General features: G+C 41.9%; 1 protein-coding gene across 1 annotated transcript; it reads left to right on the top strand.

Moving 5' to 3' along the window:
- The first annotated feature begins 6838 nt into the window (after positions 1-6838).
- On the top strand, positions 6839-9895 carry OTUD1 (OTU deubiquitinase 1). Its single transcript, XM_050803167.1, has one exon. It carries the CDS (start codon positions 7224-7226, stop codon positions 8664-8666), a length of 1443 nt encoding a protein of 480 aa, XP_050659124.1. The 5' UTR covers positions 6839-7223; the 3' UTR covers positions 8667-9895.
- The last annotated feature ends 59960 nt before the right edge of the window (positions 9896-69855 follow it).

A 69855-nucleotide genomic window follows, 5' to 3' on the forward strand; every position in this document is an offset into this window, starting at 1 on the left:
CCTCTCTTCCTCCCAAAATGCTGGAATTACAGGCAAGAGCCACTGTGTCTGGTCCTCTTTTTTCATTCCCTTAAGTCTTTGCAAAATAGTTTTATAGTATCTGGGCATTTTTACAACTGAGCTCTTAGTCAAGAAGGGTGTGTTTCTCAGTCTGGCCTTCTACCCATATAGAAGGAGGGTGGGGTGTGGCTGTTCTCTGCTCCCCACAGAAACACCCTTATGGTCTCTAGGAGGGATAAGTCATACTGTTATCACATTCACTTACTTACAGACATTTAGCTACTAGGTAAACATTACAAAGATTGTGAATTTTTAAAATGTTGCCACACAGTCAACTGAGTTATGTTAGAAACATCCTTGGTAACAGATTTCTGCATTTACTGCTGTTATTCAACGTTTGTGTGCGTGCGGGTGTCTTGTTTTTCCTACTTTATATTAAGCTCTTTACAAACAAGGGACATATGATTATACTTCTATTTATCCCTGTGCAGGCCTAGTTACTGTTAGCAGACCTGACCATCGTATCGGTTAAGGCAACTAGAAGCAGGCAACAGAGCACAGAACAAAATGGTTCTAGTCTAACTACTGTTCTTTTCTAATAGAAATTAACTGAATTCAGGGAACACGTGTGGTTTTGGGGCTCCTCCCTTCCACCATATGCTGGAATGATTCAAGGCTGTGTATGGGAAATGATCATTCTATTTAAATTATGTCATTTAAACCTCCCTGTTGAGTAACAGACTTGACTTCTCTCAATAGTCAATTGGATCCACAAGATGAAGAATGCCATTGTGTGAGTAGAGATTTGAACCCTATTGCTAATTACTAGATGACCCCTTGGACTATTATCAAAAGGATCTGTACCTTTTCTAATCCTAAACTCAAGAGTCAATGATTATTCATTCGTCACAGTCTTTTCCCCAAACTTTCTCCTACTTTTTTTCTCCTACAAAAGCCAAACACCTTAGCCCAGCATAGTCGTGCATGCCTGTAGTCCCAGCTACTTGGGAGGCTGAGTTGGGAGGATCACTGGAGCCCAGAAGGTGGAGGTTATAGCGAGCTGAGATCATGCCACTGTACTCCAGCCTGGGCATCAGAGCAAGACCCAATCTCTATTTGAAAATAAGAAGAAGAAAGAAAGAAAGAAAATAAATAAGAAATTATAGGCTGGGTACGGTGGCTCACACCTGTAATCCCAACATTTTGGGAGGCCGAGGCAAGCTGATCACTTGAGGTCAGGAGTTTGAGAGCCAACATGGTCAACATGGTGAAACCCTGTCTCTACTAAAAATACAAAAATTAGTTGGACGTGGTGGTGGGTGCCTGTAATCCCAGCTACTTGGGAGGCTCAGGCAGGAGAATCGCTTGAACTCAGGAGGCAGAGGTTGAAGTGAACTGAGATCGTGCCACTGCACTCCAGCCTGGGCGACAAGAGTGAAACACTGTCTCGGGAAAAAAAAAAAAAAGCTCTCTCTCTCTATATATACACACATATATGTAAAAACAAACAAACAAACAAACCAAACACCTACTGATTATTTGATCTTGTTATCATATATTGATTTAAAGTTTCTGGAGTTAAGAGGTCTTTACGTAATAGAATTTTCAGTGATTCTTTTCTTTAGTATAATGTTCAAGTTATGCAAGTAATACATAAACACAATTTCAGAAGAGCCATAGGTTTAAATAATTAAGGGTAGTTTTCACTTCTGCCTGGTAATTTCACTTCCAGTTGGTGATGTGTCAGCCTTGGTAGATGAGCTGGAGAAAGAATACTGAGTTATGTGTGCACGACATGATGCTCTTTATTTATTTATTTTTTCACTTTAAATTGTCAGTTCAATAGAACACAAAGAATGAATATATATCAACTCCACACATCACTTTCCAAGACGCCTGCCTTTATTGCTGAGGTATCATTTTTATTTGACAACATTCAGAAAATATTGAGAGGCTGCTACGTTCTGGGCGCTTTTCAGAATCTCCTAGAGCCATACACAGAACCAACGAAACTAAAAATATGACATATCTGTGTACAATTCCCATATGCTTTGTGAAATGCTCAACACATGTTTACTTTACAAAATGTAAAAGTATTTTTTATATCATGAAGATTACACAAAAAGTTTATTAAACAATTATAAATTCAAATAGCATTTCTACTAGTCTAGAGCGCTAAATATTCGTTTCATCTGGGCATGAATGATTTGGCTTTAGTAGGCCTCAGCTCATTTATACCATTTAAACAATTACATTTAAGCTATCATACAGAGTACTGTGAATTCATCAGAAAAAATAATTAAGATATATAAAATGTTGTCCATGATATATGCAATAATATCACAAAGTAAGTATTGTTGCTGCTGAGACATTTATGGTTAAAACATAATTATCTTTTTATCTCAAGCAATGAGCATAGTACCTGGCTCATGGTACGGTTTTTGAAAACAGCTTTTATTTAGATATGATTTACATACCATAGGAATCATTCATCCTTCAAATGCATAATTCAGTAGTTTTTAGTATATCCACAGAGTTGTGCAATGATCACCATAATTTTCTTTCTTTTTTATTTTTCAGAGACAAGGTCTTGCTCTGTCACCTGGGCTGGAAGGCAGTGGCAGGATCACTGCAATCTCAAAGTCTCAAAGTCCTGGGCTCAAGTGGTCCTCCAGCCTCAGCCTCTTGAATAGTTGGGACTACAAGTGCACACTACCACGCTCAACTGATTTATTATTATTATTATTGGTAGAGATGAAGTCTTGAATGTTGCCCAGGCTGGTCTCAAACTCCTGGACTCAAGTGATTCTCCTGCCTCAGCCTCCCAAAGTGCTGGCATTACAAGCACGAACCACCTTGCCCTGCCATAACCCATTTTTCTTTCTCTTTCTGTTTTTTTTTGTTGTTGTTGAGATAGGGTCTCCTCTGTCACCCAGGCTGGAGTGCAGCGGCACAATCACAGCTCAATGCGGCCTCGAACTCCCAGGATCAATGGATCCTCCCACCTCAGCCTCCCAAGCATCTGGGATTACAGGCGTGTGCCACCATGACTGGCTAATTTTTGTATTTTGTGTAGGGACAGGGTTTTGCCATGTTCCTCAGGCTCGTCTCAAACTCCTGCACTCAAGTGATCTATCCACCTTGGCCTTCCAAAGTGCTGGGATTATAAGCATGAGCCCCTCGACTAGCCATAAGCTATCTTCAAACCATTTTCATCACTCCAAAAAAAACCCCATGCCCATTAGTAGTCACTCCACATTCCCTCCTCATCTCAGCCTACTGTCTATTCTAGACATTTCATATAACTGGAATATTACAGTGTGTGGCCTTTTGTATCTGGCTTTCTTCATTTAGCATGTTTTGAAGATTCATCCATGTTGTAGCATGTGTCTTCATTTTGTTCATGGCTGAATAATATTCCATTGTCTGAATATATCACACTTGGTTTACCCATTCATCATTTGATGGACATGTGGATAGTTTTTACCCTTTGGATATTATGAATACTACTACTATGAACATTGATATACAAGTTTTTGTATGGAGATATGTTCTTATTTTTCTTGGTTATATACACCTAAGAGTGGAATTACCTGGATCATATGGTAACTCTATGTGTTACATTTTGAGGAACAGCTAAGCTGTTTAAAAAGTATTTGCATCATTTCACAATCCCACAGGGAACATATGAGGATTTTAACTTCTTCACATTTTGTCCAACACTTGCTACTTTCTGTCTTTTTTTCCCCCTCGCCTTGATACAGGGCCTCGTTCTGTCACCCAGGCTGAAGTGCAATGGTGTGGTCATGGCTCTCTGCAACCTCAAACTTTTGAGCTCAAGCAATTCTTCCCCCTCCGCCTCCCAAGCAGCTGGGACTACAGGTATGTGGCACCATGCCAGGCTAATTTTTTTCTTAATTTTGTGTAGACACAGGGTCTTGCTATGTTGCCTCAGCTGCTCTTAAACTCCTGGGGTCAAGTGATCCTCCTGCCTCAGCCTCCCGAAGTGCTGGGATTATATGCATGAGCCATGGCTCCTAGTCTAGGAAATTTTTTTCTAGCTTAATTGGATGTATTTAATGTTTATCTAAAGACACAGGATTCAGCTTCTTTGCACAGTTTTTTAAAAAATCACATCTATAGTCTTCCCACGTTTTAATGTACTGTATATAGCAAAAACTTTACCAGTTATTCTGTGTTAAGTTTTGGGACCCTTTTGAGGAGTTTATAGTTGAGGAAGGGAAAACAGTCATGTAAACCATCAGAATAAAAACAACTCACCTCCTGAAAGCTTATACTCTTCAATCGTTCTGATCACGTAGCAATTTTCCTGCATATTAATTTTAATTAATTACATTATAGATAATTATGTGAACTCACGAGAAATCAGATTTGCCTCCCTAATCTCTTTGCTGTCACCTGCAAGGCCTTGTCTTCTCTTAGCTTCCAAGGGCCAAAAACAACATCCAGTTCCAAAGCTGCCATCATCTCTGCTGTGAAGGTTTCCTGAAGTATCACCCCCTCTAGGAAGTCTTTCCATATTGAGATACAGGGTGGACAAGGATTCCTACTGTCAATACGCAGTCTTGCATAGTCCACTGCCCCCAGACCAACTAAAAAGATTTTTAAAAATGCATTCATATGTTAATGTTTCAAATCTTCACCTCTTTGTTTTAGTCTGTTGCTAACTTGGTACATCAGAGGTAGTGTGTCTTCTGTGGACCTAGTGTTTTGTTGTTGTTGTTGTTAGTGTTGTTTTCTGCATTTACCCCAACCTGTTAAAATCTATTCTTGCTTTAGGATTTAAATGATAATATCTTCCTTATCTCCCTTCAGGCTCCAGTTATGCTAGCCCTGCTAGGCACACAGTGGGTATGGTAAATGTTATTTGATGATGGCCTTGCCAATAGTCTTGTCTTCCGTTTCAGAACACCAGCTAATGAAAGAGTTAAGCGTGAAGTGCTTCATGCACAGAGCAATAGATGCTCAACAAATCAGTGATGAAATCCAAGCATGGTAATTTCCTTTTCCTAATTAGCCATGAGCGCTTCAAGCTCCCAAAGGAGTAGTTACCAGAATTTGAAAAGTTAGACAGCCATTTTCCTTCTTCTGAGTTAATTTACCTAACCGGCTGCAGTGACCTGAGCTGGGACCCTGCCAGTCATACCGCCCAAAAATAATTAAAAGCCCTGGCTAAGGTCAAGGGACCTGGATAGTAATCTTGGCTTCACCACTATCTGACGAACCTTGGGAACTCGCTTTCCATCTACTCATTCACTTAGTAAATATTAATTAGGTCCAATTACGTGCCAGGTACTGTGTTAGGGAATGGAAATTTAAGAGCAAGACCCAAGTCTCTCAATTCATGGAATTCACATTCTACTGGAAAGGTTGGGGACCGGATTACAGCCTACATCACCTACAGGTTCAGTCTCCCTATCTCTAAAATGTTAGGACAACCTCTAGGTTCAATTTGAATGTTTGGAGCCTGTTAATTTAGCATTTGATCAAAGCTCAGAATACAGCAAAAGTCTTCCACTACCTCTGGCTTTCCCTTACAAAGGTGGGTATTACAAAAAGGCTCGGTAGAAGTATTTTCTATAGCCTATCTTGCCCCAGAAGGCAGGTCACGACTTTCTCTACCGCTTTTGACCTCTGGCTAGCAATCGCATCTATTTTCAAAAGGCCCTAGGTGATACTGCATTTGGTATTCTGAGAAAGGCTGTTTATAAAGGGCTAAAAGGCTTCCTTGCTTTCGCCCAAGCAGGTATTTGCCAAGTGACATAGGTCAGAGGTGCAGAAAAGTTGGTTTTGTCTTCGCAGGGCAGGAGAATCCACTAGAGGACTCACCCTTAACAGGTGAGTCCAAGGAAGTGCATAGAAAAGACGCAGTGGTAAAACTAGCTGGGCACCTGTAATCCCTGCCCAAGGCAAGGCTGAGGAAGGGGGATCGCTTGGACCTCGGAGGTGGAGGTCGCAGTGGGGCATGATGGCGCCACTGCAGTCAGCCTGGAAGGCAGAGCAAGACCTTGCCTTAAAAAGGAAAAGAAAAAAAAAAAAAGAGGAAAAGACTCGTGGTGCCAGGATTGGTGGCTAGGGCCTGTAATCCCAACACTTTGGGAGGTCAAGGCGGGAAACAACTTGAGGCCAGTAGTTCGATACCAGACTGGGCAACTGTAATAGTGAGACCCTCGCCTTAAAAAAAAAAAAAAATTAGCCGGGGGCGGTGGTGCACACCTGGGTTGAGGTGGGCGGATCGCTTGAGTCCGGGAGGTCAAAGCTTCAGTGAGCTATGGACTGCGCCACTACACTCCAGCTTTGGAGATAGGTGAGACCCTCATCTCTAAAAAGATAAAAGAGGCAGTAGTGGATGCAAGGAGGGATGGTAGCCCATGACCATGCAGAGGCCAAACAGCATTCTGTTCTCCACACCCATGCCAGAAGCTTTCCTGCCAAGCAAGCTTTCCGAGCATGCTAACTCGCTCCAAGAAGCGCCCATCCCGCAGCACCCACTGCAGCCGCTGCGGAGAGTGGCGCAGCGCAGAAACCCGTGCCCAGGTCGGGGAAGCGGTCTGCGGGAGTCACGTGGGCGGGAGGCCCAGCCAGGAATCCCCGGACTGCTCAGGCCTACGAGCCCCCGGCCTCGCCCCGCCCGCGCGCGACGAGGGCCACGCCCGTGACGTCGGCGGAGCGGAGCAGGGGGCGGGGCGCGGGCCGGAGTGGGCGGGGCGAGCCGACGCGGCTGAATCGGGCGCGGAGACAAGCCGCGCATTCCAGCGAGTCCACGTGACGCGGCCGCGAGGCCTGAGGTAAACAACCGCGGCCCCGCCTCCCGGGCCTCCGCGCGCACCGCGCTCCTCCTCGCCGGCAGGACGCGCTCCAACGAGGCGGGCGGCTTCCTCCGTGAGTCCCCAGCGGCCGCCGCAGGCCGGAGCAGCTGCAGCGGGCGCGACGCCCCGGGTCTGCGGGCTGAGCGCACCGGCAGGAGTCGAGCTCGCGTCCCGTCCCCGCCCCCCCCCACGCTGTGGCGCAGCAGGAATTTGGCCGGGACCCGGGCGCTATTCGCGGCAGCTGACGCGCGGCGGCCAGCGGCCTTGCGCTCATCTCTATTCTGGGGCCGTTGGGTCACCGCGCTCCGCCGGCCCCCTCCCCCGGGCCCGGAGGGTGTGTCCCCCGCTCCGGGGCTCGCCGCGCCTATAAGGGGCCGAGCGGCGGGCAGGGACATGCAGCTCTACAGCAGCGTCTGCACCCACTACCCCTCCGGGTCACCGGGTCCCACGGCCGCCGCCCCCGCGCCACCCGCCGCCGCCGCCCCCCCCTTCAAGGTCTCGCTGCAGCCCCCGGGAGCCGCCGGCGCCGCGCCCGAGCCCGAGACCGGTGAGTGCCAGCCCGCCGCGGCCGCCGAGCACCGTGAAGCCGCCGCTGTCCCCGCCGCCAAGATGCCCGCCTTCTCCTCCTGCTTCGAGGTGGTGTCCGGGGCCGCCGCGCCCGCCTCTGCCGCCGCCGGCCCGCCTGGCGCGTCCTGCAAGCCGCCGCTGCCGCCGCACTACACGTCCACCGCGCAGATCACCGTGCGGGCCCTGGGCGCCGACAGGCTCCTGCTGCACGGGCCCGAGCCCGCTCCCGGCACCGCGGGCTCCGCCGCTGCCCCGCGCGGCCGCTGCCTCCTGCTGGCCCCAGCGCCCGCAGCCCCGGTCCCGCCGCGGCGGGGCTCCTCGGCCTGGCTCCTGGAGGAGCTGCTGCGGCCCGACTGCCCCGAGTCCGCGGGCTTGGACGCGACACGGGAGGGGCCCGATCGGAACTTCCGACTGAGCGAGCACCGCCAGGCCTTGGCCGCCGCCAAGCACCGAGGCCCCGCGCCGACCCCGGGGAGCCCCGACCCCGGTCCGTGGGGCGAAGAGCATTTGGTGGAAAGGGGCCCTAGGGCCTGGGAGAGGGGCGGCGACCGCTGCGACGCTCCCGGTGGGGACGCGGCGCGGAGGCCCGACCCAGAGGCCGAGGCACCCCCAGCCCGGAGCATCGAGACCGCCCCGAGCAGCGCGGCGGAGCCGGTGATCGTCTCCAGGTCAGATCCCAGAGACGAGAAGCTGGCCCTGTACCTGGCCGAGGTGGAGAAGCAGGACAAGTACTTGCGGCAGAGGAATAAGTACCGATTCCACATCATTCCCGACGGCAACTGCCTCTACCGAGCTGTCAGCAAGACGGTGTATGGGGACCAGAGCCTGCACCGGGAGCTGAGGGAGCAGACGGTGCACTATATCGCCGACCATCTCGACCACTTCAGCCCCCTGATTGAGGGCGACGTGGGGGAGTTTATCATCGCTGCTGCCCAAGACGGGGCATGGGCTGGGTACCCGGAATTGCTGGCCATGGGGCAGATGCTGAATGTGAATATCCACTTAACTACTGGAGGGAGGCTGGAGAGCCCCACGGTGTCTACTATGATTCATTATTTGGGCCCAGAGGATTCCCTGAGGCCTAGTATTTGGCTCAGTTGGCTCAGTAACGGACACTATGATGCTGTATTTGATCACTCCTATCCTAACCCAGAGTACGACAACTGGTGCAAACAAACTCAAGTGCAAAGGAAACGCGACGAAGAACTTGCCAAATCTATGGCCATATCCCTATCCAAAATGTATATTGAACAAAATGCATGCTCTTGAAATGTCTCAAAACCTTACACCCTGGGAATAATTGCATACATAACTTGTTTGGAGAATCACATGAACTCTAATCAGGGTAATAGCACTTTCAAACTTGCTAGTAGATTTTATTGTAGGTGTAATGCCTTAATCATCTTTTTGAATGTTTTCTCAGAGCTGAAGGTTGCTGGGCCACCTAAATGATGTTTCATGATAGCTTTGGGTGATTTTATTGCTATTTATAATTTGCTGTATAAAGTGAGCACTACTTAATTTGCAAGCTGATTTCTCACAGTGTAAATTTGTTCATTCCTGGTAGTCTATTTTCTATAAAAATGTATTTTTGCACAACATTTTTAAAAACTGGTGTACCTTCATCTATGATGTGTTCAGGCATAAATCCAGAGAAGTGCTTTATATGAAATGTATTATTTTGAACAGAGTTTGTGATTTGGTAGTTATTTTATGTTGTTGAAATTTGAATTTCACAATTCTTAGATAATTATTTCAAATGGATATTGAAACATTCTTGTTACCAGATGTTTGGCCCATTCCATTTTGATGAAACAGAGCTGTTGTTTTGGAAATCATTATTTTTCTAGAAATGGTGAATCTTTTAAAGAAAATTACCTAATGGAAGGTTGTGGGAAGGTGTTTTTTTTCTTTTTTTTCCTGTTTTAAGGGATAGTACCAGGTCTTACTTGAATGAAAGTCTGATATTTGCTGATGGCAGAATGGTTATTCTGTACCCTGGTTGATATGTAGAGTAGATCGTCTGGTGCTCTCAATTGTTTTTATTGACATTTGTTATTTTGTTATAAAGAGAATGTTAACATGGTATAAAACTCTGTGACAAGATAAGCCTCCTGCTTTAACTTCTTGGATCCAACTAAGAGATTTATAAACTAATGGCATAAATGTCTGGAGCCACCCTTGGCAGTTACAGCAGGAGAACACTGTCTTAATATTTCTTTTACATTCTTTCAGAAGGTGAAATAGGATTGCCCTGTATTAATGTAGAAATGTCTGTAAACAGAGCTTGTATGGTTTGCTGGGTCAAACAATGTTTCCAACTTAAAATCTATCTCATTGCCACTTTAACTACTTTTAGTCATATTTATTAAGTAATGCAGTTTGTACTTTTTTTATTTTGTAACATTTTGTGATTTTTTTGTACAAAACTGTATTTGTACAATAGAGCAATTCCCAGCTGATGGAATGAATGAATAAAATGCAAAATTATACTTTTACAATGTCTTTTGGATAGAGTGGTTTTTAAATTGTAGTGTTTGTAGGAAACTTTCTTACACGTATGCATGTAAAGATGCATTTTTTTTTTTCCGTAAAGATGCCACAGCAATAGGTTTCCTAAATTCTCACATAAAGAAGATAGGCTAATCATGAGTAATTTCAAAGGGTAAGTCTGAATAAAATACAATTTAAAGGTGGAGAATCCAAGAAATTGCTCTCATTATTTCTAATTATAAATTCTGTCTACAATTATAGCTGTACCTATTGGCTAATGAAAAAGGAAGTGCAAGTTTTGTGTCAGCAGAATGTCTAATTTAATGTCATACTTGTGTATTCCACTCACTCTCAATATAGAGTTTAACGTTTTAAAGATTAACCAAAGATATACCCTAATTTTTGTCTAGTCTGGCCTCTTGAGATCACGGGAATCTGTTTTAAGATGTTGAAAAGTACATGCTATAGTTTGAATATATGTGTCCTACCACCCCAAATTCATGTGTTAATCCCCATTATGGTGGTTTTAAGAGGTTGGGCTTTTGGGGAAGTGATTCAAGACATGAGCACCCTGTCTTCATGAACGAATTAGTGCCTTTTCTATAAAGGGCTGGAAGGAACTAGCTTAGGCCCATTTTGCTCTTCTCTTGTTCTGCCACAGGAGGACACCTAGATGGTGTCATCTGTGAAGAAGGGGCCTTCACCTGATGTGGAACCTGCAAGCGCCTTGGTCTTGGACTTGCCAGCCTCCAGACTGTGAGAAATATAAATTTCTGTTCTTTATAAATTACAGGTATTTTGTTGCAGCAGCACAAATAGACTAATTTGGCGCACCTGTGTGCATAGTGTTGGGGTATGTTTACTGCATAAGAAAAGCAGCTATTTTGGATATTTTACTTTTCAGTTAGTCATTTAGACAGCACAGTCATAGACACAACTGAACTTGATTGAGTTCATTGGTTAACCACATTCTTGGAAGGATGCTGTTGAGTATCAAGGAAAGAATTTGTCAACGGTTTAAATGTTTACTAATCACAGATCTCTAGATTTTTGTGTAGGTAAGTTTTGCTTCATGGCTTCAGTAAGTAATTTGGGAAGAAAAAATTTCTGTTATTTGAATTACCTGGCTACCCCTTTTCTCCACTTTATTTAGAGCTGTATAACATTTGGAGATGCTTACAATTTTATACAAGTGTGAGTAGAATACACAAGAATTCCTAAAAAGGCTTCTGTCAGCCTATTACTGTTTTAGATAGGTTCTTCTGTGTTCTGTTTCATTTTCAAATTAGGATTCCAAGTCCTGATTTTTTTTTTTCTTTTTTATTATGTTTTTATTGAGACAGGGTCACCCTCTGTCACCCAGGCTGGAGTGCGATGGCACAGTCATGGCTCACTGCAGCCTCAACCTCAGGGCTCAAGTGATTCTCCCACCTCAGCCTTCTAAGTAACTGGTACTACAGTAGTCGTTCACTATCACACCTAGCTAATTTTTTTTTTTCTTTAAATTTTTAGTAGAGATGTAGTCTCACTATGTTGCCCAGGCTGGTCTTAAATTCCAGAGCTTAACTGATCCTCCTGCCTCAGCCTCCCAAAGTGCTGCGATTACAGACTTAAGTCACCATGCCCAGAACTGTTTTCAAATTTAATTTTAAAATTTTGTTTATTATTTTTGAGACAGGGTGTTGTCATGTCCCCCAGGCTGGAGTGCAGTGGCACAATCATGGCTCACTGCAGCCTCTACCTTCTGGTCTCAAGTTATCCTCTCACCTTGGCTACTGAGTAGCTGGAACTATAGGCATGTACCACCATGCTCAGCTAATTTTTTATTTTGCATAGAGATCGGGGGCAGGGGAGGATCTCCCTATGTTGCCTAGGCTGGTCTTGAACTCCTGGCCTCAGGCAATCCTCCCACCTCAGCCTCCCAAAGTACTGGGATTACAGGTGTGAATCACCACACTCAGCCTTGAAAAAAAAAATCTGGAGATAATTTCATTACTTTGTTCAAGTTTATCTTATGTCCTTTTTCTTTTCCTAAAAGAAAGTTAATCTTTTACAATTTTTTCCCCAAGTTTTGCATTTTGAGAATCATTAGCACTTTACCATGACATTTAGTGCTCATGTGGAAGAAAGGCATTTGGGGAGAAAAATAGATTGTAATCCTTTGGACATTTGATAATTTGATATGTAGGTAAATGTACTGGATAAATTCAAGTATGTAGCATGTTCACATTAAATAGACAGTTATTTGTTACATCCTAAGTTCAGACCTCATTTTTTTTTTGTACATCCCTAGAGTGTCTACAGCTATCTCAAAGAGGCACTGAGAAACTAGATGACATTTAATTCAGTTTGATTCCCCAAATGTACTAAGCTCAATAGGCACATTCCCTGTTGAATCTCTGGGTTCCAACCCAAGTACCTAGCAGAGTGTGTGCTCAGTAAATTGCTTTTTTTTTTTTTGAGACAGAGTCTTGCTTTGTCGCCCAACCTGGTGTGCAATTGTGTGGTCTTGGCTCAGTGCGGCCTCCGCCTCCCGGGTTCAAGCAGTTCTCCTGCCTCAGCCTCCCAAGTAGCTGGGATTACAGGTGCCCACCACCACACCCAAGTAATTTTTTGTATATTTATTATTTGTTTTTTTGAGATGGAGTCTTGCTCTGTCACCGAGGCTGGAGTGCAGTGGCATGATCTCGGCTCACTGAAAACTCCGCCTCCCAGGTTCAAGCAGTTCTCCTGCCTCAGCCTCCTGAATAGCTGGGACTACTCGTGCGTGCCACCACGCCCAGCTAATTTTTTTTTTTGTATTTTTAGTAGCGACAGGGTTTTACCATGTTAGGATAGTCTCGATCCCCTGACCTCGTGATCCACCTGCCTCGGCCTCCCAAAGTGCTGGGATTACAGACGTGAGCCACTGTTCCTGGCCTTGTATTTTTTATAGAGATGAGGTTTTGCCATGTTGGCCAGGCTGGTCTCGAACTACTGACCTTGAGTGATCCATCCACCTTGGCCTCCCAAAGTGCTAGGATTACAGGCATGAGTCACCACGCCCTGCCAAATTTTTGAATGAAGGAATTAATTGGAGAGAAATGGAGCTTTGGAAAATACTTAGTTGGAGGATATGAAATTAAATGAAAATAACTTGACTCTAAAGGTACTGGGAATTATTAATAACAAAGTAATTATGCGCATTTTAAACTAAAATAATAGAGAAAGATATTGCAGTATTGAATTCTATGACTGACAAAATGGTTTTTGAAACCAAAAATGAGAATTCATTGATTTTATGTGTCATCTTCAAAACATCTTGAGAAACCAGGTCAACTGTAACTAGTTAAAAATAGAACTTCACTAATCTGCTGTGATCTTGAAGATACTGCCTTCTCCAAAATGACTTGCTGTGTTTTGCTTTCGGGTTACTGCCATCCCACATCCAGTCTCTAGCAATTCCTAGTTTGATGATTGTTTTCTCTGTAGCCTGGTTGAGAAGGAAATGTTGAACAGATTTCAAGCATCAGTTAGGACTGTTGTGTTCAATAATAGTGGCTGCAGGCTTATGTCACTGGTCAGTGGGACCAGGGCAGGTAGTGTAAATCAGATCAGAACAGCTGTTGGAAAAAAATGTATTTCTTCCTGTTGTAAATTAGGTGAATGACAATGATTCTATGAGTAAAGGTCAGAGAGAGTTCACTGTCATCAGTTAACTTACAGTAAGACCTTATCTAGCCTTGTTTCTCACAATTGAATTTTCTAAATATTTGAACAGTTCCTTTTTGTGTAAAATATGAAACAAAAAGCAAAATAACTGTATTTGATGAAATCCTTTAAGAAGTAATTCATGGGCCAGGCGTGGTGGCTCACACCTGTAATCCCAGCCCTTTGGGAGGCTGAGGCAGTGGATCACCTGAGGTCAGGAGTTCGAGACCAGCCTGGCCAACATGGTGAAACTTCGTCTCTAATAAAAATACAAAAAATCAGCTGGTCGTGGTCTTGGGCACCTGTAATTCCAGTTACTGGGGGGCAGAGGCAGGAGAATCGCTTGAACCCAGGAGGCGGAGGTTGCAGTGAGCTGAGATCACAGCATTGCACTCCAGCCTGGGTAACAAGAACGAAACTCCATCTCAAAAAAAAAAAAAAAAAAAAGTAATTTATGGTGTACTGATTTTTCTTTATAAAATAACTGCCTGGCCTTGTATTATGAATATGAGGCCAGGCACAGTGGCTCACGCCTGTAATCCTAGCACTTTGGGAGGCGAAGGTGGGCAGATCACGAGGTCAGGAGTTCGAGACCAGCCTGGCCAATATGGTGAAACCCTGCCTCTACTTAAAAATACAAAAATTAGCTGGGCGTGGTGGTGCGCACCTGTAGTCCCAGCTACTCGGGAGGCTGAGGCAGGAGAATTGCTGGAACTCAGGAGGCGGAGGCTGCAGTGAGCCGCGATAGCGCCACTACACTCCAGTCTGGGCAACAGGGTGAGACTCTGTCTCAAAAAACAAACAAACAAACAAACACAAAAAACTGAATATGGTTTAATACTTTAGTACTTGCAGATGACTGAAATGTGACAGTTCATTTGTACTTAAAGGGATCTCAGAGTGCTTGGACTTTTTTTTTTTTTATTAATTTGTTTCGAGATGGGATCTCACTCTGTTGCCCAGGCTGGAGTGCAGTGGCATGATCATGGCTCACTGCAGCCTTGAATTCCCTGGCTCAAGTGATCCTTCCATCTCAACGTCCTGAGTAGCTGGAACCACAGGTGCATGCCACTGTCCCACGCCTCTCTCTGGCTCATTTTTTAATTAATATTTTTGGTAGAGATGGGGTCTCAAACTCCTGAGCTCAAGGAATCCTCCCCCTTCAGCCTCCCAAAGTGCTTGGTTTACTGACCTCAGCCACCATGCCCAGCTAGTGCTGGGAATTTTATCTTTGTGATTATACTTTTCCTGTTTACTTCCTCGCATTATAAAAGCTCTTACCATTGTCACTTTCCAACCTCAATTCCCACTATGATTTTCTGTGTTCAGTTAGAGACACTAATCAATGTGCTTGTCTGAATTGACTCTAAAATCATAAGAAATGGGTTTCTCTTTTTTAAATAACACAACCTGTTGTACTAGAAATGAGTTTCTAATTCAGAACCGTGATACTCTGCTCTGAGTAATGTGTTTAAGCTTTAGTGTTTGGTCAACCAGAGTGCTTATTTGCTGCTTGCATTGTCTTCTTTTTTCATTGTTTAGTGGTATCCTGGATTTGTCTGATTAAGGGATCTCTGAGTGTGTGTACAGTGACATACTCAGAAAACAAATGGTTGGCTATATTAAATCTCAAAATTGGAGCTGATTTGTCATGGCCTAGTTAATATTTTGTTTCCTCTCTATCATATATAATCCTTCATAGTGTGTCCCTGCCATTGTCTTTCTTCTATTTGTACTTTTTTTTCATTTTCTTGTAGGGCTAGGGTCTTGACCTGTCACCTGGGCTGGAGTGCGGTGGCATGATCATAGCTCACTGCAGCCTTGAACTCCTGGGCTTAAGCAGTTGTCCTGATTCAGCCTCTTGAGTAGCTGGCATTGTGTTACCCATACTGTCTTGAACTCCTGGGCTCAAGCAATCTTCCTATCTGGGCCTCCTGAGTTACTGGGATTAGGCATGAGCCACTGTTCCTAGCCTGTTTATAAATTTTTAATTACGTCATTTTTGAGATGGGGTCTTTCTCTGTGTCACCCAGGATGGAGTGCAGTGGTGCAGTCACAGTTCATTGCAGCCTCGACCTCCTGGGACCAAGCAATCATCCTACCTCAGCCACTGGAATAACTGGGACCACAGGTGTGGGCCACCACATCTGGCTAATTTTTTTTTATTTTGTAGAGATGGGGTCTCACTACGTTGTCCTGGCTAGTTTTGAACTCCTGGCCTCAAGCAGTCCACCCACCTTGACTTCCCAAAGTGTTGGGATTACAGGCATGAGCCACCATGTCTGACATATATACATTTAAATATAGAGACAGGGTCTCACTGTGTTGCCCAGGTTGGTCTTAAACTCCTGACCTCAAGCAATCCTCCCACCTCAGCCTACCAAGTCACTGGAATTACAGGTGTGAGCCACCACACCTAGCTTGTTTATACATTTTGGTGTTAGTTTTCTGGTCCACAAAGCTGCGGTAATTACGAGGGAATTCAAATATTATGTCCTCATGCAGACTCCAAATCAAAGTGTGCACAGATGGGTCCAGTACAGATATGACAGTTCTCTTTGAATTTCCTCTCCCTGATACTTCTTTAATGTGTGTATATTACATCTACATAGGTAAGAAAGTTAGTCTTCCTCCTGAACTTCCTTCTTCATTAGAGTAAAAGATTTTTTCTCATATTGATTAGTGTTTAATAGATTCAGTAAATACCCTGCATTAATATGCTGACAAGTAGATTTTGACAATTTGAAAAAAGCAAAGAATGAATTAATTCTTGTGGGGTCTATGAATTTTATATTTTAAAGCAGTTAAAGTAGGGGAAAAAACCTGCACACACAGGACATTTTATACTTGAAACTGGAATTATTTTAGCAAGTGAGGATGCAAATAGAATGTCAGTGTACACAGATTTAGCTTTAATGATATATGCTTGAAGTAATAATTGAGTCTAAACAAATGTTCCACATAGATTAGTGGTTGTCTATTTGAATAATTTTAGGGATGGACAATGTGGTTGTATTTCTTAGCTTATAGGTACAAAAAGCGGGTGTGCAAAATAGGTACTCGTGAAGGGAATTTATACCAATGTGTCGTGACACTTCAGTCAATTTGTAAAATAAACTCAAATAAAGCTTTCAGTTCTGATGGCAAACAGGAAACATTCGCGCTTTTTGTTTCTCACAGTGAAATACGAGCTACACTAGTGATGTAATAGGAATGAAAGAAGACGGAAATGCCACAGTTAAGTGGACAACTGCGGTCAGGAAATTCTTTCTTAGCTGTCACTTGGCTACCTTTGCCACCTTGCTGAAAAGCACTGACTAGACCTAAAGGGAGTAAACAGTGAATGCTTTTGCTGTTTACTAAATCTAAACAATGCTCATGTCTCCATAAACAGTAGATGCAGAAACCTCAGTAACTGCTTACACAGAATTCTAGGTCAAAGAAGAGCGAGATTTAAGATGTATGTGAAACTTGTCAATATAAAGTCATTCTCTGACTGATTTTTCATTACCGGTTCATTTTCTTTTTTCTTTTTCTTTCTGTCTTTTTTTAAATTTTTGAGATGTAGGCTCTCTGTTGCCCAGGCTGGAGTGCAGTGGTGCAATTTTGGGTCACTGAAACCTTTGCCTCCCGGGTTCAAGCGATTCTTTTGCCTCAGCCTCCCAAGTAGCTGGGATTACAAGCGTCTGCCAACACACCCGTCTAATTTCTCTGTGTGTGTGGGGTGTGTGTGTGTGTGTGTGTGTGTGTGGTGTGTGTGTGTGTGTGTGTGTGGTGTGTGTGTGTGTGTGGTGTGTGTGTGTGGTGTGTGTGTGTGTGTGTGTGTGTGTGTGTGTGTGTGTGTGTGTGTGTGTGTGTGTGTGTGTGTGTGTGTGTGTGTGTGTGTGTGTGTGTGTGTGTGTGTGTGTGTGTGTGTGTGTGTGTGTGTGTGTGTGTGTGTGTGTGTGTGTGTGTGTGTGTGTGTGTGTGTGTGTGTGTGTGTGTGTGTGTGTGTGTGTGTGTGTGTGTGTGTGTGTGTGTGTGTGTGTGTGTGTGTGTGTGTGTGTGTGGTGTGTGTGTGTGGTGTGTGTGTGTGTGTGTGTGTGGGGGGGGGGTGTGTGTGTGTGTGTCTACTTTTAGCAGAGATAAAGTTTCATCATGTTGGCCAATCTGGTCTCGGACACCTGACCTCCAGTAATCTGTCTAACTCGGCCTTCCAAAGTTGGGATTCCAGGTGTGAGCCACCCCACCTGGTCCCTGTTCATTTTCTTGATCGTGACTGTTGGCAGAAGCTAGTGCTGCTCAGAATGTGATTTGTAGCGATGGCTCTACTGATTTAGAAGGCAATGTGACCTTGCAAGAATAGACAGTATAGTTGTGTTAGGCCAAGCTGCTATAACAAAAAGTTTCTTTCTTTCTCACTTAACTCTTCCAACGAGAGCAGTCCAGTCAGAAGGGCAGCTCTGCTCCCCAGGGACTGTCACCATCTGCATAATGACAGTCTGCAGTCATGTCTGGTCTGCAAGTGATGAGAGGGAGCAGAGTGCCCATGCTGAGGTGGCTTCTGTCACTTCTGCTGTCTCCAGAACATGTCGTGTGCAGCACATCCAACTGGAAAATACCATCCAGACAGTTCCCAAGAAGAGGGATAAATGGAGTTTGGCATAAAAATCACAGTCTTCTTCAGCTTCATTTATTAGAAATGGTTTAGATCTTGCTCCTGCAAAGTAAAAATGAAAAAAAATATATTACTAAAATAAAAAACAAAAAAAAAATGGTTTAGAGCATACACACACACACACACACACACACACACACACACGTTTAAAATAAAATATCTGTATATATTTTTAGAAACAGGATCTCAATGTGTCACCCAGGCTGGAGTGCAGTGGCGCAATCATGGCTCAACCACCTCAACTTCCTAGCTCAAGTGATCCTCCCACCTTAGCCTCCTGAGTAGCTGGGACTACAGGCACGTACCACAACATCTGGCTAATTTTCTTTTTTGTTTTCTTTTCTTTTTTTTTTTTTTTTTGGAGACAGAGTCTTGCTCTGTCACCCAGGCTGGAGTGCAGTGGCGAGATCTTGGCTCACTGCAACCTCTGCCTCCCAGGTTTAAGCTATTCTCCTGACTCAGTCTCCCGAGTAGCTGGGATTACAGGCGCCTGCCACTATGCCTGGCTACATCTGGCTAATTAAAATTTTTATTTTTGTAGAGATGGGGTTTTACTATATTTCCGAGTGGTCTCGAACTCCTGGCCTCAAGCAGTCCTCCTGCCTCGGCCTCCCAAAGTGCTAGGATTGCAGGTATGAGCCACTGCACCTGGCCATAAGATATCTTTAAGAAGAAAAATATATCATGATATTGAAGTATCTGGGAATAAAGTAAATAAAATATACATTAACTCGTTTCCCATGACAAAGATATAAAAAGATACAAAAGTAGAATTAACTGTTGCAATAATTTAGGGTTCCAGTTCCCATCAGCTCCTCAACAGGTGTACACAGCTGCTGAACCTTCTATATACATATATACACGTGTGTGTGTGTGTGTGTGTGTGTATATATATATATATTATTATTATTTTTTTTGAGACAGAGTTTCACTCTGTCACCCAGGCTGGAGTGAAGTGGCGTGATCTCGGCTCACTGTAAACTCCGCCTCCTGGGTTCACGCCATTCTCCTGCCTCAGCCTCCCGAGTAGCTGGGACTACAGGCGCCCGCCACCACGCCTGGCTAATTTTTTGTATTTTTAGTAGAGATGGGTTTCACCATGTTAGCCAAGATGGTTTCGATCTCCTGACCTTGTGATCTGCCCGCCTTGGCCTCCCAAAGTGCTGGGATTACAGGCATGAGCCACCGCGCCCGGCCGAGCCTTCTATATTTTGATAAGGCTGCTATTTTTCTATTTCCTTTCCTTTTTTTGTTTTGTTTTGTTTTCATACAAAACAACCTCTGCAACCTTTGCCTTTTGGGTTCAAGTGATTCTCCTGCCTCAGTCTCCCATGTAAGTGGGACTACAGTTGCATGCCACCATACCTGGCTAATTTTTGTGTTTTTAGTAGAGAGGGAGTTTCACCATGTTAGCCATGATGGTCTCGATCTCCTGACCTCAGGTAATCCACCTGCGTTGGCCCCCTAAAATGCTGGGATTACAGGCGTGAGCCACCGCGCCTGGCCATTCCTTTCCATCCTTTTTTTTTTTTTTTTTTTTGAAGTGGAGTTTCGCTCTCGTCACCCAGGCTGGTGTGCAATGGCATGATCTTGGCTCACTGCAACCTCTGCCTCCTGGGTTCAAGTGATTCTCCTGCCTCAGCTTCCTGAGTAACTAGGATTACAGGTGTGTGCCACCATGCTGGACTAATTTTTGTATTTTTAGTAGAGGAGACGGGGTTTCACCATGTTGGCCAAGATGTTCTTGATTTCCTGACCTTGTGATCCACCTGCCTCAGCCCCCAAAACCGCTGGGATTACAGGCATGAGCCACCATGCCCGGCCTCCTTTCCATTCTTACTTGTTCTTTAGTATATCAGAAACATCTTGAAAGTCTGGCTTTAAACACAATCCCTGGTTTTCTTCAGAAAGAAAAATACGTAAAAACTTTTCCTTTTTAGGTTTCACAGATTTCACTTCTTTAGGCTCTTGCTGGTCTTCTTCCTCTTTCTCTATTTTTAAATTTCCTTCTTTTCCACAGCTCTGCTTGTTTTTCTTTTAGAATAGTTGTATGTCATCTGCTTTGCTTAAAATTAGGTGTTCCTCTCTAATATTTACTAATTCACCCATTTTACTTTACTAACTTACTAAGTCTTTAAAAGTAGATGACTAAGTCTCACCCCAATTCTTGAAAAAGGAAAGGAAAAGAAAAAAAAAACCAACAAACCCAGACCATTACAGTGGGCTAGAGGCTCCATATAAGGGTTATAGTTTGGATTTAAGGATGAGGCCAATCCTCTGAAATTAAAGAATCATCATAAATGGGTCAGAGCAGGGAAGGGTAAAGATAGCCCACCCCAAGAAAGGGCCACTTACATTCTTGTTGAGGAGAAGGGGACTTCCTAGTGTAGTCAGAGGAGCTATACTACAAGTACAACTTTTGTAGGAGTTAATCAGAGTAATTAATGTGAAGAAAGTTGTAACTCACCCAAACAGAATACTACTGCAGCAATGCACTGGCAGAAGAAATGGGCAGTGAGTGGTCTGCATAAAGCCTAGAACCAGGAGAGCCAAGGAAGAATACCTTGGTCACTGTGGCCTTCATTTTATCTAGGTGGAAAGGTACCCTGGGCTAGCCACACCACTGTGCTGAATAGTTAAGAAAAATATAAGGAAATGCTTTTTGGAAGTAGGAAGTAAATATTCATTCAACAAATATTGACTGCCTGGAGGATAGTAGGAGCTGTGCTAAGCACTATGTAACTGTCAAGCTATATGGTATTAGATGCTTAGTAATTGGAGGCTGTAATGATCATATCTTGTCCCCAAATTATTTCACTCATGAGAGAGGCCTTTGTAGTCAAGCTGGTTGGGATTCAAGTTGTGGCTGAAGCACTTAGTACAAGGATACTTGTTTTGTTTTGTTTTTGTGACAGTCTTGCTCTGTTGCCCAGGCTGGAGTGCAGTGGTACAATCTTGGCTCACTGCAACCTCCCGCTCCCAGGCTCAAGTGATTGTCCTGCCTCAGCTTCCAGAGTAGCTGGGACTACAGGCGCCCGCCACCACACCTAGCTAATTTTTTTTTTTTTTTTGGATTTTTAGTAGAACCGGGTTTTCACCATGTTGCCCAGGCTTGTCTCAAACTCCTGACCTCATGTGATCCGCCTGCCTCGGCCTCCCCAAATGCTAGGATTACAAGCATGAGCCACTGTGCCCAGCCCATACTTGTATTAAGTATACATTGTACAAGTATACGTAAGTTAGGTAAATACAAACTTATCTAACTTAGGTAAGTTAGTATCTTTAACCCAGCTTCATCATTTGAATAATGGAAATAGTTATTGAAACTCCATTTCAGAGGGTGATTGTAAAGACTGTATTAGAGATAACATTATAATGAATACATGTCAAGCATAGAGTTAGCATTCAGTAAATGTCAGCTACTTCTATAATTATTGTCTTTAGAATTACAAGACTAATTTATATGCATTTAATCTGGTTTATAGCTTTGCCTTCAGGTTAATCCTGAACTTCTGTTTTATGGTTATTCTAATTTAAGATTACTTTTAATATTGATCGTTAGACTGGTTTTAAATCAAACTAAATTTCGGCTTTAGAGGCCTCCATACCATTTCTGTGTAACAAACTGCAGTCTAACTCAGTATGTAAACAAATTGAAAGCCTAATTTATAAGTATGGTTTTATAACAAATAGCTGAGTCTCAGCCAATCAGAGCAGCTGAGCTTCAGCCAGTCATAGGCAGTTAACTGTTCAAACCAGGTTCAAATAAGGCTGCACTGAGTTGTAACCAATGGAGCTGTTGAGCTGTTTCTGTACCTCATTTCCTTTTCTCTGTCCATTAATGTTGTTTGACTACTTGCTGGTTGTGATGACAGAGTCTTTCTGAACATGTTCTGATTCTGGGGCCTGCCCCCTTCATGAATCATTCTTTGCTCAGTTAAGCTCTGTTAATTTAATTTGTCTCAAGTTTTTATTTTAACACTGGCATAGTACTTTGTCATTATGTATTAATAGGTTTTGCCTTTCTTTATTCATGCAAATATTTTATCTTAATATTTTTGCAATGGTGTGTTTAATATCAAGATTTTATTTCAAAATAGGAAAATTATAGGTACTTTTGAAAACAGTGAGTATTGACAAGTTTCCATTTTGAACATTTATTTATATTTTCCTTTGTTGATAGCTTCAACTGGCCCAAAAATATCAAAACCACGTTTAGCGCAAGAACAGAAAACCAAACACTGCATGTTCGCACTTATACATGGAGGCTAAATACAGTCTCCCAGCAGACAGAACACACCTGAAGCTGATGATCAGGAGGTTCCTGATAAGATTTCAGAAGCTGGGCTAGTGGGCTCACACGTGCACACTAAGAGGCAAAATAGGTTCAGCTGGTATATGACCTTCCTCTAGGAATGCTCAACTGGTAACTGGTAAGAGAAAAATACCTCTGGCTGGGCCCGGTGGCTCACGCCTGTAATCCCAGCACTTTGGGAGGCCAAGGCGGGTGGATCAGCTGAGGTCAGGAGTTCAAGATCAGCCTGACCAACTCGGAGAAACTCCATCTCTACTTAAAAAACATAAAAAAACAAAATTAGCTGGGTTTGGTGGTGCATGCCTGTAATCCCAACTACTCAGGAGGCTGAGGCAGGAGAATTGCTTGAACCCGGGAGGCGGAGGTTGTGGTGAGCCAAGATCATGCCATTGCACTCCAACCTGGGCAACAACAGCGGAACTCCGTCTCAAAAAAAAAAAAAAAAAAAAAAAAGAGAAAAATACCTGGAATGAATATGTGCACAACTTTAGTAAACACACCGTGCATGTGGCCCTTCCCAAGTGCTGGCAGGCCACTGCATATGCAGGCAGCCCACCCCAAGGGAAAAAGCAGGGGAGGAGAAAGGAAAAGCCTGGAACCATGCCAATGTATAAAATCTCAAGTCAAGGGCTGGCTGGGCCACTTGGATCATTCAAGTCACTGGCTTGGCCCTCTTCCAAGTTGAACTTTACTTCCTTTCGTTCCTGCTCTAAAACTTTATAATCAACTCTCACTCCTGTTCTAAAACTTGCCTCAGTTTCTCCCTCTGCCTTGAGTCTACTTCTGCCTGGTGGCTAAATTCTTTCCTCCAAAGAGGCAAGGATTGAGTTTGCTGTAGACCTGTTGGATTTGCCACTGGTAACAACATGTGTATTTGCACATGTAACACAAGGAAATACCCAGAAATGAGTAACTCAAAGGAGTGTTTAGAATTTAGGCTTATAGGGCCAGGCGCGGTGGTTCATGCCTGTAATCCCAGCACTTTGGGAGGCTGAGATGGGAGGATCATGAGGTCAGGAGATCGAAACCATCCTGGCTAACACAGTGAAACCCCATTTCTACTAAAAATACAAAAATTAGCGGGTCATGGTGGCACGCACCTCCAGTCCCAGCTACTCAGGAGTCTGAGGCTGGAGAATCGCTTGAACCCAGGAGGTGAAGGTTGTAGTGAGCCGAGATCCCGCCACTCTACTCCAGCCTGGGTGACACAGTGAGACTCCATCTCAAAAAAAAAAAAAAAAAGAATTTAGACTTATATATGGTTAAATTATGTTAAAGCTGACTCCTTTTATTTTTTAACTTTGGACTAAAAGTTCTCCAAAAATAGGGAACTGTAACCTAACTGGATGTGTAAACAGACTGTAACCTACTCTTATGCCAATCACAGAGTTTTGGCCAATCGCTAATGGGCAACTGTTCAAACCATGCTCAAATAAGACAAATAAAGTTGTGACTAACGTGGCTATTTTTGTACCTCACTTCCATTTTCTGTATGTCACTTTCTTTTTTTTGTCCATATTTTTTTTTTTTTTTTTTTTTTTTGAGACGGAGTCTCGCCCTGTTACCCAGGCTGGAGTGCAGTGGCGCTAACCTCGGCTCACTGCAAGCTGCGCCTCCCGGGTTCATGCCACTCTCCTGCCTCAGCCTCCGGAGTAACTGGGACTACAGGTGCCCACCAGCACGCTTGGCTAATTTTTTGTATTTTTAGTAGAGACGGGGTTTCACCTTGTTAGCCAGGATGGTCTCTATCTCCTGACCTCGTGATCTGCCCGCCTCGGCCTCCCAAAATGCTGGGATTACAGGCGTGAGCCACCGCGCCTGGCCTCCATAAATATTATCCCACCATGTGACAGCAAACAGAGTTGCTCTGAACCTCTTTTGGTTCTCAGAGCTGCCCAATATATCGTTCTTTACTCAATCAAACTCTTTTAAATTTAATTTGTCTGAAGTTTTTCTTTTAATAACACCGACAAAGGAAAAGTGATCTGGGGCCTCTGAGCAGGGGAGGCAAGTTTTGGGAAGGTGACCAGGAAAGGTATAGTAAACAAGGGTAAGATTTATTATGCAGATTTAACGCAGTGCATTCTCCATTGACAAGAGTTATCCTTCTCTTCCTAGTACAGAAAGAGAGAGGCACCCTTACAAATGGAGATTCCCTTTATAGATGTAAATTTCCCTTACAAAAAAAACTTATGCTGTGTCCTCAGAGTTTCTCTGTGTTTGCTGTTTCTCAAAATAATCAGCTCAAAATTGTCTTTATGTTTAAAGAGGATTTGGGATGACATATTTAGCCTCCTACATTACTCTTAGGACAAATAAATACCGTTTTTCACATTTTACTGCCAAAAGGAAGCATACGATGATATTCTCGGTATTAACAAAACATAATTTTCAAGGCAATGAAAATCCTCATAGATAGAGACCGTTAGTTTCACTAGGGTATGCGTGTCTGTGTGTGTGTGTGTGTGTGTGTGCACGCGTGCAGAAAATGGCCCCAAGAGATTTAGCACTGGAGTGAGAAATGGGCATTATATTTTTGAAAGTCTCCCCAGGTGGTTTTGATGATCAGCTAGGTTTAGGAAAGCTTGAACTAAGGAAGACCTTGTGACTCTCAGTGAGTGAGCAAATTCTCTGTGAAATATAGAAAGATTAGGAGACATAAGATGAAGAATAAGAAGTATGACAAAAATTCATAAAATCATAAATATTATGAATACTATGAAAGTAACCATAATAGGTTTGTTTCCTGATACATACAGCAAGTCAATACATCAAGACACTGGGTTGCAGCAGAGAAACAGGTTTAATCGTAGGGTCAGTGAACCAAGAGATGGGGAGAAACCTCAAGTCTATCTCCCCAAGGAATTTGGGGTTAGAGTTTCTAAGGGTTTTGGAGTGGGCCAAAGTGTGGGAATCACTGATGGGTTGAAGAACACAGGGCATCATGGAACAGGGAGATGAGGAAGTTGTATTCTCATGCTGATCCCATTCCTCTGTGTGAGTCTTCAAACTGGTTGCTGGAATTCATGGATCTGAAAAACATCTTAAACAATCCTTAAACAGAAGCCTTATGATGCTAAAGCCAGAGATCCTAGCCATAAGAACAACAGGATCTAGTGGTACGTGACTTTTAGCAACAAGGAAGTGAGCCAGAGTGCAGTCTGATGAATGCTTAATTATAACTATATTTCTGTCCAGAACCCTGAGTGCAATTTTTGCCAACCCTGTGTGGTGGTTTCATGAACATGGATGTCCTCATTGGATGAGAAGATACCACGATGAAATAAATTTATTCAATTGATTCTTGTACATGTAAATACATCCATATTTACACAGGTGTATATATATATATATGCAGAGAAGATTGTGAATTCTGAGCACTGTAGAACCTTCCAGGGGAAGAACCAATTGCCAGGTCCTAAGAGCTGCCCTTGGCCACCTCTCCAATATGCTACCGAAGACAACCTTATGGGAAAGGTCAGCTTCACTCTGCTTCTTAAAGATGAAGAGTGGGGAATTATTCAGGATTCTTTAGGGTGCAAATACCAGAAACTTGATTGAAACTGGCTTTGTAAAAACAAACAAAATAAGGATTGGGAATCTATTGATCCAAGTTGCTGAGTGGAATCCTGGCATAGCTTACAGAGTGGAAGAGAAAACCACAGGAACCAGGACCTCAGGGCTTATAATCAGGTTGATGTAGTTTGAGTATCCGTCCCCTCCAAATCTCCTGTTGAAATTTGATCCCAAAATGTTGCAGGCGAGGCCTAGTGGTGAAACCGCCTTTGCAAAATTATGACTGAAACAGTGAAAGAGATCTAACTTAACTGACTCCATCTTGCTTCTAACTTCAAGCTGTCCTTGTTCATTCCTGGGCACAGGCTGAACTAACTTTGGGAAAAAATTAGTTTATAATTTAAACAAAGAAGGTAATAGCCCTTTCTCAAAGCAGATTTCTTTCTTGCCTGGGGACTAGATTGCCTTTGTAAGACTAACATGAGCCACAAAATTAGAAACTATTGTTTAGGAGTCATGCAGCTGGAGGCTACAAGATTCTGACCCTCCCTAAACTGCGTCTAAGATCAGTGCTTGAGGTATTTTGCAGACCCTGAACTTAATGGATCAGCTGGCCCCACCCAGATCAATAAACTGGCTCATCTGATCTTGTGGCCCCCATCCAGGAACTGACTGAGCACAAGAAGACAGCTGCAACTCGCTATGATTTCATCTCTGACCAGTCAGCACTCTTGGCTCACTGGCTTCCCCCTACTCACCAAGTGATCCTTAAACACTCTGCTCCCCGAATGCTCTGCAAGACTGATTTGAGTGATAATAAATTCCAGTCTCCCGCACAGCTGGCTCTGCGTGAATTACTCTTTCTCTATTGCAATTCCCTTGTCTTGATGAATCGGCTCTGTCTAGGCAGCGGGCAAGGTGAACCCCTTGGGCGGTTACAGTGGGAGGTGTCTGGGTCACGGGGGCAGATCCCTCATAAATGGCTTGGTGTCAATCTCATGCAAGTGAGTGCTCACTCTATCAGTTCCCATGAGATCTGATTGTTTTTTCTTTTATCTTTTTAAATTTTTTATTGTCTTGTACACTGAAAATACGTACATCTAAGAGATCTGATTGTTGAAAAGAGCTCGGAACCTCCCTCCCCTCTATTGCTTCCTCTCTGCCATGTGACACCCCTGCCACCCCCTTGCCTTCTGCCATGAGTGGAAGCTTCCTGGGGTCCTTGACAGAAGCAGGTGCTGTTGTCGTGCTTTCTGTACAGCCTGCAGATCCATAAGACAAACCTCTTTATACATTACCCAACTTCAGGTATTCCTTTATAGCAAAGCAAAACAGGCTAAGACATAGGTCTTCCATGTTCCAAGTCTGTCTCTTCTCTGGGTTACCTCTCCACATATCTCTGCTTTTATTTAAATGTTGTTCTTATTCTTCCTAGCATGCAAAACACATCCAATGATTGAGGGTGGTCCCTAACCAGCAACCTGGAATGAAGGAGTTCATTTCCTTGTCTCTATATCAGCAGTTCTCAGACTTTAGCAGGCATCGGAATCACCTGAACTGCTTGTTACAGGACAGATTGCAGGACCCCATCTCTAGAGTCTCTGTTGTGGTAAGTCTGAGGTTGGCCCAAGAATATGAATTTCTGTTTTGTTTTTTTTTTTTTTTGAGATGGTGTCTCACTGTGTCATTCAGGTTGGAATATAGTGGTGCAATCTCGGCTAACTACAGCCTCCACTTCCCAGGTTCAAGTGATTCTCCTTCCTCAGCCTCCTGAGTAGCTGGGACTACAGGCAACTGCCATGTCACCCAGCTAATTTTTGTATTTTTAGTAGAGGTAGGGTTTCACCATGTTGGCAAGGCTGGTCTTGAACTCCTGACCTCAAGTGATCCATCTTGGCCCAAAGTAGCTCACAGGTGTAAACTACTGTGCCTGGCCAAGAATCTGCATTTCTGACAAACTTCCAGGTGATGCTTGTGCTGCGGGTCCCAGGACCACACTTTGAGAACGATTGTTATTTATTAATCCCAGAGAACATTATCTTTCCTGTGGCTTTGCCATGCTGTTTGCCATGTATCGTTTGGTCTTGCAGGGGAGGAAAAATGCTTTCTTCTACCATTGTAGGTTCTTTGGCTGGTCTATAAATCAAGTTGACATAAAACAGATTAATAGTAGAAAAATAATTTTAATTACATACATATGTATGGGAGTCCCACAAAAATTAGATTCAAGGGAGTGACCGGATGATTGAGATGCATAAATCATCCTGAGCTACAGAAAGAAATAAAGGTTTGGTGCATGAGGGTGATGGAGACAAATTGTGGGAAGGTGAGGGGAGAAAATGTTTGGTGAACAAAGGTTGTCTTGTTATGCAGTTAAGTCTCTCAGGTGATAAAAGTTGCCTCAACATAGCTCTCCTCGTGGTATATATATTTTATAATTGTAAATTTCCTTTATTAAACTGGAAATTTGTACTTTATTTTATGTAGTTGAGTGGGAGGTAAAGAGTTTTCCTGCATTGCTTGATTTTCAGTTTTTTTTTAGCTCAAAATAATCAATCTACCAAAGTGGCATATTTTGAGTCAACATGTTGTGAACCTCTTCATTTTCCATTGTTTTCACTGTTATAATAAACTCAGTGCTTCACCAACTTTTCCTCATTTAATTCTCAGGATAATCCCATGGGGTAGGTGCTACGTTGTTGTGACATATAAATGAGGAAGAGGAGAGGTTAAGTGACTAGCACACCATGGACCTCCCATATGTTTTTTAAAGTATAGAAAGAATATTAGGTTTTAAATAATGGTATATTCAACATATGTTTTCCACCTCAACTTCCCAAAATACTTTCCCAAAAATGGTGGAAAAAAATCATAATCCCACAAGGACAAAAAAAAAAAAAAAAGGGAAAAGAGATGACAATAATAAAATAAAATGTGGAAACTGGAAGGAGTGGCACATGATTTATTAATAGCAGACCAAAGGACTGAAAACCTCACCAGACTCAGGCAATAGCCAGAAGCAGCCTCATTCTGCAGAATCCCAGAGATAGCAAAGAACTGGAAGCTCTTGGTTGCCCATGATGGTGACAGTACACTTGGGGTTAACGGAATTTGGAGACATAGTTAAGCCCTTGGATGCCTTTGCCTAGGCTACACAGCGGGATGACAATAGCCTTCCTATCCCAGCAAAACCAGACAGACTCCGACCTTTCGGACTGTGTATGTAAGGCTAAGGATGTGCTGCTGCACTGAAACTGGGCATTGAATGAAACAACTACCTGCTGAAAGGTAAGGCCACATGTCCCAACACTTCTCCTTACTTAAGTCTGAGAATGCTGATGCCAGGTGGCTTCTCTGTCCTCAGCAGATTTCTTTCTGGGAAAATAGATCAGACCAAGAGAAAAGACCACAGAGACTCTCAACTGGGATCCTCAGCAAAACAGCCACACCAGATCAATCAGAGTGAAGCCACCAATGGAGAAGCCCCCCCGCCCCCGGCACACAGATTCCAATCAGCTTTTCAGTGCCCTTCTATGAAATATCAGTGCCATGAATCAGGAGGCATTTATATCATCTCAAAACAAAAGAGAGACAAAAACAAATAAAAAAGAAACAGCTAGTGGACAGGAAACACAAAGGAAACAGAAAGAATACAGGGAATGGAAGAAAATTTTAAAAAAGAAAAAAGTAAACAAACCTCTAATTGACATCTTCTGAGAAACAAGAGAAGATCTTGGATTCTGGAGAACAAAATTCTATTTTTAAAAACGAATTTTGTAAATTAAAAATAGCATAGCTGAAGTTAAATATTCAGTAGAAGGTTGGAAGATAAAGTGGAGGAAATCTCTCAGAAAGTGGAATAAGGAATAAGGAATGGAAAATAGAGACAAAATAAGAAAATGAGGAGATTAATCTAGGAAGTCCAATTTGTGACTAAAGTGTTTCAGAGATAGAACAAAGATACTGGTTGAGGCCGGGCACAGTGGCTCATGCCTGTAATCCCAGCACTTTGGGAGGCCGAGGCTAGCAGATCACTTGAGGCCAGGAGTTTGAGACCAGCATGGCCAACATGGCAAAATCTCGTCTCTACTAAAAATATAAAAATTAGTTGGGCATGCTGGTGCACACCTGTAATCCCAGCTACTCGGGAGGCTGAGGCAGGAGAATTGCTTGAACCCAGGAGGTGGAGGTTGCAGTGAGCAGAGATTGCACCACTGCACTTCAGCCTGGGTGAAACTGTGTCTAAAAAAAAAAAAAAAAAAAAAAAAAAAAAATTGGTTGAGAGGAAGGATTGGGCAAAAGATTTCCCAGAACTCAATGACAGTCATCTTCAGATTGTAAGGTCCCACAGAGTACCCACAAGGCTATCTAGTGCAGTCATCCAAGTTGTATCTATGGACTAAGATGGGAACACGGCTCCCTAAAGTGATGCAGTGCACAACTTACACAACCGGATGTGGCAGCCCAAGGAATGCAAAAAGACTCATGCTTTCAGCTAGGAATTTTAGAGTACTAGGGATAGAAAAAAGAGTCTCAAAGCTTTCAGAGAGGAAAAATAAGTCATATCCAGAACCTTAAGAAAAAGAATGGCATCAGGCTTCTCAACAGAAACGTTATAGCCAGAAGACCATGGAACAATGCTTTGCAAAATGTTCAGGAAAAATGATTTCTAATCCTTGATTCTATACCCAGCTATCTCCCTTGGTACTCTTAATTGTAAACAGCAGAATCCATACAGTTAGTTTAAGCAGATAGGAAATGTATTGATCTTGGACTTCTTGGGTTGTTCATGGACTTTTCTAGTGAGCCAGAGAATGCAGGCTTGTATGCCATGTTGCCAGGATCTACACCCAAAGACCACTGCAGGGACTACACTGGTGGAAACGTCTCCACTACCACATCTGGCACAGACATTATACCTGGCAACAATGATGAAGTTCCCCTCCTGTAAGCATCCCTCTCTTACTCACCAAAAAGATGGGTTCTGGGTTGGGCGTGGTGGCTCCTGCCTATAATCCCAGCCCTTTGGGAGGTCGAGGCGGGCAGATCACCTGAGGTCAGGAGTTCGAGACCAGCATGGGTTCAGGGATGGGAGAGATTATTGTGACCATTTCTGCAAACAATCTACCATAGGGCATTAATACCTACTGGGGTGAACTTTGGGATTAGAAGATAGAACAGAAATAACCAGCAAGCAAATCTTTCTGTCTTTTTTTCCTTCCTACTGGGCCACAGTAGTCCCCCTTTATCTGTGGTTCCACCCTCCTTGGTTTCAGTTACCCAAGATCAACCACAGTTCAAAACTGGGTGAGTATAGTACATAAGATATGTTGAGTGAGGCCACATTCACATAACTTTTATTACAGTATATTTTTATAACTGTTCTATGTTATGAATAGTTATTGCTGTTAACCCCTTACTGAAGGCGTCCCCAATCACCAGGCCACGAACTGGCACTGGTCCTTGGCCCGTTAGGAACTGGGCCACACAACAGGAGGTGAGTGGCAGGTGAGCCAGTGAAGCTTCATCTGTATTTACAGCTGCTCCCCATCACTCGCATTCCCACCTGAGCTCCACCTCCTGTCAGATCAGTGGCAGCATTAGGTTCTCATAGGAGCATGAACCCTACTGTGAACTGAGCATGCGAGGGATGTAGGTTGCACACTCCTTATGAGAATCTAATGCCTGATGATCTGTCACTGTCTCCCATCACCCCCAGATAGGACCATCTAGTTGCAGGAAAACAAGCTCAGGACTCCCACTGATTCTACATGATGGTGAGTTGTAGAATTACTTCATTATATATTACAGTGTAAAAATAATAGAAATAAAGTACACAATAAATGCAATGTGCTTCAATCATCCTAAAACCATCCCCTGCCTGCCACCATGGTTCATGGAAAAATTGTCTTCTATAGAACAGGTCCCTGGTGCCAAAAAGGTTTGGAACTGCTGTCTTACTGTGCCAAATTTATAAATTAAACTCATAGGGATATATAGGAGAAAACAGTGAATGTAGGGTTTGGTAGTATTTGAGGTTTCAGGCATTCACCTGGGTCTTGGAATGCATCCCCCATGGATAAGGGGGCACCACTGTATTCTGAGGTGCACTGGTTCTATATGTTCTCCCTGGAGAAGGCCTGTGTGACCCAGCAACTGTCTTGGAAGCTTTCCTTCCTTTCCTCCTTCACTTCCTTGCTCCCTACTCTTTCTGCCCTGGGACTGTACTCCCCTCCAATAAAGGATTACAAAGAGGCTTAGCTTCAGGTTTTGTTCCTACATATTCTGAGCTAAGACAGGATCATATCAGATTCTTGAGAGCACTAAAGGGGATAGAATGTTTCTGAGACAGACTCTGTGAGCTGCAACTTTTGTTGTTATTATTACTAACAAAAGTATATCATAATAAAATCTTGACAAAGAATAGGTAAAAATTATGTAGGTTATATTCTCAAGTCACACAGCAGTAAATTTAGAAATTAATAAGTTTAAAGAAAACTGTGTAATCTAGAAATAAAAAAATAAAGAAAAGACAAAAACCCATAAATGTTCCCAAATAGCATTTGGTCAATAATACAGACTATTATAAAATCAATGTAAAAAACTTAAAAAAAATCTCCATGGGTATGCAGCAAAAACTGTTCACATGAAAAACATTCTTAACGGTCTTGATAAGAAAGAAAACAAAAAGGAGTCTGGCGTGGTGGCTCAGCACTTTGGGAGACCGAGGCAGATGAAACACTGGAGGCCAGGAGTTCGAGACCAGCCTGAGCAACACAGTAAGACCCCCCCCCGTCTCTATTAAAAATACGGAAAAATTAGCTGGGCATGGTGGCAAGGGCCTGTAATCCCAGCTACTCCAGAGGCTGAGGCACAAGAGTTTCTTGAACCCACGAGGTGGAGGTTGTAGTGAGCCAAGATCACACCTCTGCACTCCAGCCTGGGCGATGGAGTCAGACTCTGTCTCAAAAAAAAAAAAAAAAAAAAAAAAGAACAGAAAACAAAAAGGCATAAAGAAAGTATCTCACTTAAGATTTTAGGAAAAATTTAAAAAAAATAAACTATAAAACACACCAAAGGAAAGAAACTACAACACAGCAGTAATGTGCTGGAGTCCGCTCTTACTGGCTCTTGAGTGCTACTTGCTAAATTGTCAGGAATTTAGTGAGGTGTTTGTGAAGCACAGTTATTATTAAAAATTACATAATGGCCTGGCGTGGTGGCTCAAGCCTGTAATCCCAGCACTTTGGGAGGCCGAGACGGGCGGATCACGAGGTCAGGAGATCGAGACCATCCTAGCTAACACGGTGAAACTCCGTCTCTAGTAAAAAATACAAAAAATTAGCCGGGCGAGGTGGCGGGCGCCTGTAGTCCCAGTTACTCCGGAGGCTGAGGCAGGAGAATGGCATAAACCCAGGAGGCGGAGCTTGCAGTGAGCTGAGATCCGGCCACTGCACTCCAGCCTGGGCGACAGAGCGAGACTCCGTCTCAAAAAAAAAAAAAAAAAAAAAAAAATTACATAATATAAATTAAACTATTCAAAACAAAAGCAATATATACTATAGTCAAAACTTCCTAATTATTTGCTTTATTTTACTGTCATACATGTTCTTGTGCTGATTTATGTCTGTTGCATCTGTGTGTGGTGGAAATACTCTCTAATGGTGGCCTATTGAGCATTGGTTTTCATCACTGCATTTACTGTCACACTGGTAGCTGGAAACCAGCCACAGTGGGAATATTTACACTATGGTATTTGGTAATGCTACAAATCAGAGCCTCTGCTCCCTCTTTCTTCCTCTCTTTCTCCTCTTATACAGAGCTGCTTTTAAACATTATCCAGCACACCACTGACCACCTGTAAATAATCTCTTTCAAGAAATTTGAATTTTCCAGTTTGAGATTAAAATAAAAATGAAGATAAGGCATTAAGATGCTTTAAAAGTTCATACTCATTTAGTGTTTTGAATGCAGGAATTGCAGGAATAAACTTCTGTGGTTGAGATTCTTGCCATTAAATAAATTCTAATTAATGTAAGATGTACCTTAATAGTCAGGAATGACCTACATCCGCAAGCAATTCCCTAGACTGGGAGTAAGTAATGACTAGACTCCAAAGAATCTTTCCAGCTAGCAATCCGGGTGCTTTTGACACCTCAAAATCTAGAAATGAAGGAAAATCTATTGTATAAATTTGGACTTTAGTCAAACGAAACATACTTACTCTTTTTTTTTTTTTTCTTTGAGACGGAGTTTCGCTCTTATCGTGCAATGGTGCGATCTCTGCTCACCACAACCTCCGCCTCCCGGTTCAAGCGATTCTGCTGCCTCAGCCTCCTGAGTAGCTAGGACTACAGGCGTGCACCACCACGCCAGGCTAATTTTGTATTTTTAGTAGAGACGGAGTTTCTCCATGTTGGTCAGGCTGGTCTCCAACTCCCGACCTCAGGTGATCTGCCCTCCTCGGCCTCCCAAAATTTTGGGATTACAGGCGTGAGCCACCACACCCGGCCTTTTTTTTTTTTTTTTTTTTTTTTTTGAGACAGTCTTTCTCTGTCGCTCAGGCTGGAGTGCAGTGGCATGATCTCAGCTCACCGGAATCTCTGCCTCCTGGTTTCAAGTGATTCTCTTGCCTCAGCCTCCCGAGTAGCTGGGATTACGGGTACTACACCATGCCCGGCTAATTTTATATTTTTAGTATAGAGGAGGTTTCACCATGCTGGTCAGGCTGCTCTCGAACTTCTGACCTCAGGTGATTCCCTCGATTTGGCCTCCCAAACTGCTGGGATTACAGGTGTGAGCCATGACGCCCAGCCATTTTTTTTTTTTTTCGTTTTTCTGAACTATAAGAAAAATTTAACTAGGTTGGTGAGTAATAGTGAAAAAATAATGAACAGCAAAAATGAATAAAGCGCTCGTTCACCCTGGGGGTTATTTTCTTTGAATTTGAAATAACTGTTAGTAACGAAATTTCTTATGGTAATTTGTGATTAATACATTTTAAACTGTAAGCTTTGTAAAAAAAATAAATAAATAAATACGTTAAAAATACTGGCTTGAGGCTGGGTACCATGGCTCACACCTGTAATTTCAGCATTTTAGAAGGCTGAGGTAGGAGGATTGCTTGAGGCCAGGAGTTTAAAATCAGCCTGGGCAACCAGCACAACTCTACAAAAAATAAAAAGTAAAAAAATTAGCCCGGTATGGTGACGTGGGCCTGTAATCCCAGCTACTTGAGAGGCTGAGGCAGAAGGGGTTGCTTGAGCCCAGGAATTGGAAGCTGCAGTGAACTATGATCACACCAATGCACTCCAGTCTGGGTGACAAAGCAAGACCCCGTCTCTAAAAGTTAAAAAAAGAAAAAAAAATTGACTTGAGTAAAAAGTTTGAGCCAGCACACAATTCCTTTAGGTACCAATAGTTTAAATTCACTAAATTGAATTTGGGAGGAAAGAAAAGGCTCTCTTAATCTACTCTATTTACCTCATCAAGTTTTCTTTAAGTTTCAGCATATCAACATTTAAACAGAATACAGAATGGATTTTGGAGAAAGAGAAATTACAACATTATGAAAGTTAACTTACACAGTTTTACACATAACTCTTTATGCCTATGGCATTTTATCCCTATATGAGAGAGTACTATTTTTGAAGTCTTTGCCTCAGTTTTTATGAGCTACTTAATTTATGCCCAAGTTTCCTGTGGCCTATAGAATATATTTCATCCTTTTATTTCTTTGCCTTTTTTTTTTTTTTTTTAGAGTTAGCCAGATTAGGCTTTAGATTTTTTTTTTTTTTTTTTTTTTTTTTAAATGAAGACCTTCCCTTACACAGTAACTATTTTTTTTAAAATCTCATTAAATAATGGTAAGATTTAATTTCTTTGTGGGTTTTTTGTTTGTTTGTTTGTTTTGTTTTGTTTTTAATTGAAACGAAGTCTCACTCTGTCGCCCAGGCTGGAGTGCAATGTTACAATCTCAGCTCCCTATAACCTCCGCCTCCTGGGTTCAAGTGATTCGCGTGTGTCAGCGTCCTGAGTAGCTGTGATTATAAGCGCGTTCCACCACACCTGGCTAATTTTCGTGTTTTTAGTAGAGATGGGATTTCGCCATGTTGGCCAGGCTGGTTGCCTCGGCCTTTCAAAGTGCTGGGATTACAGGTGTGAGCCACCGTGTCCAGCCAAGATTTATTTTCAAATCAGAGGATTTTCAACTTGAAAATAAACCATTTCCAAAGATATCAATGAGCTGAACCTGGATATCCAACTTTTATTTTTCTTTTCTTTTTTTTTTTTTTTTTTTTTTTTGCTACCTCAAAGTCATCAAAATGAAGGATTTTTCCTTTTAATGATGCATTTCCTGGGCTGATTAGAGTGTGGTGAAGCTCTGTGACTCTCCGTTGATACACTAAAACACATTAATGTGAATTTGCCTCATTGTTCTGTTTGTATTTGCTGATTCTGTGCACTTGAACCATTCAGATTATATTGATAAGAATATTATATTTTGAAGATAGGGAATTAAATGATCGTTTCTAATTATGTTAAAATATGTAAGCATTTGGATTTACTTTCAGTGTACGTTAAAAATCTCTGACGTTGAACATGGTGGCCCATGCCTGTAATCTCAGGACTTTGGGAGGCCAAGGTGGACAGATTGTTTGAAGCCAGGAGGTTGGGACAAGCCTGGGCAAGATAGTGAGACCTTGTTTCCACAAAAAATAAAAATAAATTGCCAGGTGTGACGGCACCCACCTGTAGTCCCAGCTACTTGGGAGGCTGAAGTGGGAGGACTGCTTGAGCCCAGGAGTTCAAGGTTGCAATGAACCATGATTGCATCACTGCACTCCAGCCTGGGCAACAGAGTGAGACCCTGTCTCAAAAAAAGAAAAAAAATCTCTGGGAAACAGGACTATTTTTTTTTTTTTTCCATTTGCCTTTGAGAGATAATCTAGCTGATTGATAATACATGTGAAGTTGGAATTTCAGACTGATTGAGACACAGTAAGATTTAGGCTAGTCTTATAAACAAAATGGGAATAAAAGAAATTGTGGATGACACCTTTTATTGGATCATGAGAATATATCATGGTTTGATTGAGAGCTCAGTGTGAGCCTTTAGTATGATTTGGAGATTCTGCTTCTAGAATCTGGAAAACTTTCACATGCCTGACCAGTGTAAATAAGTATTTGCTAAGTAAGTGATAGGTTAAAAAAAAATCTAGAAAAATAGTCTATGTTTTCAAACTAATTATATATTTTCCCTTACAATCTTTGACTTTTCTAAATGAAAGTTTAAGTAACACTCTTACATTATTCTTGGATTTGCCCAAGTAGAATTGAAGGCTTTATCTGTAGTCTATTTTTGTATCATGATAATTTATCCATTGGAAGCAAGTTTGACATTGTGAAGATGAAGCAGTTATCTTCTAATGAGGGTTCCCAGAATAGAATCAGCATATTAATAAGCCTGCCTGTCATTTACCTGAAATCCATTAACTGCTTAATGTTTGTCAACTATTCATAGATCATGCCTGATTAATTACTGACTATTGACTTCATTAGACATTGTTAGCGGATCAAAGAGGGTAGTAAGCCTAACAAAATAATAAGCAATGGTTGGTCACTTGAATCCCAAAAGCAGATTTTTATCTATTGATTGATTGATTGGTTGAGACAAGGTCTTACTCTGTTGCCTAGGCTAGAGTGCAGTGGTGCAATCATAGCTCACTATAAGCTTGAACTCCTGGTCTCAAGCAGACCTCCCACTTCAGCCTCCTGAGTAGCCAAGACTACAGTTCATGCCACTATGCCCAGCTAATTCTTTATTTTAATTTTTATTAGAGATGAGGTCTTGCTGTGTTGCCCAGGCTGGTCTTGATTCCTAGGCTCAAGGGATCCTCCTGCCTCCTCCCAAAGTGCTGGGATTATAGACATGAGCCACTGCACTTGGCCTAAAAGCGGATTTTTAAAAGTCTACCCATTTGCACACTGACCAAAAGCAGATTCTTTTAAAAATACCTTTTGTATGAATTTAAGAGAATCTCTAATTAATATAATTATTAACTAACAATCAAATATGTTATTACCAGAACAGCTACTACCGCTTGATTGAGTTTAACTGATAGGAATCAGCCAACTGATGATCCTTAGTACAAATATAATACCTCTCTTCTAGCTATTTTGAAATATATAACCAGTATATTTAGCATATACTGGTTGGCTAATTATTATAGATATAATTGTAGGATTTTGTCTTATTAGTTGTCAGTCAGTCAACGAAGAAAAAGTAAGAGTCTTTTACAAAAAGCCTATGGGGGTGGGTAGGATGAAGCTGAACTTCCGTTTTTTGAACACAGCAGATATAAAGCTCCATAAGGAACATGTTTGCCTGTATCAATTACCAATTAGTTGCCATCCAGATGAATACACAATGATACATTTGTTATATTTTAGCAATATGGTGTTTGTGAAGCCAGTATGTATCTTAAAAATTAAGAAAGGTGTTATTCATTTATTCATTGATATGGTTTGGCTGTGTCCCCACCCAAATCTCGTCTTGAATTGTAGCTCCCATAATCCCCATGTGTCATGGGAGGGATCTGGTAGGAGGTAATTGAATCATAGGGGCAGGTTTTTTTTCCCATGTGGTTCTCATGATAGTGAGGAAGTCTCATGAGATCTAGTGGTTTTATAAAGGGCAGTTCCCCTACACACACCCTCTTGCCTACCACCATATAAGACATATCCTTGCTCTTCATTCACCTTCTACCATGATTTTGGGGCCTCCCCAGACAATTGGAAATGTGAGTCTATGAAACCTCTTTCCTTTATAAATTACCCGGTCTTGGGTATGTCTTTATTAGCAGCATGAGAACAGACAAATACATCCATTCTACAAACATTTATGCACTGAGGTATTAGGTGAAGTTGGAGATGTGGGCAGGGGCCAGGTTCTGTAGGGTCCTGTAGGTCATGGCAAGGAGTTTGGACATTATTGTCATCAAACTTGGTGAAGTGTCTCAAATAAACAAAACATTTGATTTGCTGTCTAAAAATATCACCATGCTGTGCCAAGAATATGCTGCAGTAAGGCAAGAGTTAAGGGGTTATTGCAATAGTCAGGGCAAGAAAGAATGGTGGCCTGAATCAGGGTAAATGTGGTAGCAAGGGAGAAAAGTCAGCAGGTTCAGGTTGTGTAGGTTGAGAAACTAGCAGTTGAGTGAACAGAGAACCTGAACTCCATCTGATACCTACACATGTTTTTCTTAGATGAAAGACAATCTTATAGTGACTGCTAAGGTAGAGAACACACATTTATATACCCCTTTTAAAAACTGATACATTATAGCATTTGTACATATTTATGGGGTGCATGTGATATTTTGTTACATGCATAGATTGTGTAAAGACTAAGTCAGGGTATTTGGGGTGTTCATCGATGATAAATACTTTGAGTATTTATCATTTCTATGATTTGGGAACATTTCAAGTCCTCTCTTCTAGCTATTTTGAAATATATAATACATTGTTGTTAACTATAGTCACCCTACTCTGCTACTGAACACTAGAACTTATTCCTTCCACCTAACTGCATTTACCTTTTTAAAAATGTTTACCTGAAATTTTGGAAATGGTCTACAAATCAGTACCATTTCATCCATTCTATAGTGAAATTACTGAACAGAGGAATACTATTGGATATGAAAGACAGATAAGAGAACGTATAGACCTATTAAATATTAAGCAAAGGTGCCCTGACATAACTTTATTAAGTTACAAGTGAGTAATTTTCAATGTATAGCACAAGGAAAAGCTTTCCCTGTGTTCAATGATCCAATTTTTGGTACGAATACAGCTCCTATGTCCCTGGAGTCAATTATCTATTGCACGGAGATGCACCGTGCAAGGAGGTTGCACAGGGTATGAAATCTCCAGGAACAAATGAAGCTGAGATCGCCTAAGCAGCAGTCCTATATTCCAGAGACACCACCGAATGATTTATGATTCTGATATAAAAACTCTGAAAAGTCAATTTGGTTGAGGAGATTTCTGATTTGGAAGCTTCAAGAGATGATTTAATGAGGTTGGTTTGACCAGGGAGAGAAGCCCTCACGTATTTTTATGTCATTTCTAGCAAGAGCTTTGTATAGCCAGTACAAATAAGCACTACCTCTCTCTCTTTTTTTTCTTTTTTTTGAGATGGAGCCTCACTCTGTCACGCAGGCTGGAGTGCAGTGGCACTATCTTGGCCACTCACTGCAAGCTCCGCCTCCTGGGTTCACGCCATTCTCCTGCCTCAGCCTCCTGAGTAGCTGGGACTACAGGCGCCCGCCACCACGCCCAGCTAATTTTTTCGTATTTTTAGTAGAGACGGGGTTTCACCGTGTTAGCCAGGATGGTCTCAATCTCCTGACCTCGTGATCCGCCCGCCTCAGCCTCCCAAAGTGCTGGGTTTACAGGCGTGAGCCACTGCGCCCGGCCTTACGTATCTCCTGTACATATGATTTTTTTTTTTTTTTTTTTTTTTTTTTAACGGAGTCTTACTCTGTCGCCCAGCTGGCGTGCAGTGGCACGACCTTGGCTCACTGCATCCTCTGTCACTCGGGTTCAAGCGATTCTCCTGCCTCAGCCTCCTGAGTACCTGGGACTACAGGCGCCTGCCACCGCACCTGGCTAATATTTGTAGTTTTAGTAGAGACAGGATTTCACCGTCTTGGCCAGGCTGGTCTTGAATTCCTGACCTTGTGATCCACCCGCCTCGACCTTACAAAGTGCTGGGATTACAGGCATGAGCCACTGCACCCGGCCCGCATGTTTTTTATCTATTGAGGCAATAACACATAAATACATAAAAAAATGAACAAAACAGCTTGAACATTGAGTATTACAATATGATGGAAAGAGCATAGACTTTGAAGTCAGACATAGCTTCAAATCTTTCTTCCCCCCGCCCCCAAACAAATGAGTGACTTCAGGCAAATTACTAACCTCATTGAGTCTTGAGAAAAAAACAAATGGAGCTACTGGTACCTTTTCTTCCCCCAGGGTAGTAGAATCAAGTAGAAAAACGTGAACTATTATAGATATTTAATGAGTGTTTTAAGTTTCATTAGAGTAATTTTGAATTATAGAGCAAGGAAGAGCTTCCCCATGTTGAAGGACTTAGGATGATGGCTGATAAGAAAATTGTTAGCATACCCATTTGTTCTGAGTGTCCCTTGAGTGGCGATGAATGAAACAAAGCTGGGAAGTGTTAGCTTTGTGGTATTGAATAGTCAGAGATGAGAAAAGTATAAAATGTGAAATTGCAAAGTCCAGGCAAATATAAAAGGCATTAGAAAGGGAAAGATGAGTATGGGCTTTTAGTAAACTGGAAACTATTAGTCTCAGAAGGCTGATTAAAATGTGGATAAGCAAGTAGAAGGAGGGGTGCGATAGGAAACTGGAAATATCCATTACCTTTCTCTTGTGAACTGAAATCCTCTTCCCCAGCCAGGATCAGGCCTAGGAGAGCCAGCCAAATCAGATGATCTTTCTGTTTTCCTTTTCCTGGTTCAATTTCTGCTGGACTCTGACTCTCAGCCAAGGTAACTCAAAAGGTCTCTGCTTTCAGTAGCAGGTTCTGCTGCCAACTTTTGTCTCCACATCTTCAAAATCAGGGTAGAATTTTACACTGCGAAGTGCACCAGACAAAAAGCAGAACGACTCTTTGATTTATTTTTCTTTCTCCCTTTCTTTCTTTCTCTTTCTTTCTTTCTTTCTCTTTCTTTCTTTCTTTCTTTCTTTCTTTCTTTCTTTCTCTTTCTTTCTTTCTTTCTTTCTTTCTTTCTCTTTCTTTCTTTCTTTCTTTCTTTCTTTCCTTCTTCCTTCCTTCCTTCCTTCCTTCCTTCCTTCCTTCCTTCCTTCCTTCCTTCCTTTTCCTTCCTTTCTTTCTTTCTTTCTTTCTTTCTTTCTTTCTTTCTTTCTTTCTTTCTTTCTTTCTTTCTTTCTTTCTTTCTTTCTTTCTTTCTTTCTTTCTTTCTTTCTTTCTTTCTTTTTTTCTTTTTTCTCTCTTTCTTTTTCTTTCTTTCTTTCTTTCTTTCTTTCTTTCTTTCCTTTCTTTCTTTTCTTTCTCTCTCTCTCTCTCTCTCTCTTTCTTCCTTCTTTCTTTATTTCTCTCTTTCTTTCTTTTTTTTCTTTTTTCCTTAGAGATAGGATCTTATTCTGCTGCGCGGGCTTGAGTACAGTGGCATGATCATGGCTCACGGCAGCCTCAACCTTCTGGGCTCAAGTAATCCTGCCATCGCAGCTTCCCGAGTAGCTGGGACTACAGGCATATGCCACCATGCCTGGCTAAATTTTATTTATTTATTTGGAGACAAGGTCTCACTACATTGCCCAGGCTTGTCTCAAACTCCTGAACTCAAGCAATCCTCCCTCCTCAGCCTCCCAACATGCTGGGATGACAGACGTGAGCCACCATGCCCAGCCCCTTTGATTTATTAGAAGAAACAATATGTATAGAGCTCCACGTGTATGCAAAGAACTTTGTGGTGTACATTGTGAAATGCAGAGAACTCCAAATCCGTGCTTAATCTCAAGGCAAGAGAGGTTCACAATCTATAATAATTTAAGGGACTATGGATATGTAAAAGGAGATGACCCTGAGAGTCAAATGGCAAAATTCATCCTTTATGGATTTGTGAGGAAAGAAGCAGTTACTTTGTGAAATGAAGCTGATACAGTAGCATGTGGGGTTGTTGTTAAGAGTAAATAAACAAATACCCAGAAAAGCACTTAGAACACTGCCCTGCACACAGTGTGTGTTCAGTAAATGTGAGCAATTATTGGCTTCAAGCAGTGCTTCCTTATCTGCCTAATGATAAAAATCACCTGGGAGGGCTTGTTAAATTTGAAGATTCTATTTGGGTTGGCCTGAAAAAGTGTAGGGGAGACTAAATGTTTATATTCAGCAAGTGCCCTGGAATTCTTCAGATTTCTTTAGTTGAGAAAATACACCTGAAAGCAATGGTTCTCAAATTATCAGTATTTCAGAGACATCTGGGTGTCTCGCCCACAGGGTCCTGGAAAATAGTGAATCATCTACATATTAACAAAAGTCTAAGATAATTCTGAAACTGGTAGAGCTGCAAAGGGGCTTTATCCCACTTCTTTAAAAGACCCCTTAGAAAGATCCACTGGCTTCTTGTTTTGTTTTGTTCTCAAGACAGACTCTTGCTCTGTTGCCCAGGCTGGAGTGCAGTGGTACGATCTCAGCTCATTGCAACCTCTGCCTCCCAGGTTCAAGGAATTCTCCTGTCTCAGCCTTCTAAGTAGCTGGTATTACACGCATGCGCCACCACGCCTGGCGAATTTTTGTATTTTTAGTAGAGATGGGGTTTCACCATGTTGGCCAAGCTGGTCTCGAACTCCTGACCTCTTGATGTGCCCGCCTTGGCCTCCCAAAGTGCTGGGATTACAGACTTGAGCCATCACACCCAGCCTCCACTGGCTTCTTATACATTATTTCTAAACTTTGGTTCTTGGTCCAAGGATCAAAATTTTGGAGGGAAAAGGAGGCAGGTAGGTGTCTCCAAATTCAGATTCCTAGGCTTGTCCTGCTGAGATCTTTAATCAGTAGATTTGGGGTGGGGCCTGAGCATCTGCATAGTTTAAGTTTCTCAGGATATTCTGTTGTTCATCATGCTTTGGGAACCCTTAGACTTTACCCCAGAGCAAGACAGCTGAGTTAGTATAAAGATACCTTGGGAAAGAATGTGTCCATTCAGAACAGGATTGGTTCCTGGAGAAATACAGGGGATAATTGAGAGCAACAGGAGGCAGCCAAATGCCTAAGCAGTTAGGGGCAGGTCCCCAGTAAAACTTTACCTCCGAGCTGAAGACAGTTCGAAACCTAAAAGCCAAGCTACAAGTTAAATCCTCAAACTGGGATTGACAACTTGTCTTCCCGTTTGGTGTGCTTTCCTCTGATTGACCCCACCCTTCACCTATTTTACACATACTCACCCTTTCCTAATTGGTTTTCTACACCGTCGTGCCCACCTTTGGGTGGTGTCTTTGCTTCAACCTTTTTTGCATATGCACAAACCCATCAGCATGCACTCTCCATGCTGAGTCCATAAAAGATCCCCGACCCAGGCACACGGCGGGCGGGGACTTTTCCCACCTTTGGGTAGGGGAACCATGTCCCCTGCCCCCGCCAATATCCCATATCCCCTTTCTGCTGAGAATTTTCCTTTCGCTTAATAAATTCTACTCCACTCACTCTCCAGTGTCCACATGTTTAATTCTTCTGACAAGAACTTGGACTTCGCTGAGCTAAGGAGCAGAAAGACCGCAACAAAATGAGAACCCTCAAGTGAGTGAAGAGCCCAGGGCCCCTGCTCATTCATTCTGGCTTCTGGGATTCCAGACCTGGTGCCTCAGCTGCCGGCAGCAGCCAGCTCAGGGAAAGGAACCTGGTCACACAAGAAATCACTAGGCTCTTCTTCCAGGCGGGCCTAAGAAGCGTCTTCTACAGGTCACCTCTTTATACCAGGGAGGCACCCAGCAGGCTTCTCATCCTGTTTGTGTTGGCCTCTGTCTGAATTGCAGCTCCTGCAATTGACTGTGAACTCTGTCACATCCTGTGAACCCCAAATATCTGAGACAGGTCTCAGTCAATTTAGGAAGTTTATTTTGCCAAAGTTAAGAATGTGCACCCATGACACAGCCTCAGGAGGTCCTGATGACATGTGCCCAAGATGTTCAGGGCACAGCTTGGTTTTATCCATTTTAGAGACACATGAGACATAAATCAATATATGTAAGATGAACATTGGTTTGGTCCAGAAAAATGGTTGCATTCTTTTTTTTTTTTTGAGAGAGTTTCACTCTTGTTTCCCAGGCTGGATTGCAATGGCGTGATCAGCTGACTGCAACTGCCGCCTCCTGGGTTCAAGCAATTCTCCTGCCTTAGCCTCCTGAGTAGCTGGGATTACGGGTGCCTGCCACCATGCCCAGCTAATTTTTTGTATTTTTAGTAGAGTTGGGATTTCACCATGTTGGCCAGGCTGGTCTTGAACTCCTGTCCTCAAGTGATCCACCCACTTGGGCCTCCCAAAGTGCTGGGATTACAAGTGTGAGCCACCGCGCCTGATCAATGGTTGCATTCTTTTGAGTTTCTGATTGGCCTTTCCATAAGAGGCAATCGCATATGCATTTATCTCAGTAAGCAGAGGGAGGCTTTGAATAGAACAGGAAGCAGGTTTGCTGTCAGCAGTTCCCAGCTTAACTTTTCTCTTTAGCTTAGTGATTTCGGGAGTCCAAGATTTATTTTTCTTTCATACCTCCCTTCTTGCATCTCTCATTGCCCCATACAGGCAAGGAGAACCTCTCTCCTATGGGCTTCAGCCTTTCCTGTGGCCTCTGGAGCTTCAGCTGTGTAATCAGTGTGTCTTCACCTCAAACTATCCCATACTCTTTCCCTCTCCTTCTCAACTCAACTTGAGACTCTCTCAAATAGGACTGTTTATTTCCTTTTTCCCCAAATGCCTCAAAGTCCGGATAAGAGGGGCAGTGTCTTTTGTGGTCACCCCTAAAACATTTTCAAGGTCACGGGTCTACTGTGGAAAAAATTAATTACTTTAATCTGTCATTCCCTGTGGCCATTTGGAGTTTCTATTTGTGTTTTAAATCCAAAAGAGTGAAGAAAAAAGAGACTTAATTGCATTGTATAATATTTTTGTTTGGTAAGTGCAGATTTTATTTCATACATGAAATATCTTATTGGATTTGTATGGTATCTTTTAAATTGAAATTTATTCTTTAATTTTAATAAATTGTTTTTAAATGAAAGAATGCATAAAATAATAATAATTATGAACTATTTCATGATTATTGCTTTTTGGAGCATAGACGAATGAGGTGTCAAAAATGATGCACTCTGATTGTCTAATATGCCAGAAATGCTAGGTGCACTGCTGATTCCTCAAAACATCACTGTTGGCTTCAATTAAATAAGAACACGTTAACTAAGATAAAGAGAAAATTGATCCTATAACCAACTTTTCATCTCCCTCCACTCCCATAATAATTCAGGAAAAATTGAGTAATTTATTAAAATCTGTGAATATGCTTTATTGCCGATGAGGGAGCTTCAAGGACCCGAGGGGTTTGTTCCTTGAATGTTTCACATTTCAAAATTTATGTCTGTTCAATGGCAATTTGGGGAAAAGTTGTCTTTTATTTTTTATTACAGGAATTTTTTTTGAGACAGGGTCTCATTCTGTTGCCCAGGCTGGAGTATAGTGGTACAATCATGGCTCACTGCAGCCTTGACCTCCTGGGTTCAAGGGATTCTCTTGCTTTAGCTTCCTGAATAGCTGAGACGACAGGCATGTACCACCATGCCCAGCTAATTTTTTAAGTTTACTTTTTATTTTTTGTACAGATGGGGGTCTCACTTTCTTGTGCAGGCTGGTCTCAAACTCCTGGGCTCAAGCAATCCTCCCACCTGAGCCTCCCAAATTGCTGGGATTATAGGCATGAGCTTGGCCTAGACAAATTGTCTTTTAAACATGGCAAACATGTTAATGGGTATTTTTAATTTATTGATTATCTGTCATCTTGTGACAGAAAGGTTCCTAATATTTTTAAAATAGGGAAAAATGTTTGGCACTGAGTGTTGTAACTTAGGAAGTAGCCTAAGATACGGTCACCAAGTTTAATTTAAACAGTAAAATATTTTGGGGGTATGTACGCATGGCAGCACTTAGTGCAAATTGCAGATAGTGAAAGTTACTTTTTGAAATTTGGTCAATAAGCTACTTGTGAATTATTGGATCTTCTGGAGACCAAGGGTGTTGTCTCAGGTTGGTCAAGTTCTCATTCCCTAGGTGTAGCTTGACCTGGCCACACACTCTTAAAACCATTGTCAGGGATTACCTGCATGATTTAAATAGTTTCCTCTTCTCCTTTTCCCCTCTCCCTTTCCTCTTTCCCTTCCTCACCTCTCTGCATTTTTGTCCATCATTCCTGGTTTTACTTTCATGCCAAAGGCTTACAGTTAAATTCCCTTGAGTTACATTTGCAAAATTAATTTGTGTATCATCCAACTCCACAGTATTTGGTAAGTCATGGTATTTTGGCTTCTGTCTTCATTTCACTTGCATTAAAACAGATTAAAACAATCCAAGGAATACAGAAGGTAGGATTAAGATAAATGCATGCTACACGGTTGGGAGTTTGTTATGTGCATATTTTTGCAAATAAATCTGACCTTAAAAAGTAATTGCTTTAGGACCTTGAAAAAAATCAGGGATGAAGGATTTATCTTAAGCAGCATACTTTTCATTCTCTAGGGTTAGCAAAGAGCAGAGCTTTCAGAACACCAAAGTCAATGATAAGTCAAAGAGTTTTGCTACATTTTCCTTTGTTTTCCACTCAAAACATATTAAGCAATATCTAGATACCACTCTCATTGGTTTTTGGGCATCTACAGATGAGATAGTTCTTTATAAAATCTCTGAACAGCCCTGGACTCGTGTTTACTTGGGCAGAGGCATAATCAAAGGAATTGGCCTGCAGCACACAGCTGAACTCAGTGGCCCTAAGTGAGTATCTACTTTATAAGGTGGGGGTGTTCTGCCCTCTACTATCACCCCTGGAATAAAAAATACAGGTGAGAAGACACCAGTCATCACTTTCTCCTCCCTGGAGCCATGTTCATTGGGCCAATTTTCTCTAATAACTTTCCTAACTGGAGAGGGTTCATGCACACATTTTAAATTAAGAGAAGATTCCTACGGGCAAACAGAACATGTTCTCTCCTTGTTGCAATATTTGTCTTCTGGGAAAGGACTTGCAGAGCCTTGTGGTAAGTTGCTTAATAGTGGTCATGGTCTGTTAATCTCATTTTTGCCTCTAAGAGAGAGGGAACAAAATAACTGCCTGGTGAATATCAGGGTCCCTAGGCTTATATGGGGAAATTGGATGAAAGGTCTCCCAGGACAGCAATGTTTTATTTTGGAATCAAAAATTGGCTTTCCAGGGCAGGGATTTTGAGGGGAGTCCATAATCCTCAGGGAAGTCCTTGGCTGGGCTCCTGGATGGTGGAGATTCTTCTAAAAGGAGATAGCACAGTCTTGCACAGTCTTTTCTTTTCCTTTCTTTTTTTTTTTTTTTTCCGGAATCTCTCTCTGTTGCCAGTCTGGAGTGCAGTGACAGTGACACGATCTCGGCTCACTGCAACCTCCGTCTCCCAGGTTCAAGCAATTCTCCTGCCTCAGCCCTCTGAGTAGCTGGGAGTGCAGGCACACACCACCATGTCTGGCTAATTTTTTTTATTTTTTGTATTTTTAGCAGAGACAGGGTTTCACCATGTTGGCCAGATTGGTCTTGAACCCTGACCTCAAATGATCCACTCTCCTTGGCCTCCCAAAATGCTGGGATTACAGGCATGAGCCACTGTGCCCAGCCTAGCACTGTCTTTTTCGTATGTACATTTTATCAGTTTTTAAAAAGCTTCTCTGACTTCTAAAATCATTTTTAGAAATTCTTCTGCAGCATCCCTGAAGCTAAGACTTGTCCTACAAATTATATTAAAAGTAATCCTTAATTCTTTTGTGAAACTTTTATGCCAGTATCCCATTTCATTTTTCACAATTTTAAATAAAACAGATAAAACACCAAGGACACAAGAGCAGTACAGGTGGTCCCGACTTTCGATGTTCAGCTTACAATTTTCAGACTTTAGGATGGTGCAAAAGCAATATGCACATGGTAGAAACTGTCCTTTTAAAAATCTTGGGCTAAGTGTGATTTCTCATGCTTTAATCCCCACACTTTGAGAAGCCAAGGCCACAGGATTGCTTGAGCTCAGGAGTTTGAGACCAGCCTGGGAAACATGATGAGATCCCATTTCCATAAAAAATTAAAAAAATGAGTCAGGGGTGGTGATGCTTACCTGTGGTCCTAGCTACTCCGGAGGCTAAGGTGGGAGGATTGCTTGAAGCCCAGGAGGTTGAGGCTGCAGTGAGCTATGATTGTACCACTGCACTTCAGCCTGAGTGACAGAGTGAGATCTGGTCTCGAAAATTTTTTTTAAAGGAATCTTTTCCTAGGTTAATGATACTAGCAATACGTAATGTGATATTCTCTTTCAATACTGAACGGCAGCATTGTGCTGCAACTCCCAATCAGGCAAGTAATCAAGACAGTAAACAACTGATACTCTACAGTGTGCTATGTTGCCTTTTTTAGACATCGTGTTTTGTGTTTTTACATCCCATCATGTCTACAAAATGCCCACCTGTGCCTCCTGCTTCAGGTGAAAAGAGGAAGGCAATTACCCTTGAGGCAAAACTCAAGATAAGGGGGGACACGGTGGCTCATGCTTGAAATCTCAGCTACTAGGGAAGCTGAAGTGGAAGGATCACTTGAAGCCCGGAGTTCGAGACCAGCCTCTAAAAAACCTCCCAAAACAAAAACAAACACAAACACCTCTAGATAATTGCCCATCATGAAGGACAATGTTAACAAGTCAGTAATGTCCATTGCATGTGAATTAGGACTGTTGCAATCAACGATCCCAATCATCTTAAAGGATAAGAAGGGAATGAGTGATTGAAAATGTTTACAGCAAATCATGCATAGTTCCAACACTTCAAAAGACATCATAATTTTCATAATAACGTGAAGGTCATCAGTGAAGCAGCAAATGCTGACTGAAGACGTCAAATCTTTAAAGGAAGAGCTGTGTCTTAGTCCATTTTCTGTTGCTTATAAAATAATACATGAAACTTGGAAATTTATAAGAAATGAAATTTATTTTTACAGTTGGGAGTCTGAAAAGTCCAAGTTTGATGGGCTGCGTCTGGTAAGGGCCTTCTTGCTGGTGAGGACTCTCTGCAGAGTTCCAAGGTGGTGCAAGGCATCCCATAGCAAGGAGCCTGAACATGCTTAGATTTCTCTTCCTCTTCTTATAAAGCCACCAGTTCCACTCCCATCATAGCCCATGAATTCATTAACCTGTGAATGAATTAATCCACTTATGAGGGCAGAGCTCTCATGACCCAGTCACCTCTTAAAGGCTGATATGTCTTGGCTGTGTCCCTACCCAAATCTCATCTTGAATTCCACATGTTGTGAGAGGGACCCGGTAGGAAGTGATTGAATCATGGGGGCAGGTCTTTCCCATGCTGTTCTCATGATAGCAAATAAGCCTCATGAGATCCAACAGTTTAAAAAAGGGGAGTTTCCCTACACAAGCTCTCTCTTCTCTTGTCTGCTTCCATGTGAGACATGCCTTCCACCTTCCACCATGATTGTGAGGCCTCCCCAGCCATGTGGAATTGTAAATTCATTAAACCTCCTTTTGTAAATTGCCCAGTCTCAGGTATGTCTTTATCAGCAGCGTGAAAATGGACTAATACAAAGGACCCAACTTTCAATATTGCTACATTGAGGGTTAAGTTTCGACATGAGTTTTGGAGGGAACAAACATTCAAACCACAGCAAGCCTCATAGGATAATTGCAAATGAGAAATATTGCCAGGACAAATATTTAATGTCAATGCAATCAAGTTGTGCTGGAAGTGTGTGCTGAGCATACATACATTCATTAAGAGTTCAAGACAAATGCCAGGATTCAAGGCATTCAAAGATTATCTCACACTGCTTTTGGGTAGAAATGTTGCAAGATTCAAATAAAGCTTTCCTAGTCTACCATTTAGAGAACCCTAGAGCATTCAAGAATGTGAGCAAGCATACATTTCCCATTTATTATTTCCATAAGAAGAAAGCCTGAATGACATCAACATTGTGTGAAGACTGGTTTTGAACTGGTTTTGAACAGGCAAGAGAATATTGGAGGCAAAACAACATCCCATTCAAGATTCTTCTGATACTAGATAATGCTCCGGGGCACACACAGCATATTGGTGACATGCATCCTGATGTAGATGTTGTATATTTGCCACCAAACAAAACTGCACTAATTCAACCAATGGACCAAAGCACAAGAGCTGGGTTCATAGCATACTATATACACCAGATGTTTACACAGGCTGTTGAAGTGACTGAATCTGACCAAATGCTACTAGAGTTTTGGAAAGGTTCTAACATTCTAAGTGCTATCCAGAACATGGCTGCAGCACAGGAAGAAGACACACAGCAATGCATAAATTGCTTTTGGAAGAAAGCTTTGAAGACATATGTGAACACATTCAAAGACTTTAACAAAGACCCTGCTATTGATGGAATAGTAAGTAACAGTGTATTAGTGCTTGGGAAACAGGTGGAATTTGACATTGACGAGCAGGATGAACTTGTTGGCTTTGAGGCTGAAGAATTTATCAATGAGGAGCTGATCAAACGGGAGTAAGAAAGAGGTAAAGAACTTGAGGCAGAGGAAGAAGTTTTACCCAAGGCACCAAGAAAGTGCACAGCAATGAAACCGCAGAGGTGTTTGCTATGATTAGCAGTGGTGTATAGATGTTATAAGAAATGAATGTATCAAAAAGACACATGTACTCATATGTTCATTGCAGTGCTGTTCACAGTAGCAAAGACAAGGAATCAAGCTTGGTGCTCATCACTGGTAGTTTGGATAAAGAAAATGTGGTACATATATACCATAGAATACTATGCAGCGGATAGAGCTGGAGGCCATTTTCCTGAGTGAACTAATGCAATAATAATAGAAAACCAAATACCAGATGTTCTCCCTTATAAGTGGGAGCTAAACATTGAATACACATGAATGTAAACATGGGAACAATAGTCACTGGGGACTACTAGACAGGGGAGGGAGGGAGGGGAGCATGGGCTGAAAAACCACCTATTAGGTACTATCCTCACTGCCTGAGTGACCGAATTGTTGGAATCCCAAGCCTCAGCATCATGCAATATACCCATGTAACAAATCTGCACATGTACCCTTTAATCTTTTTTTTCTCTTCTTGAGACAAGGTCTCACTCTATTGCCCAGGCTGGAGTGCAGTGGCATGATCACGGTTCACTGCAACCTCCACCTCCTGGGTACAAGCAATTCTCCTGCCTCAGCCTCCAAGTAGCTGGGATTACAGGTGCGTGCCACCATGCCTGGCTAATTTTTTTGTATTTTTAGTAGAGATGGAATTTCACCATGTTGGTGAGGCTGGTCTTGAACTCCTGGCCTGAAGTGATCCACCCACCTTGGCCTCCCAAAGGGCTGGGATTCCAGACATGAGCTACCGTGCCCAGCCAGTACCCTTTAATCTATAATAGAAGTTGAAATTATAAAACAAAAACAAAAACAGAGAAATGGATGCCAATTATGAGAGGTTTGCAAGAGTTGACAGACAGATGCAGTATGCTCTTACTTCCTCTAGGGAAATATATAATGAAAAGAAGTAACAAATTCTACAGACCAAACGTGATAGCTTCCTGAAAATTATGCCTGCTAAACCATGAAGTGTTGATATCCCAGTGCCTTCTACAGGTTGAGCATTCCTAATCTGAAAATCCAAAATGCAAACTTTGAGTGCTGACATGATGCCACAAGTGGAAAATCCCACACTTGTCCTCCTTTAATAATTTCACAAAATTATTAAAAACATTGTATATAATTACCTTCAGTTTATGTGTATTATGTGTGTATAAAACAAATACATTTTATGTCTGGACTTGGGTCCCACCTCCAAGGTATCTCATTATGTGTATGCAAATATTCCAAAAAATCCAAAAAAAAAATCTGAAATACTTCGGTCCCAAGTATTTTGGTTAAGGGATGCTCAACCTATACCAGCTATTCTCTCCGGAGCCTCATTATAAGAGGGAGAAATTGACAACTCTGTGGCTGTAGCATCCCCTTCATCCAGCAATTAATTTCAGTTCAATGTTTCAAACATTCTTCAGGTCCAGTGTACTTTCAGTTGTCTACACTAACAGTGAGGACCTATGCAACTTTTCTGTTTTTCACAGTTTGGTATTCAATAAATTACATGAGATATTCAATACATTATTATAAAATAGGCATTGTGTTAGATGATTTTGTCCAACCAAAGGTTAATATAAGCATGCTGATTTAATGTAGGTTAGGCTAAGTTGTGATGTTCAAGAGGTTATGTGTATTTAATGCGTTTTTGACTTACGACTTAAAACATTTTTCATTTATGATGGGTTCATCGGGATGGAACCCCATCAGAAATTGAAGAGCATCTGCACTAGAATATGGCTGAGGCTTGCCCAGTTTTTTCTTGTTTTTAATTTAGTGGAATTATATTGATTTCAAGAGCTTTGCACTTAAGCATATTGAAATGGCCTTAATTGAAAGAGAAAGATATCTACTTTGAGTAAATGTATAGTAATGTGCTGGCTAAAGTCTCTGGCTTGTCAAATACAATAAAAATTACTTGCAATGTCTGGTTATACGAAAGAAATACTTTAAACAATGGAGTTTTTAAATTTGAAGAGGCTTTTTGTGTGGGCAGAGAAATTGAGTTCATTTTTACTTTTTTTTCTTTTCTTTGAGACATAGTCTTTCTCTGTTGCCCAGGCAGAGTGCAGTGGTGCAATCATAGCTCACTGCAGCTTCAACCTCCTGGGCTCCAATGATCCTCCTTCCTCAACCTCCTGAATAGCTGAAACTACAAGTACACACCACATACCTGGCTAATTTTTTTAACATATTTTGTAGAGATGTGGTCTCATCATGTTGCCCAGGCTGATCTCAAACTCCTGGGCTCCAGTGATCCTCCTGCCTTAGCCTCCCAAAGCACTGGGATTACAGGCCACCCTACCTGGTCCATTTTTATTTTTCTTTAAATTGAGATTTTCTATAGTGCTTAGATTTTTTTATTTTTTTTATTTTTTTAAGAAGACCACATCATTATTCATGTAAGGGAAGCCCTGCTTTAGACACTGTTAATAAATTATAACATCATTAACAGCAGTAATCTGACCACAAGTAGTAATGAAGATGAGGCTGAAATACTAGGTAGTGATGGACCTTCAAATCGTAATTTTGTAAAACTTGAGAAAATTGAAACTAAATATATCAGTTTAATGAAAGTTTGCTAGCTGATCTTTTTTTTTTTTTTTTCCGGATGGAGTCTCGCTCTATCGCCCAGGCTGGAGTGCAGTGGCCGGATCTCAGCTCACTGCAAGCTCCGCCTCCCGGGTTTACGCCATTCTCCTGCCTCAGCCTCCCGAGTAGCTGGGACTACAGGCACCCGCCACCTCGCCCGGCTAGTTTTTTGTATTTTTTTAGTAGAGACGGGGTTTCACCGTGTTAGCCAGCTGATCTTTTTTGTTAGTTTACATATACCTCTTAAATACTTATTTAGGTTAATTTTTTTTTTTTAATTATACTTTAAGTTCTAGGGTACATGTGCACAATGTGCAGGTTTGTTACATATGTATGCATGTGCCATGTTGGTGTGCTGCACCCATTAACTCGTCATTTACATTAGGTATATCTCCTAATGCTATCCCTCCCCCCTCCCGCCTCCCCACAATAGGACCCAGTGTGTGATGTTCCCCTTCCTGTGTCCAAGTGATCTCATTGTTCAATTCCCACCTATGAGTGAGAACATGTGGTATTTAGTTTTCTGTTCTTGCGATAGTTTGCTGAGAATGATGGTTTCCAGCTGCATCCATGTCCCTACAAAGGACATGAACTCATCCTTTTTTATGGCTGCATAGTATTCCATGGTGTATATGTGCCACATTTTCTTAATCCAGTCTATCATTGATGGGCATTTGGGTTGATTCCAAGTCTTTGCTATTGTGAATAGTGCCGCAGTAAACATACGTGTGCATGTGTCTTTATAGCAGCATGACTTATAATCCTTTGGGTATATCCCCAGTAATGGGATGGCTGGGTCAAGTGGTATTTCTAGTTCTAGATCCTTGAGGAATCACCACACTGTTTTCCACATTGGTTGAACTAGTTTACAGTCCCACCAACAGTGTAAAAGTGTTCCTATTTCTCCACATCCTCTCCAGCACCTGTTGTTTCCTGATTTTTTAATGATTGCCATTCTAACTGGTGTGAGATGGTATCTCATTGTGGTTTTGATTTGCATTTCTCTGATGGCAAGTGATGATGAGCATTTTTTCATGTGTCTGTTGGCTGTCTGAATGTCTTCTTTTGAGAAGTGTCTGTTCATATCCTTTGCCCACTTTTTGATGGGGTTGTTTGATTTTTTTCTTGTAAATTTGATTGAGTTCTTTATAGGTTCTGGGTATGAGCCCTTTGTCAGATGAGTAGATTGCAAAAATTTTCTCCCATTCTGTAGGTTGCCTGTTCACTCTGATGGTAGTTTCTTTTGCTGTGCAGAAGCTCTTTCATTTAATTAGATCCCATTTGTCAATTTTGGCTTTTGTTGCCGTTGCTTTTGGTGTTTTAGACATGAAGTCCTTGCCCATGCCTATGTCCTGAATGGTATTACCTAGGTTTTCTTCTAGGGTTTTTATGGTTTTAGGTCTAACATTTAAGTCTCTAATCCATCTTGAATTAATTTTCGTATAAGGAGTAAGGAAAGGATCCAGTTTCAGCCTTCTACTTATGGGTAGCCAATTTTCCCAGCACCATTTATTAAATAGGGAATCCTTTTCCCATTTCTTGTTTTTGTCAGGTTTGTCAAAGATCAGGTGGCTGTAGATGTGTGCTATTATTTCTGAGGACTCTGTTCTGTTCCATTGGTCTATATCTCTGTTTTGGTACCAGTACCATGCTGCTCTGGTTACTGTAGCCTTGTAGTATAGTTTGAAGTCAGGTAGCGAGATGGCTCTAGCTTTGTTCTTTTGGCTTAGGATTGTCTTGGCAATGCGGGGTCTTTTTTGGTTCCATATGAACTTTAAAGCAGTTTTTTCCAATGCTATGAAGAAAGTCATTGGAAGCTTAATTGGGATGGCACTGAATCTATAAATTACCTTGGGCAGTATGGCCATTTTCACAATATTAATTCTTCCTATCCATGAGCATGGTATGTTTTTCCATTTGTTTGTGTCCTCTTTTATTTCACTGAGCAGTGGTTTGTAGTTCTCCTTGAAGAGGTCCTTTACATCCCTTGTAAGTTGGATTCCTAGGTATTTTATTCTCTTTGAAGCTATTGTAAATGGGAGTTCATTCATGATTTGGCTCTCTGTTTGTCTGTTACTGGTGTATAAAAATGCTTTTGATTTTTGCACGTTGATTTTGTATCCTGAGACTTTGCCGAAGTTGCTTATCAGCTTAAGGAGATTTTGGGCTGAGACAATGGGGTTTTCTAAATATATAATCATGTCATCTGCAAACAGGGACAATTTGATTTCTTCTTTTCCTAACTGAATACCCTTTATTTCTTTCTCTTGCCTGATTGCCCTGGCCAGAACTTCCAACACTATGTTGAATAGGAGTGGTGAGAGAGAGCATCCCTGTCTTGTGCCAGTTTTCAAAGGGAATGCTTCCAGTTTTTGCCCATTCAGTATGATATTGGCTGTGGGTTTGTCATAAATAGCTCTTATTATTTTGAGATACGTTCCATCAATACCGAATTTATTGAGAGTTTTTAGCATGAAGGGCTGTTGAATTTTGTCAAAGGCCTTTTCTGCATCTATTGAGATAATCATGTGGTTTTTGCCTTTGGTTCTGTTTATATGCTGGATTACATTTATTGATTTGCATATGTTGAACCAGCGTTGCATCCCAGGGATGAAGCCCACTTGATCATGGTGGATAAGCTTTTTGATGTGCTGCTGGATTCGGTTTGCCAGTATTTTATTGAGGATTTTTGCATCGATGTTCATCAGGGGTATTGGTCTAAAATTCTCTTTTTTAATTGTATCTCTGTCAGGCTTTGGTATCAGGATGATGTTGGCCTCGTAAAATGAGTTAGGGAGGATTCCCTCTTTTTCTATTGATTGGAATAGTTTCAGAAGGAATGGTACCAACTCCTTCTTGTACCTCTGGTAGAATTCGGCTGTGAATCTGTCTGGTCCTGGACTTTTTTTGGTTGGTAGGCTATTAATTATTGCCTCAATTTCAGAGCCTACTATTGGTCATTCAGGGATTCAACTTCTTCCTGGTTTAGTCTTGGGAGAGTGTAAGTGTCCAGGAAATTATCCATTTCTTCCAGATTTTCTAGTTTATTTGCGTAGAGGTGTTTATGGTATTCTCTGATGGTAGTTTGTATTTCTGTGGGATCGGTGGTGATATCCCCTTTATCATTTTTTATTGCGTCTATTTCATTCTTCTCTCTTCTTTATTAGTCTTGCTAGTGGTCTATCAATTTTGTTGATCTTTTGAAAAAATCAACTCCTGGATTCACTGATTTTTTTGGAGGGTTTTTTGTGTCTCTATCTCCTTCAGTTCTGCTCTGATCTTAGTTATTTCTTGCCTTCTGCTAGCTTTTGAATGTGTTTGCTCTTGCTTCTCTAGTTCTTTTAATTGTGATGTTAGGGTGTCAATTTTAGATCTTTCCTGCTTTCTCTTGTGGGCATTTAGTGCTATAAATTTCCCTCTGCACACTGCTTTAAATGTGTCCAAGAGATTCTGGTATGTTGTGTCTTTGTTCTCATTGGTTTCAAAGAACATCTTTATTTCTGCCTTCATTTCGTTATGTACCCAGTAGTTGTTTAGGAGCAGGTTGTTCAGTTTCCATGTAGTTGAGCGGTTTTGATTGAGTTTCTTAGTCCTGAGTTCTAGTTTGATTGCACTGTGGTCTGAGAGACAGTTTGTTATAATTTCTGTTCTTGTACATTTGCTGAGGAGTGCTTTACTTCCAATTATGTGGTCAATTTTGGAATAAGTGTGATGTGGTGCTGAGAAGAATGTATATTCTGTTGCTTTGGGGTGGAGAGTTCTGTAGATGTCTATTAGGTCTACTTGGTGCAGAGCTGAGTTCAATTCCTCAATATCCTTGTTAACTTTCTGTCTCATTGATCTGTCTAATGTGGACAGTGGGGTGTTAAAGTCTCCCATTATTAATGTATGGGAGTCTAAGTCTCTTTGTAAGTCTCTAAGGACTTGCTTGATGAATCTGGGTGCTCCTGTATTGGGTGCATATATATTTAGGATAGTTAGCTCTTCCTGATGAATTGTTCCCTTTACCATTATGTAATGGCCTTCTTTGTCTCTTTTGATCTTTGATGGTTTAAAGTCTGTTTTATCAGAGACTAGGATTGCAACCCCTGCTCTTTTTTGTTCTCCATTTGCTTGGTAGATCTTCCTCCATCCCTTTATTTTGAACCTATGTGTGTCTCTGCGTGTGAGATGGGTCTCCTGAATACAGCAAACTGATGGGTCTTAACTCTTTATCCAATTTGCCAGCCTGTGTCTTTTAATTGGACCATTTATTCCATTTACATTTAAGGTTAATATTGTTATGTGTGAACTTGATCCTATCATTATGATATTAACTAGTTATTTTGCTAGCTAGTTGATGCAGTTTCTTCCTAGCGTCAATGGGCTTTATGTTTTGACATGTTTTTGCAATGGCTGTTACCTGTTGTTCCTTTCCATGTTTAGTGCTTCCTTCAGGATCTCTTGTAAGGCAGGCCTGGTGGTGACAAAATCTCTAAGCATTTGCTTGTCTGTAAAGGATTTTATTTCTCCTTCACTTATGAAACTTAGTTTGGCTGGATATGAAATTCTGGGTTGAAAATTCTTTTCTTTAAGAATGTTGAATATTGGCCCCCACTCTCTTCTGGCTTGGAGAGTTTCTGCCGAGAGATCTGCTATTAGTCTGATGGGCTTCCCTTTGTGTGTAACCCGACCTTTCTCTCTGGGTGCCCTTAACATTTTTTCCTTCATTTCAACTTTGGTGAATCTGACAATTATGTGTCTTGGAGTTGCTCTTCTCGAGGAGTATCTTTGTGGCGTTCTCGGTATTTCCTGAATTTGAATGTTGGCCTGCCTTACTAGGTTGGGGAAGTTCTCCTGGATGATATCCTGCAGAGTGTTTTCCAAGTTGGTTCCTTCCATTTTCCCCGTCACTTTCAGGCACACCAATCAGACGTAGATTTGGTCTTTTCACATAATCCCATATTTCTTGGAGGCTTTGTTCATTTCTTTTTACTCTTTTTTCTCTAAACTTCTCTTCTCGCTTCATTTCATTCATTTGATCTTCAATCACTGATACTCTTTCTTCCAGTTGATCGAGTCGGTTACTGAAGCTTGTACATTTGTCATGTAGTTCTCGTGTTATGGTTTTCATCTCTATTGGTTCTTTTAAGGACTTCTCTACATTGTTTATTCTAGTTAGCCATTTGTCAAATCTTTTTTCAAGGTTTTTAGTTTCTTTGTGCTGGTTATGTAGTTCCTCCTTTAGGTCTGAGAAGTTTGATCGACTGAAGCCTTCTTCTCTTGACTCGTCAAAGTCATTCTCCATCCAGCTTTGTTCTATTGCTGGTGATGAGCTGCATTCCTTTGGAGAGGGAGATGCACTCTGATTTTTTGAATTTCCAGCTTTTCTGCACTGCTTTTTCCCCATCTTTGTGGTTTTCTCTGTGGTCTTTGATGATGGTGACGTACTGATGGGATTTTGGTGTGGGTGTCCTTTCTGTTTGTTAGTTTTCCTTCTAACAGTCAGGACCCTCAGCTGTAGGTCTGTTGGAGTTTGCTTGAGGTCCACTCCAGACCCTGTTTGCCTGGGTATCAGCAGCGGAGGCTGCAGAAGATAGAATATTGCTGCACAGCGAGTGTTGCTGTCTGATTCTTGCTCTGAAACCTTCATCTCAGGGGTGTACCCTGCCGTGTGAAGTGTGAGGTGTCGGTCTGCATGTGTTTTTCCAGGTGTTGTGTGTCTCAATTTCCTTTGGCTAGGAAAAGGAATTCCCTTCCCCTTGTGCTTCCCAGGTGAGGCGATGCCTTACCCTGCTTCAGCTCTGGCTGGTCGGGCTGCACCTGCAGACCAGTGCCAACTGTCCAACATGCCCTAGTGAGATGAACCTGATACCTCAGTTGAAAATGCAGAAATCACCCATGTTCTGTGTCGCTCACGCTGGGAGCTGGAGGCTGGAGCTGTTCCTATTTGGCTCTCTTAAATTTTTTAAAAAAATTATTAGATAGGTTCTCACTTTGTTATCCAGGTTGGAGTGCAGTGGTGCAATCATAGCTCACTGTGGCCTTTAGTTGTGGCCTCAAGTCATCCTCCTGCCTTGGCCCCACAAAATGCTGGGATTACCAGCAGGAGACACCACACCAGGCCTTATTTAGGTTTTAACTTGGTGTCATTTCATTTCAGTTAGGAGTGTTTAGTCACTCCAGCTTGATGGAAATTATTCCTACAATTAAGCACGTTGGTTTATTTTTGTGTGGTTCCATTATTATTACGGAACCACACAAAGTCAAGCACTTGTTAGATTTCAGGCCTTGTGTTTCCTTCATGGTTTATGAGGATTTTCTTATTCAATCCTTCAACAGCATTATGCAATGGGAATTAAGACTTTCATCTCTGTTTTGCTGATGAAAAAACAGAAATGGAATCCAAATTCTGTAATTCAAGAACCTGCACTCTTAGCCACTATACTAAATTTATTTTAAGTAAAACTAAAGAGTCAATAAATAAAATAGGGAATAAAGGTTTTTTGTTACAGAAAATTTCAAGGGTTAAAGAATTATACTGTGAACCCTCATGTACACATGTCCAGTCTTGTTCTCTCTGTATCCTCTATCTTCTGCCCCATCACTATTATAAAGCTTTTTTTTTTTTTTTAAATAGAAGCAAGGTCTTATTATATTACCCAGTCTGGTCTCAAACTCCTGAGCTTTAGTGATCCTTTTATCTTGGCATCCCAAAGTTGTGAGCCACTGTGCCCCATCACTGATCTGTTTTTTTTTTTTTTTTGAAACAGAGTCCCACTCTGTCACCCAGGCTGGAGTGATCTCAGCTCACTGCAACTTCCACCTCTTGAGTCCAAGTGATTCTCCTGCCCCAGCCTCCCAAGTAGCTGGGACTACAGGCACTCACCACCATGCCTGGCTAATTTTTGTATTTTTAGTAGAGACTGGGTTTTGCCATTTTGGCCAGGCTGGTTTTGAACTGCTGACCTCAAGTGATCCACCTGCCTTGGCCTCCCAAATTGTTGGGATTACAGGTATGAGCCATTGTGCCCAGGCTGATTCACTTCTTAGTGTTGCAGATAAAATTGATCCTGTGACTTATTTCCTGAATGCTGTATTTGTACATTTACTTTTGTGCTTACATTTGCTATGCTTTAAGTGGAAACCAAGATGAATCAAGCAAATTCTGTCCTCAGGAAACTTAAAATCTTGCTTTGGGAGGTCAAGGTGGGAGGATCGCTTGAGGTCAGGAGTTTGAGATTTGCTGGGGCAACATAGTGAGTACCTGTCCCTAAAAATTTTTTTTAAAATAATAAATAAAATAAAATAAAATTAAAATATAATGGCAGGGATAAAATATGTACATAAATATCCCTAATATAAAGAATGTGATACATGCCAAGGTCATGTATAGATAAGTTTAGAAGTTCAGAAGAGAATTCAAGTGTCTATAGTTTGTGAATGACTTCCCTGTTAGACAACATTTTGAGCTCATAAATGTGTTATTTATTTTAGTGCTTCAATACCCACCTTAAAAGACAAATATTATTAACCCCAGTTATCGATGATGAAGTTGAGGCTCAGGCAGGAGGTAACAATTGAATCGGCCTGAGGGATAGAGAGGATTTGCATAACTGGAGAGTTGGGCACCCCAGGTGAGGGGAATAGCTGTGGAAAGACACTGAAAGCACCAGGGTCCAGGAAGCAGAGAAACAGGGTCATGAAATAGTGAAAGGAACGGTCAAAGGCACGTCTTAAGGCTTCTACTTTGTTATGATAAGGAAAGACACTGAGTGGCTGGATATGTATTGTCATGTGTATGTTGAATGAGGAAAATACATTAGAGACAAACACAAAGACGTGCGGTTTCTACAAAGGATCTGCTTATCAGTAAAACATTAATAGATACTGAGTGATATGAATGTCTTGGAGAGGTCATGACCTTAGAAATCTAAATAAAAAATTTAATAAAAAGCATTAAATAAATAAATGCAAGCACAAATCACAAATCTCTGATTTTGAGACCAGACTGAATCACAAAGCAAGACCTTGTCTCTACAAAATATTTTTTAAATTAGCCCAGCATGGTGGCACGTACCTGTAGTCCCAGCTACTCTGGAGGCTGAGGTGAGAGGATCGCTTGAGCCCAGGAGTTTGAGGCAGCGGTGGGCTATGATCACACCATGGCACTCCAGCCTGGGCAACAGAGGGGGATCCTGTCTCTAAAGAAAAAGGAAAAAAGAAATAATATATCCTCTTGTGGTCTGGGTCAGCCAATGAGAATACAACAGTGGAAAGATCTTGGAGTCAGTAAAAGTCATAGAATTCTAGGAGTGCAGCATTTGTCCTCTACTGTCCTGTGCTAATGCAGACCCAGCCATTCTTTGTATCCCTTGATTTCCAAAAAGCCTTTTAGTGCTATCTTCTCTTAAGAATGCATCCTGATTTTTAATGGAAGTTGGCTCTTAAGGCATTTTTCTTTTGTACTTTAAAGCTTAAGACCCAAAGAAAAACATGCATAATTAATCTGTCAAATCTGGGGATAGCTCTGCACATACTGCCAAGTCTCTCCTTCTCTTTCAATTTTTTGTTAGAAATTTGTGGCAGTAATTATATATACCTGGCACCTACTGTGTCTTTTTGTTTTCACAGGCATGTTTGACTTAAATACTCTCTACCATCACTTATTCTTCCACCTCCAAACTCATTTGTTTTGAGATTGCTTTTGTATTTTCACTTTTTATTTATTTTTATTTTTATTTTTGAGACAGCGTCTTGCTCTGTCTTCCAGGGTGAAGTGCAGTGCAGTGATTATGACTTACTGTAGCATCGAACTCCTGGGCTCAAGTGATCCTCCTGCCTCAGCCTCCTGAGTAACTGGGACTATAGGCACTCACCATCACACCTGGCTAATAAAAACAAATTTTGTTTTGTAGAGACAAGGTCTTGCTATGTTGCCCAGGTTCCAAACTTCTAGCTTCAAGTGATCTCCCTCCTTGGCCTCCCAAAGTACTGGAGTAATAACAGGAGTGAGCCATTATGCCTGGCCTCTATTTTCATTGAGAACTGTCTTTTAGGTCTAGTATTATCAGCTGCATCATGAAAAAAGTCCAGAAAAACAACAACAACAACAAAAACAACATATTAAAACTTAGGTCAAGGTTCCTTCTTTTTTTGTTGTTGTTTTTGTTTTTGTTTGTTTTTAGAAGGTGTCTCACTCTGTCATCCAGGCTGGGGTACGATGGCGTGATCTTGGCTCACTGCAACCTCCGCCTCCTGGGTTCAAGCAATTCTCCCACCTCAGCCTCCCATGTGACTGGGATTACAGGAACCTGCTATCACGCCCAGCTAATTTTTGCATTTTTGTAGAGATGGGGTTTCACTATGTTGTTGGCCAGGCTGGTCTTGAACTCCTGACCTCAGATGATCTGCCCGCCTTGTCCTCCCAAATTGCTGGGATTACAAGCATGAGCCACATACCTAGCCTCTTTGATATTTTTATATGATTGATTTCCTGCTCAGCATTGGCCACAGACACATTTACATTTGTTCATGGTTCTTGGGCTGATAATATCACTTCTTTAAAGAACAACATAACTTGTTTAGATGACATGTGATTATAGGAAGGGACTAATCGAGCCAGGAAATGAAGATCCCCAATCAATCATTTGGTCACTTACTTGTGACCCAAAATGAGATCAATTAAGTCCTTCCTGAATAATTTTTTTTTTTTTTAATTGTGACAGGGCCTCTCTCTGTTTGTTACCTAGGTTGGAGTGCAGTGGTGTGATCATGGTTCACTGTACCCTTGACTTCCTAGGCTCAAGAGATCCTCCCATATTGATATGGTTTGGCTGTGTCTCCACCTAAATCTCAACTTGAATTATATCTCCCAGAATTCCCACGTTTTATGGGAGGGACCCAGGGGGAGGTAATTGAATCATGGGGGCTGGTCTTTTCCATGCTATTCTTGTGATAGTGAACAAGTCTCATGAAATCTGATGGGTTTATCAGGGGTTTCTGCTTTTGCCTCTTCCTCATTTTCTCTTGCCACCACCATGTAAGAAGTGCCTTTCACCTCCTGCCATGATTCTAAGGCATCCCCAGCCATATGGAACTGTAAGTCCAATTAAACCTCTTTTTGTTCCCAATTTTGGGTATGTCTATTAGCAGCATGAAAACGAACTAATACACATATCAACCTCTTTAGTAGATAAGACTACAGGCATGTGCCATCATGCCTGGCTAAGTTTTTAAAAAATGTTTGTAGAGATGGGATCTCGCTATGTTGCCCAGGCTGGTCTGGAACACCTGGCCTCAAGCAATTCTCCTGCGTCAGCCTCCCAAAATGCTGGAATTACAGATGTGAGCCATTGCACTCAGTCTTCCTTGTATAATTCTTAGTGTAAATCTGGAATCATCCATATCAATCTTACTGAAAAATAAGGAAGAAAATTGGTATGCATTTGTTTGAAGGAGACAAAATAATTATATATCTTGGATTCAGCTGTTACAGTGTTAGCAGAAATAACAATATATACTTTTAGAATGCTTTGTTTTCTTAAAAAATCCAAACACAAAGACTTGAAAATCCTTTTCTACGTAAATTTTTTATCTTGAAATTTACTGTCTCTTGAGAGAAGATATGGTTTTAGAATTTTTTCTTGCATCACAATCTGCCAACCACAGAGAAGTTAAGTGATGGCTTAAGAAACTAAGTATGATCTTCTATATTTATTTTCAGCATAATATTTCACTAATTTTTTTCCACCATCTATAAAATATCTATGATGACTATGTCTAAAAATCTTACCTTTTTAAAGCTGCATAATTGTGTGATTTTCAGCTGGTGCTCTCTTAATCCATTTGCAAATGTTTATCACCATTTTGTTCAAATGGAACGTCCTGGAATTACTCGACCCATCAAAAGGCTTCATATTCTTTTGGCTGTTTAAGTGATGAATACTGATCTCTAACATGACAGTTTATAATTTAATTTTTCCATTAGCCTTACTTTTTAAGTAAGAAAGAAAAGCTGTATCTTCAAAATATATGATTTGACCAAATATTAAGGAGATCAGAGGTGTTTCCTATGAGTGCTTACCATATATATTATCATGATGTAAAATGCTGAACTGGCTCACACGGTTATTTATTGTGGTAATATACAACATAGTTAACAATCTGAAGGGCATGGGTGCCAACCAAACAGAACAAGGTATTGGTCTTAGTGCTAGAGAAGATTGCTGGATCATGAGGAGGGGGCTTCTGGAAGGGGGGCCCGGGTAGTTGGGAAGGGATGGAGGTAAAATATTCAGAAAGCTGTGCTATGTTCCACTATTTCAACAATAGCATGGCTGTACTAAAAAGACCCTGCTACCCATCAGTTCTGTTGTTTGAAGAACTGTGTCAAGGAAGCCAAGGGTCTAGATTTCACCTGCATGTAGACCAGTTGACAGATACAGCAATTTACAATACATTCTAACAAAGCAGCATGATAACGAGAGAAAAGAGCACAGATTTTGGAGTCAGCAAGGCTGAGTTTGGATCCTTTCTTTATTCCTTAATAGCTATGTGATCCTGGGAAAATTTCTTCTGCTCTACAAATGTCAGTTTCCTTCTCTGTAAGAGGAGACAGCAATGCCTTCCCTGTAGGTTTGCTGAATGGCTACAGGTGAAATGGGTACAGCTCCTGTCATAGCACTGAGCCGTAGGGAGTAGGCACTGAGAGCAGTTGCCATCATTCCCTTTACTTCTGTGAGTCCATTCTCTTGGGTTGTTCTTTCTTTCTTGGAAAAACTTTTCTTGAGCTTTTTGTTTTCTGCTCCTGCCTTAAATGTTGGTGATCCTTGGAATTCCTTTCTGCTGGTATCTTGTTCTTCTTCTCTCTTCAGCAGCCTCATCCACAACCACGATTTCTGCTGTAACTTTCGGGATGACTTCCTAATCTGAATCATTGTTCAGACATTTCTCCTGAGCTCCAAATCCAACTTCTTGCTAGTGTTCTCTGCTTGGTTATCCTTCAGGCCCCCTTTACCCCACGTGTCTGGAATTGAACTCATAATTTTTCCCAGCACCACACTCTTTTCCTGCCTCTCCTACCTTGGCTAAAGGTAGCACCATTCATTTATGTTGTAAAGCTGGGAACCTGGGGGTCATCTTTGAACACTAACTATTCGTTTCCTTTCCTTTTCCCCTCCTCTCGTCTCCTCTCGTCTCCTCTCATCTCCTCTCATCTCCTCTCCTCTTCTTTCCTCTCCTCCCCTCTCCTCCTTTTCTTTCCCCCTCCATCCCTCTCTTCCTTCTCTCTCTTCCTTCTCTCCTTCTTTCCTTCCTTCCTTCCTTCCTCTCTTTCTCCTTCCTTCCTTCCTTCTTTCCTTCCTTCCTTCCTCTCTTTCTCCTTCCTTCCCTCCTTCCTTCCTTCCTTCCTTCCTTCCTTCCCTCCTTCCTTCCTTCCTTCCTTCCTTCCTTCCTTCCTTCCTTCCTTCCTTCTTTCCTCTCTCTCTCTCTCCTTCCTTCCTTCCTTCCCTCCATCCATGTTTCTTTTCTTTCTTTCTTGAGGATCTTGCTCTGCTGCTCAGTCTGGAGTGCAGTGGTTTTATCTCAGCTCACTGCACCCTTGACTTCCTGGGCCCAAGCAATCCTCCCACCTCAGTTTTCCAAGAAGCTGGGGCTACAGGTATGTACTATCACATCCAGTTAATTTTTGTATTTTTAGTAGAGATGCTGTTGCCCAGGCTGCTCTCAAACTCCTGGGCGCAAGTGATCCACCTGCCTCGGCTTCCCAGAGTGCTGGGATTATAGGCATGAGTCACTGTGCCCTGCCAATTACCACTTTTATATCCAAATATGTCATCTATTCCTGTTAATTTAGCCTCTTAAATATCTTTTCATACATATGGTCTCACTTCAGGTCTCCAATCTTTCTCTACTATTAACTTGACTTCCTTGCTTGTAGCATCAACCCCCTCCAGACTATCCTATAAAAAGCCTAGAGAGGCTGGGCACAGCGACTCATGCCTGTAATCCCAGCACTTTGGGAGGTGGAGGCAGGTGGATTACTTGAGGTCAGGAGTTCGAGACTAGTCTGGCCAACATGGCAAAACCCTTTCTCTACTAAAAATACAAAAATTAGCCCGGTGTGATTGTACATGCAGGTAGTCCCAGCTACTTGGGAGGCTGAGGCAGGAGAATCGCTTGAACCCGGTGGGGAGAGGTTGCCATGAGCCAACATTGTGCCACTGCACTCTAGCCTGGGTGACAGAGCAAGACTGTAAAAAAAAAAAAAAAAAAAAAAAAAAGGACTAGATAATAATCTGTTTCTTTTTCTTTTTTCTTTTTTTTGAAACGGAGGAGTCTCGCTCTGTCACCCAGGCTGAAGTTCAGTGGCACTATCTCGGCTCACTGCAAGCTCTGCCTTCCTAGTTCACGCCATTCTCCTGCCTCAGCCTCCCAAGTAGCTGGTACTACAGGCACCCACCACCACGTCCAGCTATTTTTTTGTATTTTTAGTAGAGACAGGGTTTCACTGTGTTAGCCAAGATGGTTTCAATCTCCTGACCTCGTGATCCATCCGCCTTGGCCTTCCAAAGTGCTGGGATTACTGGCGTGAGCCACCGCACCCAGCCAATACTTTTCTTTTTGATATTATTTTATTTTTTGATGGCAGGATCTCTCTCTGTCACCAGGCTGGAGTGCAGTAGCAAACATAGCTCACTGCAGCCTTACACTCCTGGGCTCAACTAGCTTTTAAAATTTTGGTTAGCTAAAAATGGCTATTCATTGTAAAAAGGTAAAAAAAAAAAATAGGTAAATAAAAATAAAAACTACCTATAATCCACCAACCAGATAAAACAACCACTAAAAAATTGGTGCATATTTTTCAAATTATTTTAAACATATACATAATATAATGCTGTGTAAGGTTGAACTCTAGTAATTTTTGAGTCCTTCTTGTGATGAGATTTAAAATAAATTAAAATAAGATTTGCAGTCTGAACTGCACTGGGCAATTGATGGTACATACTCTGTGTAATGAATTCAAATTGCTGATTGATTATTGGTTGATTGTGTTTTACAGCCCATCTGGCCAAATCATCTACCTTTGTTGGGACAAAAAGGGTTTCTCCTAAAGGAAATAGATGAACCTGCTGTCAGTCATCCTAAGGAGTGTTCAGTCCTTGGAGCATGAAACTTAGAAGGCAAGCTTGGATGAGGCTGAAGGCTTTTCTCTAACACCAGAAGTTCTTTTTTTTTTTTTTTTTGGATAGAGTTCTGCTCTTGTTGCCCAGGCTGGAGTGCAATGCCATTGTTGCCCAGGCTGGAGTGCAATGCCATGACCTCAGCTCACCGCAACCTCCGCCTCCCAGTTTCAAGCAATTCTCCTGCTTTAGCCTCCGGAGTAGCTGGGATTACAGGCATGCACCATCACGCCTGGCTATCTTTTGTATTTTTAGTAGAGACGGGGTTTCTCCATGTTGAGGCTGGTCTCGAACTCCTGACCTCAGGTGATCCACCCACCTCGGCCTCCCAATGTGCTGGGATTACAGGCGTGAGCCACCGCATCTGGCTGACTAGAAGTACTTTTTAGTAAACTCTGACGAATGAGATTCAAGGGGCATTTCCAGTGAAGGAACAGATAAGGGCTACCTGAAGGAGGCTGGGAGCAAACAAGCTGTCCCCCAATCGTTTTTTCTTTCAGAGACTGGGTCTCCCTCTGTCTTGCATGCTGGAGGACAGTGATACAACCTAGCTTACAGGAGCCCCGAACTCCTAGGCTCAAGTCATCCTCCCATCTTGGCCTCCCAAGTAGCTGGAACCTCAGGCATGCACCACCACACCTGGCTAAATTTTTCATTTTTTGTAGAGACAAGTTCTCACTATGTTGCCTAGGCTGGTCTTGAACTCCTGGGCTCAAGTGACTCTCCCAGCACGGCCTCCCAAAGCACTGAGATTATGGGTGTGAGTCACTGAGGTCGGCTTTGCAAACCAGCCTTGTTAGGGACCAAGATGTACCTGGGCATGCAGAGCTGTGGGTGTTTCTGTGGTTGGTGGTGCCCCACACAACATTCCCATATTGCCTTCAGTGATGATGTTGCTTTGGCTCTTGTTATGTGACCTATTATCTTGCGAAGCAATTTGAAGCTCTTTAATTTAAATCTATCTTGTTGGCCAGGCACGATGGCTCACGCCTGTAATCCCAGCATTTTGGGAGGCAGAGGCGGGTGGATCATTGGAAGGCAGGAGTTCGAGACCAGCCTGGCCAACATGGCAAAACCCTGGCTCTACTAAAAATAAAAAAAATTAGCCAGGCACCTGTAATTTCAGCTACTTGGCAGGCTGAGGCCCAAGAATTGCTTGAACCCAGGAGGCGGAGGTTGGGGTGAGCCAAGATCACACCACTGCACTCCAGCCTGAGTGACAGAGCAAGACTGTCTTAAAAACAAAAACAAACAAACACACAAAATCTATCTTGTTAATGTGTCCTTGTTCTACTAGTGAAAAGTAGATCTGAGATTTCCTGAGTCTCAAGAGACATTCTATGTACTAATTATTTTAACTTAATATCTTTGAAGACAGTAATTAATGCAGCATATTTAAGTTGCTAAGTTTTTTCTCTGCATATCCTGGACTTTGAAATGACACTGATTATTTGTATCACATCCTAGTTAGACCAAGAGAAGATGTTTCAAGTTAATGTCAAACAAGTACAGCCTTCCCATTCTTAAAGTTATTTTTTTATAAAAAAGTTATATAATAGGCTTAAGTAGGAATCTGT

This window comes from Macaca thibetana, chromosome 9, assembly GCF_024542745.1.
Source record: "Macaca thibetana thibetana isolate TM-01 chromosome 9, ASM2454274v1, whole genome shotgun sequence".
Taxonomy (NCBI): Eukaryota; Metazoa; Chordata; class Mammalia; order Primates; family Cercopithecidae; genus Macaca; species Macaca thibetana.

Coding starts and splice junctions, on each gene's coding strand:
- OTUD1 (XM_050803167.1), top strand. CDS start 7,224: ATGCAGCTCTACAGCAGCGTCTGCACCCACTACCCCTCCGGGTCACCG.